This window comes from Scyliorhinus canicula, chromosome 1 (assembly GCF_902713615.1).
Source record: "Scyliorhinus canicula chromosome 1, sScyCan1.1, whole genome shotgun sequence".
Lineage (NCBI taxonomy): Eukaryota > Metazoa > Chordata > Chondrichthyes > Carcharhiniformes > Scyliorhinidae > Scyliorhinus > Scyliorhinus canicula.
This window is the reverse complement of record NC_052146.1, coordinates 136,252,405-136,324,493: the sequence shown is the minus strand read 5'-3', so window position 1 is coordinate 136,324,493 and position 72,089 is coordinate 136,252,405. Positions and strand designations below refer to the sequence as shown.

Genomic DNA, 72,089 nt, shown 5'->3' with positions numbered 1-72,089 from the left:
AGCTTCTGCGGTGGGGTGCAGCTTCTGCGGTGGGTCGGTTCTTCTCACTCTGACGAGGTCGGAAATTCATTGTCTTATGTATCTGCCGGCTCAGTCATTTGCTTCTCCTGGCTTTTTCCATTTGTTGCTACACGGCCTCTGGTGTGGCTGTTGCTCAGTATCTCGTTTTGCGTTGATGCTGGCTGAAGTGCGGGAATATTGTTTCCTCTTTTATTAGCAGGCTGTTTTGGGTGGAAGAGCCTATTTTCAGGTTGGTAGGAGAGCCACCTGGTGTGCTACTACTCAGCACATCCCCATCACCAGAAGTTGTGTATTTATGTTTTTGTTGAAAAGCCTTGAATAAAAATATTCAATAAAAATAAATTACCCCATTCTGAGCCAGGTGACAGCCCTAGCCCTGAAAAGGGAGGGCCAATAGGAACCACGCGGAATTGAACCCACCACGCGGAATTGAACCCGTCGCTGGAGTTATGGTTCAGATTGGCTTATTTTATGGGGAATGTAGGGTGATCATTCGTCCGAAATTAAAATACAAGGCGCTGGAGCAATTGTAAGGGGTAGTGAGATTGACTTGCACCAAAATCAGGAAGGACCGCCATGGTCACCATTATATCCCTGGAATGGCCCAACATGTTGTGGCAATGTGTTCACATTGATTTTGCTGGCTTCCTGGAGGATAAAATGCTGTTTGCAGTGGTTGATACCCATTCCAAGTGGCTGGAGGTGGCAGTAATGAAGTTCACTTCAGCTGATCGGACTATCGAGAAACTAGATTAAATGTTTGCAGTTTGGTGGAAACCCTGAACAGATTGCAATGGAACAACAATGGTCCGCAATTCCTCGCACAGGAATTCACAGTCTGCGTGGAATGGAATGGCATTCGGCACATTGGTCAAGGGATGATGAGGTGTAGACAATGGTCTTGCGGAAAAATTTATGCAATCATTGAAAGCTTCACAGGGGGAAAGAGTCACTCATTCAAGGCATCAATAGCCTCCTGGTCATATACCAAAACACACAATGCCACTACCCAGAACTCACCGGCATACATGCTGTTAAAAGGAAACTACGAACCATGTTTGACCTCTTGCTACCTGAAGAAACAAATGAGATTGTCGAGAAGAACCAATTCACCTAAATGTCCAGAAGGAAAGCAAACTGCAAGAGGCATTCTTTCCATCAAGGTGAGCAAATTATGGTCCCGATCAACAACACGACTGACAAGTGGACTGTGGGAGGAAGCAGAAGCACCTGGAAGAAACACATACAGATGAGGAGAAAGTGCAAACTCCTCACAGACAGTCATCCGAGGTCTGAATTGAACCCGGGTCTCTGGTGCTGTGAGGAGACAGTGCTAACCACATGCAGGACCAGAATTTTACATGTCGGGGCCCAGCGTGCGCCCCAACCAGAAACGCATAAAATCTTGTGAGAAGCAGTCAGAAGCAATGGCTGTGCCACCCTCTTGCATCAAAATGATCCATTTGCAGTTCTCTGGCTTTGCTTGTTAGCAGCTAGAAAATGGAAGAAGCTGTCCTCTGTGATTTGGCATCGAAAGCACGTACATATAGGGCACTTGACATCAAGTGTACGTACCGGGCACATAACCTATAAAATGCTGCCAATTAAAGACTGCACACATTTTGTTCTCATTTAAAAGCCAGTAGCAGCCGCCATTCTCAATTTAAATGCCAGAGCGCCCATTGGGTGCTTCTCCTGTGATTGGGAACACCGTGACTGATCGCTCCGCGATCCTCCCATCCACAGGTCGCAACTCGCACTTGAAAAACCCCGATCAAGACTGACACTTTTTTCCAATTAAGGAGCAATTTAGTGTGGCCAATCCTCCTACCCTGCCCATCTTTTTGGGTTGTGGGGGTAAGACCTACACAGTCATGGGGAAGTATGTGAAAACTCCACATATACAGTGACCTCGGGGCAGGGATCGAATCCGGATACTTGGTGCCATGAGGCAGCAGTGCTAACCCTGCGCCACCGTACCGCCCTGGCTGATTAACTATGGCAAGTACTACAAATGCACCAGATTAACATGTTTGCATTTTGGAGAACAAACGGAAAAATTTCCAAAAATAAATTTAAATGCTACAAAGCACCTTTATAAAGTAATACAATGGCTTTAATATTATAAAGAGAAACAAAACAAGACATAAGCAGGATTTGCTCCCCTTTGTGCCCGTGCACCATTGATCAAGCTCAAGACTGCCTCAACATGGTGCAATGCTGGAAAGCACTTTATTTCTACATACAACAATTTATACACCAGTACATATACTTTCCTTAGTCATATAAAGTTATAAATATTCAGACTCATTTAGTGCTCATGAACACAAGCAAAAAATATTTTAGAATACAACTTTTTGTACGGACTAACATTAACTATTTTTTACATCGAAGAGTTTCTACTGTTCAAGCTATCTTAATCAATTGTTCAGATTTAGCCCTGAATCAATTATTTCCCTCTCGGTAACTTTGTGTTACAGACATCCCCTCCCCCTGATTAGTGTGTTTTTGGAAAAGTATGGTTTGTCTTTCTCCACCCGAGAGTGTGGTCAATTTTTGAACACTCAGCAGCAAGCTTTTACGGGTTTAAATATAGAGGATTATTTAATCTCACATTCACGCTGAAAATCTTTTTAAAAAAATAAATTTTAAGAGTACCCAATTCACTTTGTTCCAATTTAGGGGCAATTTTAGCGTGGCCAATCCACCTACCCTGTACATCTTTGGGTTGTGGGGGCAAAACTGTCTGGACTGCTCCAGCTTCCAGACATGGATCTCTTTTCTGGGTGGGTGTCTGTGGAGGCGGTTCAGTTAGGCAGGGGGTCGCCCTATTACAGGGGTCCTGGGGGGGTGGTTGGATGCCCAGGCCCAGGCAATCCGGTGCTGATTTACAGTGCGGGTAAGGGGGTGGGCTAGCCGTTCTCTACCATCATAGCCCAGGTGGTGGACCTCACGGTGGGAGAAGGGAGTTGCTCCCATGGCCCACTGCAAGGTCCACCACACCAGGGCCACAATTGCTGAGACAAGTGTACTTCGCCATGTCACACCCGGCTACAGGGATCGGAGAATCACAGGAGAGCGGAGCATAGGGCACCGGGCCTGCTAAATAGATACACATGGGTCATTAAGACTCCTTTGCATTTATTTCCATGCTCCCACTGGCGTGCAGAATGGAACCCATTCACGTCACCAGCAAGGGGTCGGAGCATAACATTCTGCTCAGCACAGATTTTGATTCTTTTGCACAGATAGATTTTGAGCAGTTTGCGACCTTGGTTGCTTTGATATTCTTACCAAGTTTCTCAACAGGTGGACTTCGAATAGGGAGACTTTTAAATGTAGCAGTCTCCAGGTTTCAAAAAGGCATACATCTACTGTTGATGTCCTTCAACTCTTCTTCTGTACAGACAGAGTTTCTTTCTGGTATTTGGGATAAAAGAGTTTGTGATCTGAAATCACTTTCAATCACATGATTAGCTGCTATCATTCATCCAGAATGATTTGGAAGTTCGAAGTTATTGCTACATAATGGAAGACACATGATGGCCATTCACATCTACTCGCGAATAATTGATTTCTGTAGCTTTTGTTACACATTGAGCTTGAAGAGGGTGAGACTAGGAGTCTATTGATTATGAGTAAACCACAAGCAATAGGTGTTGATCCCACAGATGGGTTATCATTTGGTGAGTAGGGGACACACCCATATTATTCAATCAGGAACATTCTAAGAGGCCTAAGGTAGTGTGTGGAAATTGAAAGTTATGTAACCGTCAGCAGCTATCTTAGTCCAGTTAGTGCTCATTTTTAAATAAAAGACAGTTCCTGAAAATTATATGTGAATGAAGTCCATGTTTACACTAATGAATAGGTTATGCTTTCACTAGGCATGTCAATTCCTTCACATGGGCAATTTCAAGTGGAGTAATTTTCACACCCAATGAAAAAAAAAATTACATTTAGGAGGTGCACTAGAAATGCAATTTATTGTTTTGTTTTATTAGAAATAGCACAATATCTTAAATTAACCCTGCTAACTTCTTCCCTCCCCCAAAGAGAACATTTCAACAGTTTGTGCATTAGAATTAAAAATTGTTCTTCTACACAATTCCACAACAGGGGATTGAAGCAATAGTAGCGGGTATTTAAGTGATGATAGGAGCAGCACATTTTCCCCAGAATCAAACAGCCCATTTTAAATTTCAACAATGTTTGGTGGTTAATTGTCAGTCACCATCTACTGGGGCAGGCATTCTCTATGGTGTGCCTCTACCAATTTAGAGACCACTTGTCAATCAATCAATCTCTTCTCACACAGCACAAATTTGTTAATTTCCCTTGCATTGTATTCTTGCCAAGTCCTGATGAATGCAAAATGAAGATCTTAGACAAAAAAAGTCTATTTTCAGCAATACTTTTGTTTTACTGAACCACTCTCAATCTTTTAGAGATGATTCTGAATCACTAATCCTGAAGAGGCATTATAGTCAAAATGTCAAACGAAAAGAATTTCATTATGGCAAGCCATCTCAAATTAAATTTACCTGTAAAAACACCTTAAATATATAAACACAAAGTAAACATGTGTTATGACACCCTGGGCAAGTGCGGTCAGTTCCAGCCCCACGTGCCCTGAAGTGACAACACAAGCGAATTAACCAATAATTCTTATATAAATACCCAGTCTTTGGCCCTTTGCTGCCCAATAATCATAATCACCAGGCCTGAAAGTTGAAACATGATTACTATTTATTTGTAACAAGAACTATGAAGAAATATGCAGTAAATACAACTGGTTAATGATAAGCTAATACCTAATATCCACTAACATTCCCCACCCTCTACACATACATGAGAGAGACAAACACAAATTGGCCCAGCTTTACCTGGCGAGGCCCCCTACTTCTGTTCAAACTTTGCTTTCAGTTCAGGGTTTGTATTCAGGCTTCTGTAGTTACAGGAAAACAGCTTTCTGGAAGAGACAACCATCACTGCAGCCTTCTGGAGAGTTAGTTGGACCCTTTCACCATGCTGCCAGAATCAAAACTGAAACCTCAGGTCTCTGAAAAGCATCCCCGAGGAATTAGATCCAATCACAACCTGTTACCTGACAGAGCACAGCCATTTGGGCCAATTTGTTGGCCCCCAGCCAAAATCAATAAAACAGAATCCCAACCGAGCTCTCTCACTGGTGCCAGCCAGTCTGCAACTCCAGTTTAAACTAGTACAGATTTTTGAATTCTTCGGTTTGCTTTAAAGACAGATGTCTATTAAACATCCATGGATCAAAAATGTAACGGAAAAAATAAAAAGGGGAAATAAGGGAATAAACAGGGAGGGTCTTTACACAAGATACAAGGAGAATTTTTTGTGTGATCTCTATTCAATCTACTGCATTGTGTACTTTAAGCTATCATATTAATGTTCGAGACTATCTCAATACCGCCAAAATGCCATAACCCTAAAACCCCCAATACAAAATTAAAAAATTAACCTTTAACATAGTGCAGTATCTTATAAATCGTAGGAAAATACATGGAAAATCTTGTTAAAATGAACCCATCAGGGAATTGGATATTCAGAGGTTAATAAATCACTGATTCGGAGAACATAGAAATAAAGGTAGAGAGTTGTGTCTGAAACTCAGTAATTCTTATTTGGTGCTAATTACTCTGTACCTCAATATGAGGGAAGTAGTAAAGAAAATGATTCATGAATGAGCAAGCATTTGCCAAGACAATGTCAAAGGCAGGTTGCTCCCAACAATATTATACAATTGTTTTCAGACATGTTAGCAATTTGAAACATGATAATATGGTTTCCATGCCAACTGTCCGACGATGTGTTCTTAGTCTTGATGGATATTTTTGAGATTAAGTTGTAAATTTGATGTTTAAGCAACTAATCTACATTGTCATATCTATCAACTGTTCCAGATTCCCTCACGAGGTGGAAAGGAAAGACATTCAAAACTAGAGCTTTCTAGGTCTAAAAACAGTTGAGATTAGTCATCTGCAAGATTATGTCTAATTGTGGGCACCACATTTTAGGGAGGACATCCAGGCCTTGAAGAGGTGAGTGACCACAATGAAGCTGGCGTGAGGGGCCATATACGGCCATATTCGGTCATATACCGAAACTGGAGTATAATCAGTGATTTGTTATCCTTACACCAGAAAACAAAATTTCACAAATGTTTTAGTCTCATGCGAGTATCTCTTTAACAAAGGTTTAGTCTCTTATCATGTGACTTGTAGCACATTGGATTGTGGCTGTGAGGTGAAAGGGGGTTTCAGTTTGACTGTTTTGGACAACAAAAGGGAGAAATAAATATTTTTTCCATCTGTCTATGTTTTCATTTTAAAAGCTGTTCCAATAAAACACATTGGTGGTGGCCAACTGCCTTGGTAACTTTAAAGATATAGTTTGCTTTCCAGAAGGAATTTGAATCTGCTGGTTGAGACTGGATCAGAATCTCATGGAAAGGACCAGTCCCATTCAAGTGAGAATACAGGGTGCTGGGCCATGCCCTTGAAAAGGGGCTTTGGTTTATTAGATTTTTTTTATTGAATTGGAAATTAAGGGGAAATTCATTAAGTGTTATATACATAGATTACTGTGGCTATGTGGTGTCTTTATGTTTTTAATTGATAAATATATATATGTGTTAACTGCATTCTTAGAATAAACCTTGTTTTGATTAAATTGCCTGGGAAGTCTGATGAATCATACCTGCAGAGAAGGCTTTTCTGCTCATCCTAGCCAAATTCAACATAAAAGTTTATAGATCAGGTGAACTGATTCTAAACCTTGGCCCAAAACAATATAATAAATATACAAAGAGATGTAACAAGTTTCCACTGACAGGTAGGTGGTTGAGCTTTTTGCAAGCCTCATCACTTGCATTTTGGACAGCACGGTAGCATTGTGGATAGCACAATTGCTTCACAGCTCCAGGGTCTCTGGTTCGATACCGGCTTGGGTCACTGTCTGTGCAGAGTCTACACATCCTCCCTGTGTGCGTGGCTTTCCTCCGGATGCTCCGGTTTCCTCCCACGGTCCAAAGATGTGCAGGTTAGGTGGATTGGCCATGATAAATTGCCCTTAGTATCCAAAATTGTCCTTAGTGTTGGGTGGGGTTACGGGGATAGGGTGGAGGTGTTGACCTTGGGTAGGGTGCTCTTTCCAAGAGTCGGTGCAGACTCGATGGGCTGTACTGTAAATTCTATGAAAATTTACTTAGCATTTTAATGGTTAAAAATGATCCAATTTACTTTGTAGATGTGCCAAAAAACAAACAAACACTAAACCAAAAGCTTACCAAAAGAAACCAAGGGAGGATGATTAAAATTTGTCAGAGGTGGGATCACAGCAGGGTCTTTAAACAATGGAGCCAAAGATAGAGGGAATTCCAGAGTGGGACCAAAATGGCTGGGCAACTATTATTGGGAGAAGTGGGGGCGGGGGGACTAAATATGAAATGAAAAATTAAAATCACTTATTGTCACAAGTAGGCTTCAATGAAGTTACTGTGAAAAGCCCCTAGTTGACACATTCCGGCGCCTGTCCGGGGAGGCTGGTACGGGAATAAAAGAATCAATCAGAAAGGAGAAAGTCAGTTGCAGAACATTTTAAGGGGGGGGGGGGGGGGGGGAAGAGAAATGGGTGTGGGATTTAATTACAATGATTACATATGTTTGAAATGTTGATTCCTGATCCCTCAATGTAAGTAATTAACAGCTAAATGTAAAGCAGGATTTAGAAAGGGATACAAAGAGCAGGATTTTGAATTTAAAGATTTATGGACCGAGGAGGATGGGAGTTGACGCAGGGGAACATTGATGTGATCAAGTTGGAGGTGACAAAGCCACATTTGAATTGCAAGAATAATTCCTACTCGTTCTGATTGCAGATGTGTACAGATAGTAAAGGCAGCGAGAATTCCTGCACTATAAAAGCAATTGTTGTGAAATTCTGTAGGGAGGGCAGGATTTGTATAGTTTTAAATACAAAAAGTCACAGTGCATCATTTGCATGTTGATTGAAAAATTCCCAATCATCTTTGCAATCTTCAACGTGATCAACCTCCAATTCCTCTGTACCACAGTAGCTTGGTTGGAGTGACCCCGCTTTGTGCCGCTCTAACCTGATCGGTTTATGGTGGTCCCATCCTTGTATTATCAGCCTGGAGTCTCCTAAGAATTAATCCTTGGATTACCTCTCTTTTTACATCGGCATGGGCAGAGGAAGGAACAGATACAAGGAGGATACAGAGTTGAATTCTGCTCAAACAAAACAGCTACTTTACAAGTAACAAATCAACAAATCAAAGGAATTGGCAAGGGTGTGGCATTTGTAGTGGGAGAGGAAAGAATGCCTTAGTCTTTCCAGCACTTAGCTGGAGAAAGTTACAGTCCTTCCAGGACAAACAGCATGATAGCAGAGGCAGTGAAGGATTAAAGAGAAAGTGGAAAGGCGCAGCTGGGTGTCATCAGGGTACATGTGGAAGCTGACCCCATGCCCATAAATAATAGTTAAGGGGCAATGGTTTGATAGAGAGGGTGGGTCAAGGCTGGATCTTTGAAGCACCCCCCCCCCCCCCCCGGGCTGTTTCTTGTTCTTAAGTTTTCTACATCTTTGTTGCAATCTCTCCCAGCCTCTTTTTGTTCTAAAGAGTCAAACAGACTCAACCGTCTTCTCTCCCTATAGATGCTGCCATACCTGCTGAGTTTTTCAAACATGGTCTATTTTTCTAGGAAACATTACATTTTGTTCCCTCATCAAATCATTGATATATATTGTGGGGCCCAAGCACTGATCCCTGCAGTACTCCACTAGTCACCTCCTGCCATTCTGAAAAAGAACATTGCCGACTTAATCTTAGACTGAAAATCACCTGCAATAGCTTCTCTTCCCAATCTCATCTTCATCACCCCATTTCTTTCTTTACATGCCATCTCTTGGTGACATCTGGAATATCAGATTCCATGTGTACAATAACTATACCCAGCTCCAGCTAATCACCACTCTCCAAATGATCAAAGAGCTGGTCTTGTAATGGATAAGCAGAAATTTCTTCCAATAAAATACTGGAAGGACCAAAGCCATCATCTTATAGCAGTAGGTAATTTAGCCTCTCAAGCCCACTCTGTCATTCAGTATGATCATGGCTGATCTCTCAGCCTCAACTCCACTTTCCTGCCCATTCTTCATAACTTCCATTTAGAAAGTACTCTGCTATCCTTTTTTGGTCCAAAATGAATACTTCACACTTGGTTACATTAAATTCCATCTGCCACAATTTTGCCTATTCACCTCATCTGTCAATATCCCCTTGTAATTTAATACTATCGTCTAGGCGGTCTACAATACCATCTAACTTTGCTGTATCATCCGCAAATTTGGATACACGTCTTTCTATGGCATCATCCAAGTCATTAATGAATTGTGAATTGAGGCCCCAACACAGATCCCTGTGGTACACCACTAATCACCCCCTGCCAATTTGAGTAATTACTCATCATCTCCACTCTGTCGCCTGCCACTCAACCAGTTTCCTAACCATGTCAGTAATTTGCCCCAACTCCGTGGGCCTCCACCTTAGTTAAAAGTCTTGAGTGGGACTTTTGTCAAATGCCTTTTGATGTCCACATGACATCCATGGACATTCCCCTAGTCAGCACCTCGAAAAATTCAATAAAATTAGTCAGGCATGACATTCCCTATTGGCACCATGCCATGCTGATTCTCCCTGATTGGCCAAAATTTTTCAAGGTGTTCAGTTACCACATCCCTGGTTATAGACTCCAGCAGTTTTCCCCACCACAGACGTGAGGCTAACTGGTCTGTAATTCCCTGGTTTTCCCCCTTCTTAAAAAGTGAAGTGACATGTGCAATTTTCCAATCATCTTATGTACCTCAATTAGATCTCTCATTCTTCTAAACCTAAATTGCTCAATCTCTCTTCACAAGACAAACCCCATAGTTCTGGAATCAAATTGGTGAACCACCTCAGTACTGCTTCTAATGCAACATCCCTCAAGGGGATCAAAACTGCAGACACGATTCCAGGTGCAGTCTCATAATGCCATGGACATTTGCCTGCTTTTATACTCTTCTTTTAGCTTTAAAAAGGTCAAAATTGAAAAGGGAGAGAGGAGAGTCTGGTCCCGGTGAGAACAGCAGGGCATCTGCACGTGGGGAAGGAGCAGGGATTGCAACTTTGTTCCCCAAGAAACAGCCGGAAAGTCGGAGGACTCAAAGACCACGGAGAGGATAAAACTTTTTTTGGGGGTGTTTTTAAAATAAAAAGCCAGAAGGGAACCAAAGTAGAGGCAGAACGGACACCAAGAGCAGGAGGGACCGGGGCGAACCCACTCAGACGAGCCGACAGGCGCACGAGGTGGCGGAGCGGAAGTTTCGGCGCAACAAAAAGAACAGGACAAACAGGAGCAAATTCCCTGTGCTGGGGGGGGGGGGGGGGGGGGGGGGGAGACGACTGGAAGACGTCCTTCCTAGAGGCGCTGAGGGAACACCAGCAGGAAATCAAGGCAGAGGTTAGAGCAGACATGCAGGCCGCGGTGAAGGCAGCAGTGGCCAAGGCCCTGGCGGAGATACAGCTCGCCCTGGGCAGAGCAGAGAAGAAACTGGAAGCCCAAGAGGCAACCATTAAGGAACTGGAAAAGGCCACGACCGACAAGAGCGACCGGATCACGGCACTGGAGAAGGAGGTGGCGAACGCAGGGGAGCCTGAAGGGCAGAGTAGACGATCAGGAGAACCGCTCGAAAAGGCAAAATATAAGGATTGTGGGCCTACCGGAGGGGATTGAGGGCAGAGACCCCACGGATAACATGGCCGAGATGCTGGGCAACTTAGTGGGGAGAAAAGCTTTCTTCAACCCACCAGAAATGGACAGTGCACACCGGCCGCTGAGCCCGAAACCCAGGGCCGGGGATCAACAGAGGACAGTTATAGCTAAACTGCACCAAGACAGGAAAACAATCCTGTGCTAGGCCAGACAAAAAATCTGCCAATGGGAAGGACAAAACATTAGGGTTTACCAAGACATTGGGGCAGACTCAGCCAGGAAACGGGCCGAATTTAATAGAACGAATGCAGCCCTTTACAAGAACGGCGTACGTTTTGGTATGCTGTACCCAGCGAAACTCTGGGTCACAGACCAGAACAAAGAGTACTTCTTCACAGCCCCCGCCAAAGCAAACAAGTTTGTCGAGGAACGCGAGCTGGAAAACTGACAGCAAGGGGAGAAATAAGGGGCCCTTGGCAAGGAGCAAAAGCACGCTGACCAGGGGTGGGGGGGGGGGGGGGGAGAAACGTGGTGGGGGGAGAAAGGGGCAACACCTAGCCCCCCCACCTCCCCTCCCCCAGAGAGTGCACCCTGAACAAAAAAACAAACCACTACCCGAGGGACCGCTTCAGGTGACCATGACCCAGCATGAGGGAACGAGAGTGGCGAAGAAGGGAGAGCAAGCGAGAGGAGCGCAGGGTAAGATGGGGGAAGAACGGGTAGAAAACCGTAGAGATCCGGCGAGGGAGAAGAGAGACAGTAACCCCCGGGAGGAGGGGTCACTAGCAGGAAAGCTAGCGCAGAGGCATGCAACAAAGCAGGGCCGCGGCACACCCCCAACAGGGAGGGACGGTGCCAGGTGGGGGGACAGGGGAGGAGAGACAAGGCTAGAAAAAGAACAGGAATAAGGCTACAAAGTACCACAACCAAGGGCTTGGAACAAGGAATCACTGAAAGCAACCACTCAGTACAGTCACTGGGCGAAGGGAGACCCCGGAGTGGCAGACGCACAGTGGGCGGCCATGTTGGGTGCCTCCTGGACAAAGGGAGACCCCGGAGTGCAGGGGCAGATCCACATGGCGGACGCGACGTTGGCGGCCATGTTGGGTGCCCCCTGAAAAAGTGAAACCCCGGAGCGCAGGGACCCGACCGCATGGGGAGAGCAGTGATAGCAGCCATCTTGGACGGCCCCCTAACAAAAGGAAGCCCCATGTTGGGTGCCTCCTGGACAAAGGGAGACCCCGGAGTGCAGGGGCAGATCTATGTGGCGGACGCAACATTGGCGGCCATGTTGGGTGCCCCAAGAAAAAGGGAAACCCCGGAGCGCAGGGACCCGACTGCATGGGGAGAGCAGTGACAGCAGCCACCTTGGACGGCCTCCTAACAAAGGGAAGCGCCGGAGTGCAGGGGCCTGTACAAAAGGCAAGTAAGGTTAATCCCACAGGAATGGGGGACAGAAGCCCCCCACCAGGATAGTCACCTGGAACGCAAGGCGAATCAATGGCTCAGTGAAAACATCCAAAGTCTTCACCCACCTAAGAAACATGAAAGCCGACATAAACTTCCTCCAAGAGACACACGAGAGAACAGGACCGACTGCGGGTAAGAAAGGGCTGGGTGGGACAGACCTACCATTCCTGCTATGGGACGAGGGCGAGGGGGGTGGCAATACTGATCAGCAAATGGACGATGTTTAGGGTGACAAAGACGGTTACGGACACAGGGGGACGGTACATCATAGTTAGTGGGACCCTGGATGGGGCACCGGTAATACTAGTTAACGTTTACGCGGCCAACTGGGATGACCCGAGCTTTATTAAGACGACCATGGCAGAAATCCCTGACATAGCGACACACAGGCTAATCATGGGGTGGGAGGGACTTCAACTGTGTACAGGATCCAATGACTGACAGATCAAACTCCAAAACAGGGAAAACCTCAAACATGGCAAAGAAACTCGGTCGTTTTATGGAACAGTTGGGGGCAGTGGACCCCTTGAGATTCATCCACCTAGGGGAGGAGTTCTCCTTCTTCTCCCCAGTACACAATGTATACACCAGAATTGACTTATTTGTGGTGGGGAAAACAGTGCTTCCGGGGATGGTCAAAAGCAATAGTGATATCCGACCATGCTCCATATTACATGGACGCGAGGTGAGAGACGGGCAGGGCCCAACACCCCACATGGAGGTTGGACACTGCCCTACGAGCAGACAAGGTCTTCAACGAAAATACATCGCAGGCCATAGCAGAGTACACAGAGAACAACCAAAACGGGGAGGTCTCACCCTCCGCATTCTGGAAGCGCTGAAGGCCGTAATAAGAGGGGAAATTATTGCTTTCAAAGCGCGAAGAGATGGGGAGGAAAGGGCAGCTAGGCAGCAGCTGGTCGACTCCAGACTGGAGGTAGATCGTAAATACTCTGAGGCACCGATCGTAGAGCTCCTGGCGGAGAGGAAACAGCTACAAAGGAACTTCGAGCTGCTCTCCACTAGGAAAGCAGTGCACCAACTCCCTATACGAACACAGAGACAAACCCAGCCGCCTGTTGTCACACATAGCTGAGAAAGCAGACAGCCACCAGAGAAATTGCACAAAATCAGGGACACCTGAAGCACATTAGAAACAGAACCAGAAAAGATCAACAAAACCTTAGAGGTCTTCTACCAAGAGATGTACATCTCAGAGCCCCTAACTGGGGAGTCCAGGATGAAACTGTTCCTCGATGGGCTGGACATGCCAGTCGTGGGGGAGGGCAGAAAACAGGACCTGGAAGCACCACTAGCACTGGGAGAGATTATGGACAGCATTAGCTCCATGCAGGTGGGGAAGGCACCGGGACCGGACAGGTTCCCGGTAGACTTCTACAAAACATTTGCGACAGCACTGGCCCCGCACCTGGGGAGATGTTCACAGACTCACTGGCCGAGGGCACACTGCCACCTACACCAGCACAGGCCTCAATCTCACTGATACCCAAGAAAGATAAAAGACCCAATGGAATGTTGGTCATACAGACCCATCTCATTGCTAAACACAGATGCCAAGATACTGGCCAAAATCCTAGAAGACTGCATACTAGAGGTGGTCGCAGAAGACCAGACAGGCTTTGTCAAAGGTAGACAGCTAACCTCGAACATCAGGCACCTGCTGAATGTGATAATGACCCCATCTGGGGAGAGAACAATCAGAGGTGATCGTCTCCCTGGATGCAGAAAAGGCCTTCGACTGGAAGTACCTCAGAGGTACTGGAGCGGTATGGGCTTGGAACAGGGTTCACCTCCTGGGTAAAGCTCCTATACAACGCTCCCATGGCAAGCGTATGACAAACAACACCAACTCACGATACTCCCAGCTGCACAGGGGCACCAGACAAGGATGCCCACTGTTCACTCTAGCGATCAAACCATTAGCAATCGCTCTCAAGAGCAGCAAAAAGCTGGAGGGGGATCCGAAGGGGAGGCAGAGAGCACAGTGTCTCAGTCTATGCAGATGACCTTCTCCTCCACATTTCAGGCCCACAAAGCAGCATGGATGGAATCATCGTGCTCCTGAGTTTGGTGCCTTCTCGGGCTGCAAACTCAACATGAGCAAAAAGCGAGATCTTCCCGGTACACCCACAAAGGAGGGGGGCAGCACTAATGGGACTGCCGTTTAAACACGCCCGACACAAATTCCGCTACCTGGGGATCCAAATAGCCCATGACTGGAAAGGGATCCATAAACAGAACCTCACCAGTCTCAGAGGAAATAAAAAAGGACCTGCAAAAATAGAACACTCTCCCTCGCAGGGAGAGTCCAGACGATAAAAATGAACATGCTGCCTAGGTACCTCTTCCTACTTAGATCTGCAAACCCCAAGGCCTTTTTCAAAGCACTGGACAAACTAATCATGGCGTTCGTATGGGGTTCGTATGGGGGGGGGGGGGGGGGAAAGAAAGATAGCTAGGATCACAAAGATCCTACAAAAAATAAAATCCAGAGGTTTTGGGGGGGGGGGGGGGGGGGAAAGAGAGGGGGTGCTAGCCCTTCCAAACCTACAATTCTACCACCGGTCGGCGAGGGCCGAGCGAATTGAGATGAAATTGGAGGAAGTCACGATCAAACTGTATGTGCAAGCTGCAATCTGACCAGAGCAGTTTCCAATTCTGCTTGCCATGACATTAAAGGAGACAGTGCACAACTTTGACCAATGTCAAAGATCTGGGGTTCTCTTTCCAGCCTAGATGTTATCAGGTGATCTTGGACATGTGCAAGGTAGTTAAGGGAATAGAAAAGTAAATCAATTACTGTAAATTGACTTGCAAGAGTGGGGCGCAGTAGTTTTGTACCAGTTTAAAAATCAGCAATAAAGGTAAATTTACTAATATCAGGAAAGAATTCCATACAAAGTGATCAACATATAAAGATAAACATATACAAAATAGTCTTCCAGCAAAATAGAAATGGAATGTAATTACATGTAGCTAATGGTAGTCACCGTCAGCCAATGAGTTGAAAGCAGGTGGCGATAATAGTGTATTTTACAGTAACGTCCATAGAAACAGTACCAACTTTTCAGAATACTGTAAACCAAACTGAACTAAAACTGCAACATTTCCCAATAACACTGATATCCCCAGCAAAATGAGCAAGAATCACACATCTCCTTTCTACTTGTGTCACCATATGTAGGCTTCAAGTGGTAATGCATGATGCGTAAATAAAAGGTGTACTTAGTAGTACAATTTAAAATCAACTCACCATATGGAAGGATCTTGTTACATCCTACATTCCTAATGATGCAGTGTTGGGCTATTGTGGCCTTGGGCCAAAGCGAAAGAGAGATTGAGAACCACACGGTCTGCTTCAAACGGTAAGCTAAGGTAGCACTTTACCACAAGGGTTCTGTTTCCCCCTCCCCCAAACCAACACATGATAAAAAGTCCTGTCCCCCTGTATTTCCTGTGTAAGCATTTTTATTTTACTTAACATGAAACTTATTGCTGGTGCCAAGCAACAATTGTCAAGATATAGTGAGGTACCTTTGACAAGCATTCGCACGTCATGGTCAGTGTTATACTGGCTGGATTATGCAGAAATTAATAAACTCACTAGGGAAAGTAGAATTGATAATCAAAGTTGATAGGAGCATCATTGGAGCTGATCACGTTGATAATGTTGATGGGTGTACCAGCTGAGACATTTTCTCGTGTCCATTAGTAACAAGCCAAGCAGTGCAGTCAAGACCAGACACCATCTCTTCCATTGGTCATGAACTTCTGGGAACAAGTGGCAATTTTCAGATTCTGTAGTGGGGGCTCGGGCCAGTGTCAACAGTTGACATGGGGAGGCAAAACAGTGCCTTGGATACGGTCACCTTTGGGGATTGGAAGTAAAAACGCATGGTGGAAGTATGGAGCCAATGACAGAGTTCTTGAAAGGTTCTCACCGACTCCCAGTTGAGAACCCTGCTCTAGCACATATTAATGCGCAATTGTGTACTAAAGAAATGAGGAAAAAGTTATAAACCATCTGTAAAACAAGCGTATGCTTGTGTATTGTGTCTAGGCCTTTCCTCAGACTCTAGTTTCAACAAGTCCATTTCCATTTACAGCATTATGCTTTAATAATTTACTTGCAATTTCTAACCATTGGAGCAGTTTTATTTTGAATTCTAAAACTAACCACATGAAGAAACAATTTAATATTTCAGTTAAGCAGAATGAAAGACAGACCAACTTACTGAATCTTCCCAAAATACAAAATTAGGAATCATCAAGTTGATGTTTGTATTTGTTTAATGAGTTTCAATGAAACAAATGGCATTTAATGGTAAATTAAAATAATTTTCTAAACAAAGGAGACGTGGTATCCACAAACAATACATCTAATACACAGAACACTTCAGTAATTAGCAAATGCTACCGCAATGAGCAAAGAACATTATTTGCTTTGCAAAGAGCCAATTAGCCTCGTCACTAGCTGTCCTGTATTTGTTAGGCAAGCACATGAATATCAAATATGATTTTAGAATTTCTCATGAAAGTATTTTTGCGAGCGATTAGAAAAGATGCGTCCTCTGCTAATTTAAAATCTAGACTTCTGGGATTCCAATTCATGTTGCAGCAAATACCATGGCAAAACTAAACTGTTCAAAGCACCGACTACTTTCAAACCTTAAAAAAAAATTGAGCTCCACACAAGTCTTAATTTTGAACTTTATTCTGTCATTTATATCCAGCAATTTATTTTGTTCCCCGGGATATTCGACTGCACCAGGAATCAGCTAGTATGATACACTTCCAGGAAACAAGCTATTCATTTTATAACTCAACTTTAATTTGTAATACTCAGGGAATTATAAAGGCAAAACTGTAAAAGAATCAGATGGGAAAGGGTTCAAAAACATGACTGACTAGATTGCAGGAAAGCTTTCCTCCGAAAATACAGGCACACAGAAACAAACATGCTTTACTGTCATCCAAGACTTGTTTAAATTTAGCCCACTGATTTCCTATTCCTCTTTACCATCTCCTCCCATTACAGGATTAATTGACATACCACTTTTGGAAAACAAAGTTCACATTTTGTTCTGGTGGTCTTTCCTCACAGTAATGTCATTTAGTACATCTCATTCCATTCTATAAATTAACATCCTTCATTTTAGCCTTTTCTCTCGTAAACTTTGAGATTGCAGTGTTCTTTAATGCAGTGCAATGGAACGGGATATTCCATTTCTCTCATCCCTGACCAAAGTAGTTCAGAGAACGTTTTCTTTTACCTTCCATGAAAGAATTGACAAAGTACATACAATGTAAAATTGTTGGGTGGAAGGCACTGTTCTTAACTACAGTACTGGTTGTTTGAAAGATTTTCTAGTAGTGAAGAGTTTACTTAAAACTAGGGCTTGAAACCAACAATTGAAAATCAAAATCAAATCCACAGGCTGAAGAAACACTGAACTGATTAAAAGGATCATTTCAAAATTAGTCCCAATACGTAATGGATATCAACAAGGGAACTAGAATTAGAGGAGAGCCAAGAAAATTGATTACTGGAAGGTTTTGAAAGGACAAGCATCTCTTAAATAATTATTATGGTACAATGACAGCTGCCCCATAGTGATCACGGTGAATTATTTAATTTTGTCAAATTCAGGACTTCTAGCCATCTCTGTTCTCAATGACCAGAGCCAAAGTTCTGTTATGTTGTCTTTTGCTACACTAAGACCAAAGTCACATCTGAACATGGCAAGATGAATTTGCAGCTATAGTTTCTAATTTTGTCTAAATTGATCTTAAAGCACAAGGGCATTTTAATTGATTTAAGATTGTAAAATATAACCAAATAATGCAACTGCATGCAATTAAAAATGCCTACAACTGGAGAAAACAAATTGACAAGAAAGCATAATCTCCAGAGTGTGAATTCACTTCCAAGATTCTAGTACTGCTTCCCCGTCTAATGAATACTATAAAAATTTGAAGGTGTGGGATCATAACTAGGGGGTACATAATTGCATTTTGCAACACCCATATTCTACAGTAGCCAAGTGTTTATAAAACACTGTCAGCTTCATCCATGTGTCCTTAATTCTGACAAATGTAATCCTAAGACATTTTTACCATCTAGTTGTTTTTAAATAAGGCCACTAGATTTATTAACACAAGTCAACTAAATCACAAGTAGGTAATAAAACTCAGGTAAACAAGCAAATGCAAGACTAACACAGGTTACAAATCAATGTTCACGGTATAAATTGGGGATGCAGAATCCTAAGTATTTAAACTAAATAGGATATAAAAGGAGATGTCTAGTTTAGGTCATTTTTTTTATTTTTTTTAAACTAAGCTTGTTAACACTACACAGGGCAATAAACATACAAAGAGCAAGGTAAAAGTTGCACTTTTTGGTTAGGTATGCTTAAAAAAACCAAACATTCATTGCAATTCATTCTAACTGCTAAACAAACCCTGTTATTCCTGCACATTGTGAAAACCTGTCATAACACAATGATGGGTCAAATAATGCCAGTTTGTCCATGTACATTTGTAACCTGTCTAACCTGATAGTGACAATCTATACATTTGATACTGTTGTCTGGATACAGAATATCAAAAACAGCTGGATTTAGAGTTCAATCTGATTGGGTATGCAATTAAGAGTATGCAATTAAGAGTCCGACACAAGCCAATTCTATTCCAAATAGGCCAGTTTCCTGAAACTCAGCCCATGATCAAATCCATTTTGTGATCATATACATATTGTACTAGAAAATTGAATATGTAACATATGATAAAGGTCAATATTTATCAGAGATTTAGAAACATTTTACATTAGAAAATGTAATTTGGGCAACAGCCTTTGAAGAGCCAGCTCAAATAATCTTGAAGACATATCCAATTGCCAAAAGTTGACAAATAAGATTGAAAGTCTATCTAAAATTCCTGGTACAACAAGTAAAATGTATCACTATTGTTTAAACAGACAAACTCTACAAAAACTGAGCTTAAACCAAGAACACAGGAAAATTTAAGGCAATTTTAGCCCATTTAGCCCCCCTTTGTACCATTTCACAAATGATTAGTGGCTTTTCCATCTTCAGGAGATAAATTTAGTACAAACAAATCCCTGACAATTTAGTACAAACAATCCCTGACAACCATCAATTCCCCCTTCCAAGATATCTAATTTGAGACCAAAATTAGCATTGGTATAGTGACTTCCACATGTATATAATTCATATATGGTTTGGCCTGTGAACCATGAATGTTCATATTCTTGGCTCAGTCAATTTCTGCTTCAGACCATCATGTATGGGTTTTATGTGCCATTTGCAGGACTCCAATTCAAAGTTTGGACCCAATGACTAGATTGGATATGCACACTCCACTTACTGCAAAGTAGCAGTGTTACAGATGTTTTCAGCTGACAGTAACAATGCTCCATTGAATTAAAAAAAAAATCTAATCTACAAGAAATGGAGATTTCTGCAATATTACTGTAGTGCACTGTATTTTCCAATCAGTACAGAGAAACTGAAATTTCTACTTTAATGTTCAAAATTCAGATTTAGCACTTGTGACAGAACTTTAATCCTTCCGAAAGGTTTGCACAGTATCAATCCCATTTTCAGTGCCATTTCTTAAAGCAGATTAACTGTTGCTTGGTATTCAGCATCTTGAACTGGAAATAAATGGCAGGTTATTCTCATAGTAGCAGAGTTAGCAGTGGAAAGTAGACAGATTTCTGTACTGATAGCACATTGACTGGTAAAGTCAGATTTTTTTTTGTGTTTTTGTTTCATTTTAAACAAGAGGTAGGGTGGGCCAGCAGTGAAGAGTTAAAATCCCTCAAGTAGAAGGTGGGTAAAACATGGCACCAAAATTAGTTCTCATAAGTACAGCAGCTGACTTGAGGTGAAAGCCAACACCCGTCCAATCACAAAATGCTTCAAGACACATCTGTAAGAAAAAAGAAAACACTTAAGTATAAATAAACCTTAAAACACTCTGGTCCAGTCATCCAGATAGCAAAAGTTTCTACAATTCACTATTCAAACTAATACAGACTAATATTAATCATTCAAGGCAGACTATTATGTTTACAGAAGTTTATTATCCAATGTTATGCAAAGGCAAAAGGCATTAAGGCAACATTTAGAACTTCGTTACAATAGTTAATACAGTTGCCCAATAGCATCAATTTGCATACATTGCAGAAACCATAATTAACCAGGGTTTTTTTTTAAAAAAAAAGCAGTGTTTGCAGTTTTTATCCTTTGCATCTTAATTACAATTCTGGAATTCAACAAAACCAAATTGTGCCAAACCCATAATTTTCCAGCGAAATCCATTCATTAAAAGTATGTTTTTGCTGGGGAGTGAAGATATTTATTGCGTCCCTTCCCCACTCTTTCTTGACAGCAATAATTTACACTGGGCTGCACCATTGGATGCCAGCTGCCCTCTAGCGCCTCAAAGCAGTCATTCTTCACACTTAACTGTAGACAGTGAGTGTTGCCAGGTTTTTCCAAAACAAGATAGATTCACTCAAACCCACTACACAGGATCCCATAATATTGGATTCAAATCAGTGTCACTGCGTATCAAGAGTAAAACATCCCGCCCTACGCTTTCCTAATCCATGCAAGAAAAGGTCGACTTGCAGTAACCAGATTGTTACATTCAATTGAGATCCAATTACTCAGCATCGTCAGTCTTCCCAATGCACAACTGCTGGTGGAAGCTATTGTTTAGGTTCAGACATCTATTTATTTCAAAGATTTAGCCCGAGCATGTTGGACATCAGTCCTTCACTTGACTGTTCTGTTCTTAAAGATCACCCAATCTCACCTCAACAATGATCATCTGCTCTGCTCCTGCGTGCACATCAGTCCCAGATTTTCTACTCAAATGTTTTCCTGGCTGCCCTTCCTTCCACTACCTGATGCGAACTTCAACACATAGAAAATTCAGTGCAGAATAGACTACATGCAGCCAAGCCCGACTTAGCCACAGTCAACAATGATAGTGATGGATATCAATTTACCTTGCCCTTTCCAATTTCTAACCTCTTTCAGCCTTACAAAACCTCATCAGAATTGTTTCTCAGAATCTCAACCCCTGTGGTCCACCACCTCACCCTCATTTCACCATTTAATCGGCACGACCATCAACCATTTAGGCCCATGCTCTAGAATTTCTCCCCTTTAAAAAGGAGTGGTGTCGTGGTATTGTCACTAAACTAATTTGGAGGATTTATTATCACCAGTCATATTTAGTATTCAAAATGACTGTATGAAAGAGGAATTCAAAACTCGGTTGGGGTATGACCTGCAAAACAATTTAGTTAAGAATATGTGGATAATTTTTAAACTGCAGTTGTGTGGCATGTATTAATTTGTGATCTATTCATGTTACAAGTAAACAGTGATTATTTCAGCTGTTTCAGCTAACTGGAATCTTGCTACTGTTCAATTCAAAAGTTGAATAATTCAGATTCCATTCCTAGGCTCTCAATGCAAACAGACATAGTTGCTGATTTACATACATTTATACAAAAAAAAAAATCAGAATCCAGAAATTTTTGCTGAACATTTAGGGTTATACAAACAAGATAGAGAAAAAAGCAAAATACGGCAGATGCTGAAAATATGAGACAACGAAAATAGGAGTGTTCTGCTATTTCCAATTGCATCTCCTCTCAGCCCATCTTTTGTTTCCACCATATTTGTTTTTGGCTGGCACCATCTTTTTTGCTATTTAACCTTTGCTGCCTTCCATTCCCATCATATAACTTTCCTTTTGTTCACCGTTGCTGCCGCCACCCCCCCCCCCCCCCCCCCCCCGCCCCCCCCCCCCCCCCGCCCCCCACCTCAACCCCAATAAGACTTCACTGCCTCTGTACTTGCTTAAAGCAGATTACATCTAACTTGTTCCAGCTCTGATGAAAGGTCATGCACATGACAAATTCATACCTCTTCCACGCCAATGCTGCTTGGCTTGCAGAGTACTTTCTATTTAAAGAAAAAAACATCACGGCGGCACAGTGGTGAGCACTGCTGCCTCACAGCGCCAGGGATCCGGGTTCAATTCTTGCTTTGGGCGACTGCAAGTTTCCACGTTCTCCAGTGTCTGAGTGGGTTTCCACCGGGTGCTCTGGTTTCCTTCCACAGTCCAAAGATATACAGGATAGGTGGGTTACAGGGATAGGGCAGGTAGGTTGGCCTGTTGGCCTAGGTATGGTGCTCCTTCAGAGGATCGGTTCAGACTCGATGGGCCAATTGGACTCCTTCTGCAACTAGGGATTCTATGCTTCGAACTGAGAGTTGCACACCAAAAATATATGCTGACAAGTGTGGCTTGGACCTAAAACCCTATGCACCAAGGAGGTCAAGATTCCTAATGTAACTCAATCGCCTTTTGAATCATTACAAGCCAGAAACCATTTTACAGCCTTTTGAAAAAAAAATTATGTAATGTGGAAACTGGTAGTTAAAATTGTATAATATGTCAAATAAGTTAAGTGATTGCAGATGTTTATGGCAAACAAGTTAAGTGATTGCAGATGCTTAATAATCCTTGGCAGATATAACCATTCGGCTCTGGCACCAACTGTGAAAACTGTTTGCACCTTCAGTATCTCTGCATCCTTTTTATGATACGGAGGCCAGATTGGTATCCAATACAGCAAGTACTCAATAAAATTCCATGAAGCCTTATGGATTCCATATTGAACAACACTTGGAAGGAAGCCCTGCAATGAAGTCCCCTGTCTGAAGCACATCTGCAAGATGGAGTTGATAGTATTACCTCTGGCTGAGCTCTCAAAATTGGGCTTGCATAAGTGGGTGAGTAAAATCAACAAGTAAATAACCTGTGTGACCTTAACCTCAATCTACATATCACAGATGCAACTCTGCATGACTGCATTGGTACAAGTTAGCATTACACAGTTCAAATCCAGTCTTCATACCAAGGATACCCTCTATTTGTGTCATGTGGCACTATCACCATCCACCATGCTAAGCAGAAAGGATCAACAGATCTAGCAGCACAAATTGGCATTTACAAGGTGCCTTGAACCATCAGCAGCATAATTATATAACACTTGAATCTGCAACTTGTAGCCAAGCATTTTCTTGTTTCTCATCAAACAAGGTTCAAAAGGTTTGAGAACCATTTTGCATTCAGATCGATTCAGATTCCCGTTCAGATCGATTCAGATTCTCAAAGGTAGGGCTCCATACCTACTGGCCAACCTGGTAAGGTTACAACACAGCTCATTAGCTGCATGCGAGAGCCAAGCAATAGTACAAGGAATAGAATAACTCTGCGCTTTTTGCCATACCTAGTCATGAACTCGGTGAACAGTTAAGGAATAAGAGGCAGTTTAATGAAGTTTACCCATCTTCGACAATGGCAGAACACAACAGAGTGCAAAGACGAGGTGGAAGTGTTTGCAATAATGTTCAGCCCAAATGCTAAAAGGATAATCCTTCTTGCCTTCTGCCCAAGGTCCCCATCACTGAACAATTTGCATTTATAAAAGTCAGCCAGCCTTCAGAAAATAAGATCCACTTCATCACACGATATCGAGGAATTAAAGACTCTAGGCAGCAATGACATCTTTGCTGTGCTGAAAAATTGTGCCCCGAACCAGCTACACCTCTAGCTAAGCTAGTCAAGTACTGGCATCTATTCCGTAATGTAGAAAACTGACAAGGTAATCCAGTGTACAAAAAAAAGGTACAAATCAAACCTAGCCAATTACTGGCCTATCAACCTGTTTCCAAGTACTGGGACTTATCATAGAATCTAGTGCAGAAGGAGGCCACTCGGACCATCAAGTCTGCAGCGGCCTTTGGAAAGAGCACTCTAACCAAGCCCACACCTCCACCCTATCTCCGTAACCCAGTAACCTAACCCCACCCAACCTTTTTTCGGACACAGAGCAATTTAGCATGGCCAATCCACCTAACCTGTACATCTATGGACTGTGGGAGGAAACCGGAGCACCCGGAGGAAATTTGGACTGTGGGAGGAAACCAGAGCACCCGGGGGAAACCCAGGCAGACACGGGGAGAGCGTGCAGACTCTGCACAGACAGTGACCCAAGCCGGGAAATGAACCTGGGACCCTGGAGCTGAGGCAACTGTGCTAACCACTGTGCTACCCTTGGCATCAACACTGCTATCAAGCAGCACTGCTCAGCAAGGCACAGTAGCTAGCTAGCACTGCTGCCTCACACACCAGGGACCCAGGTTTGATTCAGACCTTGGGTGACTGTGTGGAGTTGTCATTCGCCCAGTGTCTGCGGGGGTTTCCTCCTGGTGCTCCAATTTCCTCCCAAAGTTCAAAGATGTGCGGGTTAGGTGGATTGACCATGCTAATTTTACCCTTCGGTTAGGTGGGGTTACAGGGATAGGGTAGGGGAGTGGGCCTAGGTGGGGTGCTCTTTCGGAGAATCGGTGCAGACACAATGGGCCGATTGACCTCCTTCTGCACAGAAGGGATTTGCAAATAAATAATCTAACTGATTCTCAGTTCTGCCAGGATCACTGGCTCTAGCTTGGAAATAAACTAACTGAATTAAAGAGGCAAAGTGAAAAATGACAGTCCATGACATCAAGGCAACATCGTTCAGTGTGGTGCAAAGGAACGCTGGTAAAAACATCACAATTTGAAAGAGATATTCTCCAATTGCTGGAGGCATAACTGGAACAAAGCAAGATGGCTGGGGTTGTTGGAGGCCAATCTTAGGCAGAGGGGATCAATGCAAGAGTTCTTCAAGGAAGTGTTCTCGGCCCAACCATCTCCACCTGCTTTAAATGATTTACCCTTCAAAAAGCTCAGAAATGAGATTGATGGTGTTTACAATGTTAAGCTCCATACAATCATCCTCTATGAAGCAGGGTGCGCCTACATGCCAAAAGACCTGAACAACATCCAGGTCTGGGCTGTTAAAATGGCACGGTAGCACAGTGGTTAGTACTGTTGCTTCACAGCACCAGGGTCCCAGATTCGAATCCCGGCTTGGGTCACTGTCTGTGTGAAGTCTGCACGCTCTCCCTGTGTTTATGTGGGTTTCCTCTGGGTGCTCCGGTTTCCTGCCACAAGTCCCAAAAGACGTGCTCGTTAGCCACAAGTCCCAAAAGACATGCTTGTTAGGTGAATTGGACATTCGGAATTCTCCCTCAATGTACCCAAACTGGCGCTGGAATGTGGCGACTTGGGCTTTTCACAGTAAGTTAAATTGCAGTGTTAATGTAAGCCTACTTGTGACAATAAAGATTATTATTATAATAAAACGACAACCAACATTCGCATCACACAAACAACCAGCTCCAACAAGAAAATAATGAACTGCTTTTCCACAATGTTCCAATAACCGTATCAAAATTCTGGGGGGTGGGGGTCAGTATTCATTAAAAATCTAACTACAGTAGCCTTTTAAATGCTACGACTACCTACTGGAGTTCAGAGGTTGGATATTTTGTACAGAGTTGCTCACCTGATTTAAATCCTCTCCATAGGATTTACAGTGTAGGAGGCCATTCGGCCGATCAAGTCTGCATTGGCTCTTGGAAAGAGCATCCTACTTAAGCCCACACCTCCACCCTATCCCCACAACCCAGCAACCCCATCTAACCGAAGGGCAATTTAGCATGGCCAATCTACCTAACCTGCACATCTTTGAACTGTGGGAGGAAACCGGAGAACCCAGAGGAAACCCACGTAGATACGGAGAGAACGTGCAGACTCTGCACAGACAGTGACCCAAGCGGGAATTAAACCTGGGACCCTGGCGCTGTGAAGCCATAATGCTAACCAATGTGTTACCGTGCTGCTTCAAGGCACAAGTTAAAAGCTTGCTGAAATATTCTCCACTTGCCAGTGCAAATACAAAAACACAGGGAACCCAAGACCATCAAGGACAAAGAAGTCTGGTTGACTAGTACTTCAATCTCTAGTCTAAACATCTACCACTCAGCAAGCTGTAGTAATGTATACCATCTAAAGTATGCACTGCAGCAGCATCCCAAAGCTTCTTTGGCTGCTCCCATCAAGCCTCACTCATCCACAAGAGCAAGGACAGACTGCATAAAAAAGTGCTCTTAATCAACAAGATTCCAATTTGCATACCATCAGGGGCTGGTTTAGCACAGTGGGCTAAACAGCTGGCATGTAATGCAGAACAATGCCAGCAGCGCAGGTTCAATTCCCATACCAGTCTCCCCGAACAGGGGCCAGAATGCGGCAACTAGGGGCTTTTCACAGTAACTTCATTGAAGTCTACTTGTGACAATAAGCGATTATTATTATTATTATTATCCTGATGGTGTTGTATTTCCCTCACCATGTGTTAAAATCATGAACTTCCTACCTGACAGCATTGGAGGAGTACCTTTTCCATATAGATGGCAGTGGCTTTAAAAAATGTATACACATACTTGATTGAATCAAAACTTGCTGCTGTACAAACCATTGGGAATTTCAGCAATCTAAAGGCTATGCAGATGTTTACAAGAGCCAGATCAAACCTGGGACCTCGGCGCCGTGAGACTGTAGTGCTATCTCTGAAGGTTGTATTCAAGTGGATAGAGCTGTGAAGAAGACCTATAGTGTGTTTATTAACAGGAGGCTTGAGTTTAAGAGCCGTGGGGTTATGCTGCAACTGTACAGGACCCTGGTGAGACCACATTTGAAAAATGAAAATAAAAAAAGTAGTGCGCACAGTTCTGGTCACCTCATTATAGGAAGGGTGTGGAAGCATTGGAAAGGGTGCAAAGGAGATTTACCAGGATGCTGCCTGGATTGGAGGGTAGGTCTTATGAGGAAAAGCTGAGGGAGCTAGGGCTTTTCTCACTGGAGTGAAGGAGGATGAGAGGCGACTTAATAGAGGTTTATAACATGATGAAGGGGATAGATAGAGTGGACGTTCAAAGACTATTTCCTTATGTGGAAGTAGCTGTTACAAGGGGGCATAACCTACAAGGTTCGGGGTGGGAGATATAGGAGGGATGTCCGATATAGGTTCTTTACTCAGAGTGGTTAGAGTGTGGAACGGACTGCCTGCTGTGATAGTGGAGTGGGACACTTTAGGAACTTTCAAGCGGTTATTGGATAGGCACATGGAGCACATCAGAATGACAGGGAGCGGGATAGTTTGATCTTTGTTTTGGACAAAGCTCGGCACAACAACGAGGGCCGAAGGGCCTGTTCTGTGCTGTACTGTTCTATGTTCTATGCAGTTTATATCGCTAATAAAGATTACATTTCTTAACCCTTCAAACAATTAGGAAAAAGTGTAACTCAAAAGCAAACCTGGAATCACAATGATCAAAGTTACATTATGCAAATCTGACATGCAGATCTTCATATTTAGGGTCTAACTGACAGGCTAAAATGGTTAGATCCAAGTTCAATGGCTCTCATCTTCAAAACAAAAAGGGCTCCAATTCAATTAAAAATTCTTTAGCCTATAAGTCGTTTACACTTACAACTTGCAGGTCGTTCGCCATATCGTCTCATAATCTGGTCGTGTGTGAATTTCACAAAAGCATCATATTGTTCTGAAAAAGAAGATTGCTTAATTTAATAAATTAAGAATTTGGTGCTAAAGGAAAAATGCTTGGATCCAATTTAACTGCGATGGTTACAAAGTATGCTTTGCACACAAGTCCATGTTATTAAAATCAAATTATTAGAAATTCATACTTTGAAGGCAAGGCTTATGAAATTTTCTACTGGACCAATTTTTAAAAATCTACTTAAAGATTAACTTTTCACTGTTCCTTAGACATGCATATCCATTCATATCAGGCCAAAATTATTCATAGGGCTCAACATAAAATAAGTGTTTGCCACACCAGATGGACAAGGTCGGTTCAAGTGTGGTTAGGAGGACCAGAGTTTCCTTTTGTTTGGAGTGTAAATTATGCTGTGTTGGTTCAACTCAATTGTTTTGTAACAAAGTCAATCACATTAAGCCCCGCTCCTCAGTAGAGGCATGCATACTATAACTTTTCCAGAAGGACCAAGTAACAAACAGCTTGGGCAGCTTAAAGTAGCTCCTACTTGCTGCATAATGTGTCATGGGCCAAGACAATTTCTTCTTTTAGCTCTTAACCAATTTCTACCCCTTTGGACCACAAAAAGGTGCTCACAGCAAGTCTCTAAATTACCCACAAAGTCATTGACAAAGAGGAAGCATAAAAAAGGTGAGGAAAGAAAAATAAAGACAGAAGCAAAGGAAAAAGGCGTAATTGAAGTACTTTGTTGATCTACAGCCGGGAAAATTTGCAAGCTGAAATTTTAGCTGGTGTTAAACTAAAATAATTTCCCGTTAACTTGAAAATTAATTCAATTTTAATACTGCATATTCATTTTGTTAACAGGAAAATGAACTTCTGCATACAGGTTGAGGTTGGAGGGAGAGAAAATACTTTGGACTAAAATTTATTTCAACTGAAAACAAAATTTTTCAAATTAACTTCAAATTAAATTGCAGGTTTGAGAAAAGAGTGCTACTTTCATTATTACAATTCGAAGCATTTTCAAAATTGGAAGTTATTGTTACAGCTTTTGAAGAGACTTGTCTCTATCTAGTTGTACTATCATTCACATATTTCAGCCTTTTTTTAGATACGCCCTAAACAAAATGCATTTACAGGATTTCCACAAGCCTGTGTATGCAGACTACATGAAATATGGTTGCTGCCGTTCATGAGCTGAAACTTCATCCATTCATATTTTGCCCATTACTCTCATTCTCCATGTCACAATGCTTCTTTCCAGCTCTCGACTTAAGTGAACAATTTTTGTGATGCTCCTACCTGCAAGCTTTGTATTTAGAACTTGTTCATATTCCTCCCGGATCTTGCTTTCATGGTCTTTAAGCAGACGCTCACAGATTATTCCAACCTGTCGTAATGTGAACAAGGGCTGATCTTTTTTAGATAACGTCCCTATATTATAAAAAGAAATGATCTCAGTTCCAGATATATAAAATTCAGTCCAATAAATAGATTTTTCAGCCTCTGGCCAATAAAACTGATATATATTAATGTGGTCCTCTACAGACCTTTAATGTTGCATGCTTTTGTTAAAACTAACCTGTACAGATTCTCCAGCCAAACTGCACAACACAACAAAATATTATAGCTGCACATATATAACCATGGGCAAATCTTACAGATTCATCTAAAAATGAGCAAGTTTCCAGATAACTAAATAGAATAAATTAGTATTTTTACATAAATGTTCAACTCACTTTCAAAGTCATGATGTCAAAACAGGCCGAAAAGAACAAAAAAGGAAGAGATCGGAGAAAAGGGACGCATGAAGTGGAATTATTTCTCCTCTTTTTTGAAAAGCCTGGAGATTCCAGACTTTTTAGTATGCATTTCCTCTCTTTCCTGCTTGCCCAGTCAGACAAAGATTTCCAACTTGTTCAGTGTTTTTTCCCATTAATCAAGTTAGTTTTGTGCTAGAAAAAAAAATTGAAACTTCTAGGGCGGGATTCTCTCAGCCCTGGGCCAGAGAATCCCCACGACTGGCGCGAATCGCGCCACACCGCCCTGATGCCGGCACGCGATTCTCCAGAGGGGAGAATTGGTGCCATTGGCGCCGGCGTGGTTGGCGCCGTGCTGGTCGGGGGCCGCTCTACGCAGCCGGGCTGCGGATTCTCAGCCCGGGATGGGCCGCGCGGTCGTCGAAAAAACACCCGCCGGCGCCGTCCACACCTGCTCTCAGCTGACGGGAACACGCCATGGAAAGGTCGGGGGGGGGGGGGGGGGTGGCCTCCGATGTGGCCTGGCCCATGATCGGAGCCCACCGATAGGCAGGCTGGCTTCTGGCTGGGGACCTCCTTTCTTCCACGCTAGCACCTGTAGTCCTGCGTCATGTTTCTTCGGGCCGACACGTTGAAGGAAGCCACTGTGCATGCGCGCATTGGCGCCGGTGCCACGGCGCATGCGCAGATCCCGTGGCGCCCAGTTGATGCAGGGATCAGCAGCTGGAGCAGCGTGAACCGCTCCAGTGCCATGCTGGCGCCCTGTAGGGGCCAGAAACGCCAATTTGGAGGCCGTGTTGACGCCATCGAGAAACACAACGGTGTCAACACAACCTCAGGATCACAGAATCCCGCCCTTAATATTTCAATGGAAGCAAATTTAATAACAAATTAAACACAGGAGCATTAGCAAGTCATTGAAACCCATGACCTATCCCTTAACTGCAGTGGTAACAGCCAGTTCTCATGCCTCCGTCTGTGCAGTGGACCCACTATTTCCACTGGCCCTTTCCATTTATTATTAGAGCCTGTACAACCCAACTATTTCCACATTATTGATAAAAGTCTCGATTGTTGACTAGAGTTAAACAACGTCTGCCAGCACATACAGAGAATGTGTTCTCAACAAGGGTTTGCTGCATCAAAGTCAGTGGTTCCAACTGTTAGATGGACATGTTTCCCTATTGGTCAGGTGAATTTGCAGCATTTAAAGCAGATGGAAATACCGAAGCAGACAAGATTCCAATTCACAACGGTCGACTATGAAGGCAGAGTTTCAACCTTGCAAACCCATGCTTCAAATTGGCACAACTACACCTCAAAGAGGATTAGTCACTCCTGTTTATTTCCAAAGATTGTTGGCACAGAAACAAAGGGATTTGGTAATTTCCCATTGCACAACTAAGTCTTCGTTTTAATGAATGGCAAAGGCAATATCTGTAATTTGCTGTTTTCAGTGTCACTGTCTGCATTTTCAGTGTTTGTTGAACCATTAAATCATTTAAGATAGACCATATTAAAAGTTCTCCCTCCTTGAGCCAAAAAGAGATTTCTTGGTGATCCTCAGCCCTCAGCTCTTTTTCCCCCATTTTGTTGCACCATAAAATTCACATATTGCTATCTACTGCCAATATGATATTCTGGGCTGACTCAAGTATGAAGGAGATGAAAGCTTCCTTAAACAGCCATGCTCTTTTACTTGCAGTATTTGTTCTTCTTGCATTCGGTCACTCCGTCAACACTTACCTTCTTGCTCCAGTATCATCTTGCTCCAGTATCATCTTCCCTTTCTTTAATTATGGAAGGCAGTGGCGTTGTGATAGTGTCGTTGGACTAGTAATCCAGAGACCCAGGGTAATGCCCTGGGGACCTGGGTTCAAATCCCATCAGGGCAGATAGATGGTGGAATTGGAATTCAATAAAAAATAAATAAATTTGGAATTAAAAGTCTAATGATGATCATGAAACCATTGCCAATTGCCTTAAAAACCCATTTGGTTCACCAACGTCCTTTAGGGAAGGAAATCTGCCATCCTTTTCTGGTCTGGCCTACATGTGGCTCCAAACCCACAGTAATGTCGTTGACTCTTAAATACCCTCAGGCATCAGCGATAAATGGTGGTCCAGCCTGCGAAGCCTACATCCCATAAAACGAATAAAGTTTTAAAAATGGCTGTCTGTCGTTTTGTTAGCTTTTTTGCTCCACCCTCATCTTCCCTGGCTGCATGTCACCTGATGCTTTCCCTTACCAAATAATATGTAGGTGTTTGAGAATATAACTTACGTGAAAACGGATGAGATATGGAAGTTTATTTAAAAATTGGTCACATTCTTTCTTGGAATGTATGATTGAGGCTGGTTAAAACAGGTCTGAGTTACCGTGTCAACAGGGTCAGAGAATCCCCAGCTAAATGCCCAAAGCTGCTTCAGTGGGAACAGTTAGAGGTCAACTAAAGATATAATTTCACAGAGTTTGGTTGAGATTATACCAAGGACCTTAATGAAGTTTGTCAAGACACAAATAAGCAAGACAGACAAACATATAGATAAGAACACAAGAGCAGGAGTAGGCCATCGATCGTTCAAGCCTACTCGTTTTTCAAGATAATTTCAATTCCACTTTTCTGCTTGCTCCCTGCAACTTTCGACTCCACTGAAAATCAAAGATCTATAACTCAGCCTTGAACATATTCAATTACACAGCCGCCATTGCTCCCTGGAGTAAAGAATTCCCGAAATTAAGGAGCCTCAAGAGAAAATGCTCCTCATATTAGCCTTAAATAGGACACCCCTATTCTAAACCATGTTCCCACCCTCAGTTCTAGATTCCCCCATAAAAGAGCAAACATCTTCTCAGCATTTACCCAGTTAAGCTCCCTCAGAATTATGTGCGCTTCAATAAGATTGCTTCTTGGAGTTTAGGAGAATGAGACACATGGTCAAGCCTTTCCTCTAAGACAACACTTTAAAATCGGAGGATTGGCTCAAGCTCACTAGCAAGAACGATACACTTCCAGGAGGCCGATCGGAGATCTGCACAATATGACACATGGGGCATTTGTCGTCATGTAGGATGTCTGGTTGTGTATCAGTTCGGATCATGGCATGTTCTTTTCATCACGCTTGCATTACCTCTTCATTTTGTTGTTGTTGGGCCTCAAAATGCGGAGATCCATCTCACAGACACTGCCACCATCTGGTTCAGTCCAAGATAATGGTCATCAGGCATTGATGTCAATTTTACATTGCTTCGGCTTTCAAGCACATCCTTGAAGTGCTTCTTCTGTCCTCCTTGTCTGTTTGCCCTGACTGAACTGGGAGAAGACAGCCTGCATCTGATATATGAACCCAATGAAGCTGTAGATCCCTCAGGGGATCAAACACGAAACGATACTCGGGTGTGGTCTCAGCAAAGCTCTGCACAGTTGCAGAAAAAAAACAAACTTTCTTTTATATTTTACCACTCTTACAATAAAGGCCAACATTCTATTTGCCATCTTGTACCGTAGCATTCGCCATTCAAATATTTTATTTCTCTATTCTTGCTACCAAAGTGTTTAAATAATGCCACACCTGCTCACTTTCTTACCAGTGTAACTTTACAGACTCTGTCCTTCTCACAACTTGCTTTTCCCACCTATTATTTTTGATCAGCAAACTTAGAAATTATCCATTTATCCCAACTGTTGTGTTTCCCGTTAATTAGCCAATCCTCCATTCAGGCTAATATCATCACCTCTAATATCTTGTGTAATAGTAACCTTTTATGTGACACCTCGATCAAATTGCTTTTGGAAAGCCAAGCACATGAAATCTTCCCTTCCCCTTTATTCACCTGTGGGTTACAACCTCAACTCTAATAAATTAATCAAACACAATTTCCACTTCGCAAAACCATATTGACTTGTGTTCTGCTACTACATCCTTCATAATCGATTCCTGCGTAGGATTATTTAATGCCGATTTTCCTCCGGAGTTTCCTCCCACAGTCCAAAGATGTGCAGGTTAGGTGGATTGGCCATGCTAAATTGCCCTTAGTGCCCAAAATTGCCCTTCGTGTTGGGTGAGTTACTGGATTATGGGATGGGGTGGAGGTGTGGACTTGGGTGGCGTACTCTTTCCAAGAGCCGGTGCAGACTCGATGGGCCGAATGGCGTCCTTCTGCACTGTAAATTCTGTGATTCTATGATTTTGAACTCAGGATGCCATCGTCAGGAAAGATGGACGCAAGAAAGATTAAAGTGCGAATGAAGTAAGGTTAATGAGTTAATAAAGTGCAGCTAGTATCAAGCCACCCTGAATTTGAATTGATTGAAAAGATTTTGCAGAAATATTTACTCAACTTAGACTGCAAGAAAACAATTTAAAAAATTGAAAGACGACCATTACAATTCCAGATGGAAGGAACAAAGCATCAATAAATGGCAGTTCCAATTTTCTGAACAAAACAAATCTACTCTAAGCACTAGCCTGGTTATGTGGGTGGTGGAAGCAAAAACAATTGATCTCACATGGCACCAAGTATACTGGATGCAAAGTTACAGTATTTACCTAGAAGAAAAATATTTAATAAAATGCTCTTTCCTCTCACTTTAAAATTAGATTTACAAGAGAAGGGGATTAAGACTCTAAAAGGTTTGTTTCCTCGGGGTCGATTTGCAGGATTGTGGGAGCTGGAAGCGAAGTATGGGCTGGAGCAGGGAGAAGTGTTTAGGTATATGCAGGTTTGGGACTTTGCCAGGAAGGAGATACAGAGCTTCCCGGAGGAACCGGCCTCCACGTTGTTGGAGGAGGTGCTGGCGGCAAGTGGACTGGAGAAGGGGACAGTGTCAGCGGTATAAGAAGCTATGTTGGAAAAGGATAAGGCAGTACTGGAGGGGATCAAAGCGAAGTGGAAGGAAGAATTGGGAGAGGTTATAGAGGAGGGGGTCTGGTGTGAGGTGCTCCGGAGAGTGAATGCCTCCACCTCGTGTGAGAGGTTGGGGCTGATACAGCTGAAGGTGGTGTACAGGGCACACCTCACGAGGGCAAGGATGAGCCGATTCTTTGAAGGGGTAGAAAATGTGTGTGAACGTTGCGGGAGGGGGGGGGGGGGGGGGGTGCTAATCACGTTCATATGTTTTGGTCCTGTTCAAAGCTTGGGGAGTACTGGAAGGTGGTGTTTAGGGTAATTTCCAAGGTGGTGCATGTGAAGCTGGACCCGGGAGGCCATATTCGGGGTGTCGGATCAGCCAGGGTTGGAAACGGGTGCGGAGGCAGATATCATAGCCTTCGCCTCATTGATCGCCCAAAGGCGGATCCTGCTGGGATGGAGAGCGGCCTCTCCACCCTGTGCCCTGGCGTGGCGAGGGGACCTGTTGGAATACTTGACCCTTGAGAAGGTTAAGTTCGAACTGAGGGGAAGCTCGGAGGGGTTCTACAAGTCATGGGCACTATTTATTATGCACTTTCATGAACTGGATAACATCGAACATTAGTTTGGGGCGGGGGGGGGGGGGGGGGGGGGGTGGCTGTGTATGTTGATGATGGCTATGGGTAATCCCGGATTCCTTTTTTTTTTCTTTGTCATTTGTTTATGTTAACATGCAGGCTGATGTCTGGGCATGGTGGGAGGATGGGATCGTTGTTACTGTTATGGGATTTGAGATATTTGTTGCTGGTTATTGAGTGTTGTTGGGTGTAAATTCGGGAGAAAAATTGTGAAATAGGAGTGTAAAAATATATTTTTTTAAAATTAGATTTACAACTATTCTTTCCTTTAAAAAGGATCTTTAACAAATGATTGCAGACCTATTTAGCAACATGCTGTTCGGCTTTTAACTTTTTTCTATTTGGCCCTTCCTGTTAAGAAAATGTTATTCCTTTTAGTGAAATGGCAAAGGAGGAAGGAGGTCAAGTTTTTTTAATGTGGACATGGCTGGCTCGGCCCGCATTTATTGTCGAGCCTTATTGTCCCTGAAGATGATGAGCTCCCTTCTTGAACCACTGCAGTCCACGTGATGTAGATACATCCATAGTGCTGATAGTGAGAGAGCTCCCTTGACCCAGTCCCAGAGACATATTTCTAAGTCAGGATGGTGAATAGCTTGGAGGGGGACTTGCAGGTTGTGGTGTTCCCATGCATCTACTGCCCTTGTCTTTCTCGATGGTAGCAGTTGAGTTTTGAAGGTACTATTTACGGAGCCTTGGTGAGTTCCTGCAGTGCATCCTCCAGGTGGTACACATCTACCTCTAGATATGTACCATATGGAGGGGGGAACGTTTGTGGAAGGGGTAGCTGCTTTGTCTTGGATGATGTCGAGCTTTTTGGAGGTGTTGTTGGAGCTGCACTCACCCAGGCAGGTGGAGAATATTCCATCACACTCTTGCCTGGTGCCTCAGACAGTAGACAGGTTTTTGAGAGTCAGGAGACAAGTTACTTGCACCAGGATTCCTAGCCTCTGACCTGCTCTTGTAGCCTCGCTATTTTCCCTGACCCAATGCCTTTTGATTATCAGATTTTAAATTGGTCAATTTTCTCTGGCTCAACACAAATCCAAGACCATAAAGGCAATGGTAAAAGGTGCACAGTATCATCTTCCTATTCGAACATAGCTGCAATTTGGAAGCCCTGTCTAATTATACAATTTAAAGTTTACAAACATTTCAGAAACAGATATTGGGTAGCTTGCTTACCTGGTGAGCTTGGTGCATTTAGTAACAAAGTATTAGGTGATGCCTCAGCTGAACTGTTTGTCTCACTTTGATTAAAACTTCCTTCTAACTGTCTCCTCCATTGGAAGCGGTTATATTCTTGTTTGATGTTCTGAAATATCTGTTCTGCAACGTAAAAAGGGCAAAAGGTTGACCCGAGAAAAATGTAAATGCAAAATACATTAGGAACTAGTAAAACCAAAATTCACAAATTTCATACAACAGTATGCTGTAAATAATTTATAAAACATTGTTTAATATTGTTCTGTATTAATGATGGCAACCCTAGCATGTATTGTGCACTAATTTTCAAATTAGAATAAAAATGTAGTTAAAATGCACCAAAACCTGTAAATTAGAGATACACACTTCAGGTGTTCGTACTTGCAAAATTGTCACTATAGTCAGCAAACAAGATGAGCAAAATATTCAGTGATTAGCTGGAGCTCCTGCAACATTCCATCTTCTCGCACCTTCACTTGGGATCCCTCTTAGCCCCTTCCTCAGGTTCCATTCTTCCGAGGAAGGAGTTGCGCTCCAAAAGCTAGTGATTCAAAACAAACCTTTTGTTTTAAAATTTAGAGTATCCAATTTTTTTTTCCAATTAAGGGACAATTTAGCATGGCCAATCCACCTACCTTGCACATCTTTGGGTTGTGGGGGTGAAACCCACAGACACAGGGAGAATGTGCAAACTCCACATGGAAAGTGACCCAAGGCCGGGAACGAAACAAACCTGTTGGGACTTTAACCTGGTGTTTTAAGACTTCTTACTGTGGCCATCCCAGTCCAACACTAGCATCTCAACATAATTTATTTGATAGGTACACGACTTTGAAACAAACCTACCACAAGCAATTTGGACAATTAGTCCAGTTTTAAGTGTAAACACATACCAGCATTTTTCATCTGGGATCAAATCCATCTTCCAGAAGGTACAAAGAGAACTTGGAAGCAGAGCTTAGTAACTACATTATGAAGTTAATTATAGTATTGGTCTAGTGGATCCTGCTGGTTGAAGTACATAAATGAAAATTGCTTATTGTCACAAGTAGGCTTCAAATGAAGTTACTGTGAAAAGTAAAAGCAGAATAAGGCCAGCAGCGCAGGTTCAATTCCCGTACTGGCCTCCCCGGACAGGCGGCGCCGGAATGCGGTGACTCGGGGCTTTTCACAGTAACTTCATTGAAGCTTACTTGTGACAATAAGCGATTATTATATTATTTCAGTGCAAGAGACCATCTGAACTGGCACTTCTACATGAGAAATTATATTTAAAATGTTGAAATAAAGTATATTCCACAATGTTCATTTCCCAAAAGTAAGGCAGTGAAGGATAGCACTTCAGCCAACTTTATACACAATTATAAAAGCTTTTATTCATGGAGATATATGTCACAAACATGCACTTCCTATTCCAACTACAGTTGGAGTCCGTTCGTATTTAAAGGACAAGTGAAGCCCCAAAAATACCCATCATCTGCATACAGTTAAATTGATATACTACGAACTCCCCTTAATTTTGTTGAGTTCATATGTACAACCAAAATCAAATCCTAGACCTGTTGTAAAACCATTGTATGGAAATATTCCTTCACCCAGGACACCTACCAATTACTTTTTTTTTGCATTTTTTTGTAAAGCAGTTGATGACTTTCATAAATCCATTTAGTTTTAGAGATTTTCTTTCAAGCCAACAAAATTGATTAATCCATAGAATTCCAACAGTAAGGAGGCCATCCGGCCCATCAAATATGCACCTATCTGCCATAAGAGTAAATCACCTAGACCCACTCCTCATCCCTGTAACCCCACGCATTGATCATGGCTAAACCACCTAACCTGCACATCTTTGGACTGTGGGAGGAAACACATGCAGACACGGGGAGAATGTCCACACACAGTCACCAAAGGCCACAATCGAACCCGGGTTCCTGGTGCTGTGAGGCAGCAGTGCTAGCCAGTGCCACCCATCCAGAACATTTTCTCACTTTTTGCAGAGTGCACATTATCCCACAAATATTATTTATATTATTTAGTACAAATCGGACAAATGGAATCTCATATCCAAGCTAAGATCTCCACAAGAGTTAGCGTTTCACCAACCAATCCCTTTATTTTCTTAACTTCCCAAGCTAAAAGGGAACCATTTCCCATTCTCACGCCATCGAAAATAAGACAAAAAGACATTGGAGCAGAATTCGGCCATTCGGCTCATCGAGTCTGCTCCGTCATTCAATCATGGCGGATACGTTTCTCAGCCCATTCTCTCAAATTATTCTCCCCATAATCCCTGATCCAATATTATGGAAACAGAAGCAACAGAATACCCCTTGGGAACAAAGCACATGAAGCATCTCATATGGGGACGGTGTGGATTTATCCAGTTTCAATTAAGAAATGCAGAAACTCTGCAATAGTTTTCAAATTATTCAGTTCAGTGAATGCCTACAAAGCAGACACATCTGGGGAAACACTATTCTAAGATCCAAAAGACAAATGTCATGTTACCAGAAAGCATCAGCACATAACAAAACCAACTCAGAAAAGTTGACCTAACCACAAAACCTCGTTGTGGAAGGAAGGACACAACTTGACATTTTTTACAGTAAAAACAATAGTTTAGTTTCTCATTGACACAAAGTTAATTTGTGTTTGGTTAAAATTGTTAACTTTTGTGCAATATAAATTAAATTTAAAAATTAAAAGAACCCTTGCACCTATCAAAATATCTAGAAAGGCTTTTGGTGGTTTGCAGTAATGCAGTCTTATTCAGTTATACTAGACTTCCACATCATTAAATTGCTGATCGCTGCTACATGGTCACTTGGAAGTGAAAAGAAACCAGGTGCTACCATGTAACATGGCTGTGTTTCAAAAAAACGTACAGATGTGCCCACACCTTAATTGCCCTCGAGAGATTGGCGGTGAGCCATCTTCTTGAACCACTTTAATTCCTGTGGTGTAGGTATACCCACAGTGTGCTGTGAGGGAGGGAGTTCCAGGATTTTGAGCCACTGACAGTGAAGGAACAGTGACATATTTCCAAGTCAGGATGGGGAGTAGCATTTCTAAGCGTTGGTGTTTCCATGTGTCTGCTGCCCTAGTCCTTTTAGATAGTAGCGGTCATGGGTTTGAAAGGTACTGTCTAAGGAGCAATATTAGGAGGGTACAATACTGGTTATTCTGTTGCAGCACTAACACGCCCTCAAATCTGATGCCAATGGCTAGAATGACAAGGAGTGTAAGATTTCTCAAAATCAATGTAGGTACCTGCAATTGACAAGAAACTTGCTAGTTATTGTATTTATCATACTACAAATACTGGAAAACAGAAAACGATGGATACTTCGGTCTAGCAGCACCTGTAGAGAGAAACAAGAGTTAACGTTCCAAGCCCATATGACTTCTTCAGAGAAACGCCATCTCTGTTTCTCTCTCCACAGATGCTGCTAGACCAGCTGTTTTTAAATCGGATTTAGACCCATTTTCCCCTCCATACTTGTGTGATAATTGTGGCTCAATTCAAATTTAATTATGGGAAAATATGCAAGTGTGGAATCTAGAAATTCTGCTTTAACAAGACCTTTTAAACCCAAAATTTTCACATCTCATGCTGATTGGATTCATCAGGTATACAATCAAGTATATGTACAACAAAACTAGTTTGACCTAGTATCTATTTATCAGTACTACAGCAAAATACAATGGCACTGCAAGCCTGATGTCAGTGTGGCCCTCCAGTTGGGTTCATAGGCTAGGAACTAGCTCATTGCCCGTAACAAGACAGTAAGTATTTGGCAGCCAATTCCCCCCCCCCATATGGGCCCGACATCAGGATCTCGAGGACTGCTGGACAATCCAGCCCAACATTCAGAATCGTGATCTTGCTTTTTCTCCCACAGACACTGGCAGATCTACTGAATATTTCTAATCTGATTTCCAGCATCCACAATTTTTACTTGAGTAGTTGAGCAACCATGGTGAATAAATTAGAAGCTTCAATCTAAAATAAAGAAATTAAACATGGCAATCTAGCAAAAAAGTAGCACGGATATAAAAAGTTATGAGGTGCAAAAAGGGATTAAGCAAGAAGCTTGTGAGGGATATTGAAGTTCACAACTACATGTTTTAAAAAAGGAGTCCATAATAGATATGAAATGGGAGATTTTTAAGTGAGCACATGGTATATGTTTACATAGAGCAAGAGGACAAAATGCCAAAGGCACAAAGGAACCTAAAAGCAAGTTAGGGGGAGGAAATCAGAAAAAGAATGCCTGAGCATTTGGACAAGAGCTGATTACATTTGTTTTTACTTCAATGGGTTACTAAAAGTTGTTACAAGGATGCTTATGGATGTTGTCAATATAGAAGAGATGGTAATATTCCACAAATGAGACAGGAAAGAACAATCAATCAGTGCACATGAAATTGGAGGCAGTGTGAATTCGGTCAGTAATTGATTAATTAGGGAGGTAGTGGCGATTCCCAGGATCTATAGTGGGGTATCCATTTTACACCATGTATGAGCAATGACTTGATTAAAAGGAAGAGTTGTATCGCCAAGTTTGCAGTTCAACAATAAGCTAAGAACAGAAGGTTACTCGGACATAAAGCAAGAGGACAAATCTATAACACGGAGCCCAAAATGGGGAACTGTATTCAGTGAATCTGAGAAATTCTAATAGCAAAAGACTAGGAGTAGCAGAGGAGCAAAAGCATTTGAGTGCACAAGTAAACAAATCACTTAAAGCTAGTGCATGGAACAAAACCAGAAAAGACAAAAGGAACGTTTGCCTGTATCAAAGAAGTTAGAATTCAAAATTAAGCTCAGCACGCCTCGCTTTCACAGAGTCTCTGTTTGGGGTATGGTGCCAGAATTATTCCAGGGCTGAAAGGGTAGAGTGCAGACTGGGTAAATATCCAGGGACCCGGGTTTAATTCCGATGACTGTGTGGGAATGTAGAGTTTTCACTTTCTACCCATGTCTGTGAGGGTTTCCTCCCCCAGTCCAAAGATGCAGTTTAGGCAGATTGGCCATGCTAAATTGTCCCTTAGTGTGCAGGTTAGGTGGGGTTATGGGGATTGAGCCTAGGTAGGATGCTCCTTTGGAGGAATGGTGCAGACCCGATGGTCTGAACAGCCTCCTGTACTGTAGGGATTCTATGAAATATAAATTGCTTTCGCGATTAGTCAAGGATTGTTTGATCCAAATCAAAGTGTTTAAAATGGTCTGATACTGCAAATGGAGAAATAATAAAAATATTTAGGGCAGCATGGTAGCACAAGTGGCTTCTGGGTTTGATTCCCCGCTGGGTCACTGTCCGTGCGGAGTCTGCACGTTCTCCCCGTGTCTGCGTGGGTTTCCTCTCACATTCCAAAGACGTGCAGGTGAGGTGGATTGCCCATGTTAAATTGACCTTGGGTGTCCCGGAAAAAAAGTTAGGAGGGGTTATTGGGTTACGGGGATAGAGTGGAAGTGAGGGCTTAAGTGGGTCAGTGCAGACTCAATGAGCCAAATGGTCTCCTTCTGCATTGTCTGTTCTATGTTCTAAAATGTGGGATTTTTTTTTTTTTTAAACTGGAACATTAAAATTTGAACTGGACCATTTAGGATTGCTAGATCAGTAAACTATTTCCCCCCCCCCCCCCCCATACAAGAATAATGGAAATCTGGAACTTGCTCCCCAAAAGTCAGTGGGTGCTGGGTTAATTGAACTTTGCAGAAAGGATCTGGAACAAAAGACAAGTAGACTGGAGGCTCAGGTCAGCAGAGATCTAATTGAATGGTTCAACCATTTCAAGAGGTTGATTGGCCTATGTTCCGAAGTCATTTGTATCCAAAGTGCTAAAAACGAAGAGGAAGAAAAACACGACAGAGCATGTACATTTGGTGAATTTCATTTTCTTCCATATTTCAAAAATTGAAATACGAACAGCTGCAACTCGTGTTAAAAGATCCCACCCAGATACATAGTTGAGCACTAAGCATACCAACACATTCATCCCTTTTTTCATGAGGATACAGGTTGAAAATCCTCTCTCACAAACCCTTGGGGCCAACTGCATTTTGGTATTGACATTTGTGTTTTCAGATCCACCACATATACATCTACAAATACTTGGTTGCTTCGCCTTTTGCCAACACACATCCAACTTTTTTAGCTTGTGTAGTATATATTATATTGCTTTATCATACAAATTAGCTGCATTGCCAAAATTAACTGCAGTCTTTCAAGGAGAACGTTCAGTTTTTGGATGTACAGATAAAGGATACTCGCCCTGTCGTAAAGTTCCAGATTTATCCTTATATATTATCTCTACTCCAGGAGACAGTATTTCCCCATTTAAAAACCTAGTTCATGTATTGTGCCATTCCAACTCTTGCATCACATTAATTGAATCTATGGTAAAAAGAAAATTTGTTTGAATGTTGCTTAGCAACATGCCTTTACTGATCACATCATTCAAAGTGTATAGGGCAATTTCTGATGTAATTACAACTGAAAGGATCCCCAAACGTTAGATAAGATTTTCACATTAATTGAAGTAATCTAAAAGAAAAATAACTGGTAAACAGGAAGCTCACTAGCATGATCCACAACCACTTATTTTATATTCGTACAATTCGTTGACTAATCCAATACTGTAAAATATATGCACTAAATTTTCTCTGCACAAGAAACTGATATTTTGCACCTATTTTACACTAGATTCATTTATTCAAGCCATTATTCTGCTGAAGGCAAGTCCAACTAAAGTTTGAGAGATCTCAGTGCTCCCCTCTCAAGGGCAACATAAGGAAATGGAATGGCTGTCTTCATTATTCATGACTCCTATCCATTTGGCTGGCCAGATGGCTTATGCTTGTGCTAGAATAATTGTTCCACATTTTATTGACATACTTGAACAAACCAAATACTTCTTTTTAAACCCTGTAATGATTCTCTTCTTCAGAAAGTGAAATTGCAATTATTCGAAAGAGCAAAATATATCGAGACAGAAACCAGCATCCCTCTTTAAAACTGCTTGGATACGCACCTGAAGTGCCATACCCTACAGGACTATGCACCAGGAGCCTAAAGAAAAAATGGCATTAGGCTAGATGGCGGTTTGCTTTTTTCCAAACAATTTAAATTTTAAAATGTTGTCTTCTGAATTAAATATTATAAATCAGAAATGAGCCTCATTCACACACTAATCAATCGCCAACAAAATTGAATACAACACAACCCCTATGAAAGCATGGAAGACTCAGCCTGCTAGTTAGCAAAAAAAACATGCATTAATAGAGATGCATAAGCTCTTCTCCCCACCCACCCCATCCCCAAACAGAACCATATTCTTCCATTCTGGGATTACAAAGAATAGCAGTTACTTTTGGATTTATTTTTATGTATGTTAAGCACTTGGTTTATTTGCAAGCTTATGGAAAACTCATTTATGGAATTCAGTAGGAAAAATCCAAGTATAACATAACTTGCATTTAATACAAGGTCCCAAGACACTTCACAGGGGCACAATAAACAGCAAATAGAACAGAAAAGGTTGGGTAAAATTGCAATCACTGAGACACCAATGTCAGAATCTCTCAAGTTAAAATAAATTTGATGTCGAATGAATCCTGCATTAAGAACACTGGAGCACAATAGTTTTTGCAAAAATAGACATCATAAAAAGAATGACCTGTCTATAATTCAAAATGTTAAATGACAAATCATGTCAGATGCATTCGTACAGGTCAGATGCATTCATACAATTAACATGCAATGTGCTGATATGGATTCATTGGGAATTTCTCCGTGAAATGGCATCCCAAAGCATCAAAAACTATTAGCGGTTTCCAGAAAGATAAAAAGATACAAAATGCTTGCTAATGAAAGTTTATCGGTTCGGAGAAGCTTAGTGTCAGCATCAAGCACACATTTTTAAGTCACAGCAGACAGGAAAACCTCTCTGCTCCATTAATGCTAACAGTCTGACATTCTCCTCCTTCCGCCCCCACACCCACACCCCACTAGAGATCAGTCTGAACTGATATATTAGAGATGGGGACCATACCCACTAAGAAACAAGCAATTTGGCTCAAAGCTCCATCAGTGTTTCACACCGACTTCGCCCAGATAATTTTGTAACACAAATACAAGTCACAGATCATAGTACAAATTAGATCAGGAAAGCTTGTCACAGATTTTTTTTTTTAAAGTACTGCAGAACTGCATTTTGCATATCAACCAAGCACAACTAACCAAACTAAGTGGCATTGCCACTTTAAACAAATGATTTATGCCTTTAGTTTACTTTGCAAACATTTGAAATCCACTTATCCTCACAAAAGCCCAAACATTAGTTAGTAAATATATTAGAAAATTCCACTGCAGTTTAACCTACCCCATTAATTTGAAAAACACCCACTTCCCAAAATATACAAGTAACCAATATACCAGGGGTTCGAAAATTCTCTAACTGCAGTTTTATTCCATTAATGTGCCACAAGCTTCTTCATATCATGAATGTCCAAGATCTTTGTTCGAAAACCAAAGCAAATATGCCTAAAGATAGTTGATCAACTAATGCAATTGTCTGCTATCAACCTACTACCAACCCCCCACAAACCATATAAACTGCAAATTAAATAGATTATATTTGAATAGGTTTTAAATATTTTAACTGTGTGGCTGGTTCAAAAGCAGAACAATTTAGCAAAACTGATTCTGAGCGTCTTCTTTGCTTTGAGACAACCGGTGGTCATGAAGAATGCTGTACCAATGCAAATTTTCCATCAGGTAATTGCTCCTACATTCTAAATATCTAAATTGCTATGAGTGATTTAAAGGCAAGATTAGAATTGTTTTTTCACATCACGAAGACAGTTACAGCACCATGAAGTAGGGCCAAAATACAAGAAATAGTGCTTTCGTCGATTAACCTCTCATGGTTTTTTGAGTATCCCTCATTGAGATTTGTCACCCCAAAAAATAACTGTCAGCTTGTCGATCATACTAACATTTCATAAGTCAGAAACCACTGAGGTATATTTAGCAGCAGTCAAATATCCCTCCCTCCTCTTGCTTGAAAATGGCAGCCGTGAGGGGGTGGATGGCTGAAAAAAAGATCAAAATTTTTCGTCGTTTTCCAGTTTTATATTGTACACAATTCGGGGCTGTCTTGATGGTGGTAGTATATCGGGCTTCTATTTGTAAAGCTGCAGTAGGTCCAATAGCAATGAAGCAGATTGCGAAACAAAGACTGAATGAATTCCCCAGGAAGCTGCACCTTTAACACCCAATAATAATCGTCACTTTTATTGCCATTGTCTAGCTTTGCCACTGCCACGCCACCCCCTCCCCCGTTCCAATACCTGGGGTGAGCCGATGTGCTGACGAGCTCTCTCCGCCAAAGGCCGCCGGCTCGCTCTTCAGGTACTTCTGGGGCGACGGTGCCCCAGCGCCGGGCCCTGTTAAAGGCATACACCTCCTCCGCTTGGGGGACTGGGACTGAGGGCTGAGCAGCGCGTCAAACTCGACACTTCGTTTCAGTGTGGCCCCGCACGCCATGATCCGCCGACACAACGCACACTGCGACCGAACTCCCCAAATAAAAAACCCCAAAAAAGGGCGAGGGCAGGAAGGCAACGCAACGTCCGACCGCTCGGTGGGGTGGGGAGAGAACTCGCCGACCTCCGCGCTTCGGCTTCCCGGGGGGGGAGGGGGAGGAAGAGGGGAGGGAGGAATAAAACGCAGCCCAATCAATCGAACCGTTTGATATTTTTGGTAATAAAAGGTAAAAAGCTCCAGAATGGCGGAGTGAAGCCGCCCTGTTTGTGTGACGCTTCTCCCTCAGCCCCCTCGCAGCTTTCGCTTTTCAAACAGCAATGGCGTCTCCGGCCAGGCAACCAGCAAACAGCCTGACTATCATTAGCGTCACAATGTGGACACCTCCACTCACTGCCACTGCTGGGGGAGGACCACTCAACTCAAGCTGCAACATGCTCCACTAAATCTACCCAGTGACCAATCTCTCATCAAAACTACTCTACATCTTGCACAAAAATGGAACACATTTAATATTGCTTTGAATGCGTCGAAGGAGACACATTGCACAAATATAGTTCGCACGGGGTTCACCTTAGTTCATTTATCGAAACGTTTATTTCTTCATTTAAAGAGACAGTATCCCCCTTTTTTCTGCAGGCCTGCTCTGGCCGAGGTTCAAAATGAAAAGTCGTCAACTCCACCAGCTTTTAAAGTATGATTTCCACCCATCCTTTGGAAGTGACATTCAATTTTATTTCCAAACTAATAATTGGGGGAAGTTGCAAAAAATATTTTTGGTGACGAAATAAAACGTACATGTTTCTAAATGTGGACAAGTTAACTTACCTGTAAAAAGTGTTTGTTTTGCATGTGTTTTGTAAGAAATACTGTTATACATCATTTTGAGATTTTCTTTCTCACTTTTCTCCATTTATTTTCTGAAGTGATCAAGCAAGAATGTATACAATCCCCTCAGCAGTCAGCATCTCTCCAATAATATCCAAATGGTGACTATTCAAGTGTATATCACAGCAGGCTGTCCAATAATGGAGTCCATCACAACCAAGCCTATCTTGTCCTAAACCAACATTTTCACCCTCCCATCCTGAATCTCCTGAGTACAGTCAGAACCAATAACTTGTGGTTGTTGCTTTAAAATATCAATGGCATCTCCAGCCAGTTAATCATCAACTTTAAACATGACATCAATTTAGAAGAGCAACCATTGCTCCTCACTATTTTCCACCCTCCAGCTGAACTGTAGTGGAATGTGATACTAATTACATTTATTGCTCTCTATATTAGCAATTCCATGTTTATGTAATTAGGTCAGACTATTGGTGAACAGAAATCTACTACTGCAGTAGTCTACTGAGCACCCTGCCAGAGTATCAGGATGCTACACATTGGATTTTTAATAAAATTATTGTATTACTGATTCTACTTTCTATTAGAACAATACATTTCCTTATTTCCTTACAAGTTAGGTTTTGGTGAAATATCCTTTTAGACACAGAAAAGGTAAACACAAGAAAGGTCACAGTTTTCACCTCTGAATTGAATTAAGAGGACAAAATTGACTTTGAATAATATACTGAAAGAATATATGTCTCATTTACTTGAATCTCAGAAAAAGGTAAAGATGCCCTTGATGAATTTCTAGGTTTCGCTCAGTTGACAGGGCAGCTGGTTGTGATGCAGAGTGAGGCCAACAGCGTGGGTTCAATTCCCGTACTGGATGAGGTTATTCATTAAGGCCCATCATCTCAACCTTGCCCCTCAACTGAGATGTGATCCTCAGGTTAAATCACCACCAGCTATCTCTCCCCTTCAAAGAGAAAAGCAGCCTATGGTCATCTGGGAATATGGCAACTTTATTTACAGTATTATTCTGTTAAATGTATTGTTTACAGTTCATGTATCAGCATCATGCTTGAAATTATAATATTCCTATTACCCCTTTCCATTTGAAGTTTCAGATAGGCAATTTATTCAGAATTTATTTCAGATTTATTGGATGGATTCTTAAAAAAAGTGTCCGATCTATAAGGAAGATGAGATGAATCTGTCCAGTTATAACAAGAAGGTAGCACACCGGTTTTCTAGAAGGAAGTCATTAGACATGACATAAAAACATAAGAATTAGGAGCAGGAGTAGGCAATTCAGCACCTCGAGCCCGCTCCCCCATTCAATACGATCATGGCTGATCTCATCCTGGCCTCAACTCCACTTTCCTGCCTGTTCTTCATACCGTTCAGCCCATTATTAATTAAAAATCTGTCTATCTCGTCCTTGAATTTACTCAATGTCCCTGCATCCACAGCACTCTGGGGCAGTGAATTCCACAGATTGGCCCACAAAAGGAAACATCTGTTCTACAGCAACTTTGTCAATACCTTTACAAATTAAATGTATCAGAATTCCACATATGCCTTTGAAATGTTAAATGTATGCAAAACTTATGGAACCCTGTTAGATATCTAGCGTTGTTTTAGTGTAAAGCTATTTGATGCACAGATCAATTATGAAAAGGAAATTAAATCAGTAGATTGTCAAATGGCTTATGTTCATAATCTATCCACTGGCAAAATTGAGTAATATCATGTTTATATGCCTAAAAGACATGCATTGATATCCTTTCAGTAAGCCAGCATCTTTTTGAAATAGGCTGCTTTCCCCTTTGAGGGGGAGTGGTGATGATTTAACCTAAGGATCACCATACCTCAGGTGAGGGGTAAGATTGAGAAGATGGGGCCTTCATGGCTGGATAACTGGTTCATGAGCAGAGGAGGCCAACAGTGCACAATTTCTGTACTGGCTCAGGTTATTTATGAATGGCTCGCCTTCTCACATTGTCCCTGACCTGAGGTGTGGTGATTGTCAGGTTAAATCACCACCAGTCAGGCCCCCCCCCCCCCCCCCTCCCCTTAAAGGGAAAGCAGTCTTTGGTCATCTGGGACTATGGTGACTTTATTTATATTTGAAATAAGGCTGTGCATATATTTGGATGGAAGACTTAACATGGACCTATCCATGTCACATACCATGTTAAAAGATTCTCTTAATATTTCTGATAAAAATTTGCTTTTTCTTTTTATTATTTTAGAAAAAATGTAACACTACTCCTTATTTGTTGCATTTCATTGGTCATGTGTTGCCTCATTCCTTATTTTAAAAAATCATTTAGTAGTTTTAATAAACATGATATAGTCCCGTGTGTTTTCCCCCTTTTGGATGGACAAGAGAATGTGATGGGTAGACTCTGCAATCTCCAATGCAAAATTCTGCAGTAAAAAATGACTAATGAATGAATTGTTGATGTATGTCAACAGTATAGTTATGATTAATATAGTAGTATTCCAAGATTTTTAATTGATCTGTAAAATCATCGCACAATGTTTCTTTTTTATTTAAGAAGGGTTGCAAGGATAATCCGGGTAATTATAGGCCAATGAGCTTGACTTCAGTGATAGTGAAATTGTTGGAAAAGATTCTCAGAGATGGGGGCTGGATTCTCTGTTTTTGGGACTATGTCCCCACGCCATCATAAAAACTGTGGCCATGCATTTTTTTTTTCATGTTTCATCCCATTCTTTATTTTTTTTTTAATAAATTTAGATTACCCAATTATTTTTTCCAATTAAGGGGCAATTTAGCGTGGCCAATCCACCTACTCTGCACATTTTTGGGTTGTGGGGGCGAAACCCACGCAGACACGGGGAGAATGTGCAAACTCCACACAGACAGTGACCCAGAGCCGGGATCGAACCTGGGACCTCAGCGCCATGAGGCGGTTGTGCTAACCACTAGGCCACCGTGCTGCCCTACATCCCATTATTGAATTAAGTTCACAGGTAGGCACAATACATTAGACAGAACAAGACTCCAAATGTTCAATAAAGTAATATTTTAGGTTGCATCTTTCATCGTGCACAATCATAATGGACGAAGGTCAGAAGACTGCCAGTTATAATGTTATAATATGTCTAGACCGATCTCCTCTGGGGTTGAAATGCCCAGTTCAGCCAATGTAGGCCTGAGTTCTTGAATAACGTAGCGGTAGATGTCTTTGTGATGGCCAGATTTTTCCTTCACTGCTTCTAGGATGCGGATTGCACTAGTTAGATTGTTTAACCTACGGCATGCTCTCAGAGCAGCGTCACGAATTTTGAGTTCAGGTATGAGGTCGTATTCGATAAGGGTGGTCATTCCTTTTCTGAGCTCCCAGGCATCAATGTCAGGCTTGTTGAAGTACGTTACCCAGCAAGCATCAAACTCCTCATCAGTTGCCTGCTTGTCATGTGAATGCCAGTGTGAAGGAAGGGGTGCCGGTGCTGGGTGCCCTCGCCGGGCTGCCGTTGTCCGCCTCCACGTGGCCAGGCCGGTGCCGCTGTACCGGAGCACCGCTCGGATCATGCCGCTGGGGTGCGTCTGTGTGTGGGTGGGTGGCTGAGAGTCTGAGGGAGAAGCGCCGCTGGCACCACAGAGCACCTGTGGCCTTTCATGACAGAAATCTGGCATGAAAGGGCCACATATTCATAGTTTTAGCTGCAGATACGGGCTCCCGCAATTCCGGGTCAGAGGCCGCACATGCGCACGGCGGCGACCTCCGGCGGCCACGCCATGCTACATGGCGGGCTCAGACTCAAACTCAGAACTGGACCTCCCAAATAGTACCCCTGATTGGCCGCTCACCCATCCTTGACTGCCTGCCCAAAAAGACCGTGGACCCCTATGAGACCTCCCCTGCCCTCCGACCACCCCGCCCCCAACTGTGGCGGCCGCGGGTGGGTCCGCAGCCACCACGCTAGTATCCTGACCGGCAGGACCATAACTGGTCCATGCCGTTGGGACTTCTGCCGGTCAGGGGCAGAGAATGGCGGAGCGGGCCTCCAGCAATGGCCACATGTAGGTGATACGCAGTGCGGCGTACTCTGCGAGTACGCTGCTTTTCGGGACCCGGAGAATTGGTGAACCGCCGCTGGTTCTCCGCCCCGGTGCTGGGCACGATTTTGGCATCGGTGGGGAGAATCCAGACCAGGATCTATGCACATTTGGAAGTGATTGGTCTTATTAGTGACAGACAGCATGATTTTGTACGAGGGAGATCACGTCTCACTAATTTGATTGAATTTTTTGAGGTGAGGACAAAAATGATTGACGAGGGAAGGGCTGTGGATGTTGTCTAAATGGACTTTAATAAAGCATTTGATAAGGTCCCACATGGCAAGCGGTGCAAAAAATTAGATCATATGGGTCTGGGGTGAACTAGCTGGATGGATTCAGAACTGGTTTGGCCGTAGAAGACAGAGGGTAGCAGTGGAAGTGTGTTTTTCCAAATGGAGATCTGAAACTAGTGGTGTTCCGCAGGGATCAGTACTGGGACCTCTGCTCTTTGCAATATATATAAATGACTTGGAAGAAAACGTAGCGGGTCTGATTATCAAATTTGCAGATGATACTAAGATTGCAGGAATTGCGGATAGTGACAAAGATTGTCAGAGAATAAACCAGATAGAGATAGGCTGCAAAATTGGGCAGAGAAATGGCAGATGAAATTTAACCCGGACAATTGCGAGGTGATGCATTTTGGTAGATCCAATTCAGGTGGGAGCTATAAAATAAATTGCAGAACCATCAGGAGCATATAGACACTGAGAGATCTGGCATGCAGGTCCATAGATCCTTAAAAGTGACAGCACAGGTGGAAATGGTGGTAAAGAAAGCATATGGCATGCTTGCCTTCAAAGGATGGAATATTGCGTATAAAAGCTCAAAAATTATGTTACAATTATATAGAACGTTGGTTCGGCCACATTTGGAATACACTGTCCAATTCTGGTCACCGCACTACCAGAATGACGTGGATGCTTTGGAGAGAGTTCAGAAAATGTTTACCAAGATGTTTCCTGGTATGGAGGGTATTAGCTATGAGAAGAGATTGAATTGTTGATCTTTTATCTGAACCACAAGAAGCGAGTACGCTCCTTGTATTGGACAAATCACCACACAACCAGTATGTTAGTTCAATTATTGTTTATTATTAAACACAGGCTTGGTTCTATGCGTAATAATCTACACGCAGCTACTTATAAAACTACACCTAACAACTATAATGACCTTTACTTAACTTCCAAATGACCGACTCTGTGCAGGTTAGATAAGGCCTTTATCTGGATCCTCACGTGTGTCGGCTGGTTCGTCTCGGCTGCAGCTCATCCTTCAGGTAGCGATCGCGGGTCCTTGAACTTAGCTGATCGATATGCTGCAGTTGGTCGGAGCAGATACCGCTCCCAAAAGAGGCCGAATGCTGGTTACGCAGTTCTTCTTATCCCACGATCTTTCGTGCTCTTTGGGTGGTCCCAACTCGGGATCCAATGGAGCAATAGGGTTTCGATCAGCCTAATCGATTTTGGCCAATTAGGAGCGGGCACCTCGGTGGCTGATCGAGTCCTAGCTGCTATTGTCCACGACACGTATGCACTCCCATATAAGGCCCCCCCCCCCCCACCCCACCCCCCCACCCCCCCCCCCCCCCCCCCCCCCCCCCGAGTCTGCTACTGTCGCTACATTTCGATCTGTGTCACATTGTCCTGGGGAAATTGGTGATTAACCTTTAGCAGGTGTGAGTTTCAGTTAGGTCTGGTTTCCCTCTGCGCAATACACAGGGGCTGTGTACCGCCTATGTCCCAACCTGACCAAAATTCCCATTATCCTTTGCGAGTGGCCATTTTAGATTGCCATATATCCATCCTCTTGATCCTGAACGCGAAGCGTGGTGGATCACAGACTCAAGCCCATATCTGCCCTGCTTTTCCAAGTCACCTGTTGGTCAATTCGGGTCCTACTCTACTCCATCCTAAATGCATTGCACAGTTTTACCTAACTAATTCATTATTACATACATTCATCTAAGTTAAATCATTATTACCTAAAATTTCATCTTTAAATTAAATTCATTTACAGACAGTTCCTTTCTAAGCTAATCTACTCTCATGCTGCTTGCTCATACATTTAAAGAACTTATTTACAACACAAAAACTTTAAACCAACTGCATCCTATTTCATTCTACCTATCTTACCAGTAATATAAAGGCACAGATTGTTTATTTCTTTAGAGGTTGTTTATTTTCGTTCATGCATTCGTTCATGAGGCATACATTCTCAGGGTACCTTCTTATTGAATTCCAAAAAGGGGAGCTCAGACCGTGTATATCTGTGGGTGGGACACTTTTGCCTTTCATTTGCGGAGCTGGTATGTGAGGACGACAATATATATTACCGCACTCAGGAGGAGGGCCTCGACTCTGTAGGAGAGGGGGTTCCAATTTGCAATGTCTTCCCACCAGGTGGGTCTTGGTGTCACTTCCTAACAGTTGTTGGGTGGTATCCTGACTGGTGGTGGTTTCGGTTCGTCGGGTGGTAGTGTTTGGGGCTGGCTTATGTTGTATCCTAATTCTGTGCAAGACCAAGTTATCTTTAGTGAGCGTCCCGGCGCAATTTTGTCCGATTCCCAATGTTTTCCCTGGGCTTCTCTTTAAATATCCAATTTCGGGACAACCTTAATTAATAAGTTCCCACCAATTCCCTTTTCTGGTTGTGCTGATGTAGCATGCAGATGTGGTCCCGTTGGGCCTTTTGTACAGTGCCCTTTGATTATTATACCCAAATAGGATGCTTGTGTCGGGGCTTATCCATAAAGGTGCCGTCCTCACATTCCCCTCCACCAGGTGGTGCAAACCATAGGTACCCTGAGTGTAATGGTAAGGGTTTTATATTGTCTTTACATTTAGGTTATCTTGTAAGTTGAGTCCGGTGGCTCCGATCATCAGGTGCACAATAATCACTGTTCCTGGATTCATTCTGTAGTTTTGTCTGTCATCCGTGTATTCCTAGGGGATCAAGCATAGTATTGTGCTATTGCCCTTGTTTAACATCTGTATTTTTTTTTCCTCCCTTGTTCCAATTACCCGTGATAATTGAGTGTCACCATGTGTGGCTCCCACATTTTTGTTTTAAATAAGTTTAGGACAGAGACCAGAAATTTAAAGGAAAGTGTTGAAAATCAAGTATGTGTTTCTCTCAGCTGGTCTGGCCGATGCGTGGAGTGGGCGGACAATTTCTCTGACCAGTTTCCATCTTATTCACAACCATGGGTGGTTGAGGCTTTAGCTTAACCACCCGGATTTTAGGGCGGCCAGTTTTATAAAATTTTGTCCCAGGAGCACAGAGGAATTCAGTGTATAGCAGCAGTGATCAACAACTGTTGTGTGTTTAAGTGTAAATAGCATGTGGGGACGACCCAAAGGGGTCTAGAAAGAAAAAGAGTTGAAGAGATAGGGGTTCAGAGTGTGAGGCGTTGTAGAAATACATTCCACATCCCACAACCAACCTGAAGGTAGAGAGTCCGAGTTGAAGTGAAGATTAAGACCTGCCCAGGTCAAGGTAGTGTGCTGAAAATCATTCTAGAGAGTTTGGAGGTGCCGTGAGGTGCGTATGGGCCATGTCGGGTGGGTGGGATCCCCAGGTAGGGTGGGGGAATTGCCGTTTCTCCACTACCCGAGCTTTACTTGACCAGTTTTGGAGTCCTCAGGCAGGGCAGGGATCAATGACGTGTCTCCCTACCTGAGTGACCGTGAAGAACGGGAAGAGTGTGTGTTAATGTGGGTGGGATTCTGTGCAGAATGTCAATTTGGCGGTGTACTACATCGCGGGTCGTAATTCTGCAGTGCACTGCTATGAATTTAATTCGGGCTTCCTTGTATTGAACCATGCATTCTGCGGTATACTTGTATGAATTCAATTCGGCATGGCACCGACGTGTGAGTCGTATTGAACCGGTAATTCGCCAATCTTCATGTATGAGTTCAATTTGGCGTCTTGCCGACGTAGGAGTCCTACTGAGCGTGAATTCTGCAGTGTTCATATATGAGTTTGATGTGTGTGTCTAGCTGACGAATTAAAACCAGGGGTTGAAAAAGAAAGAAAGGTTGCAGAAGAAAAAGAAGGCGGGCAGGCTCCATCAGAAATTGGGCACCTTAATTCTTAGTAGGTGTCCACTTGTCATCATCTGGACACCTCAGATATCTGCTCAGAGCAGTGCATGCCTCAGCTGGTCTGTTAAATTCCCCAAAAGAGGCTCATCCCTTGAATCATCCACCTCTCCTGGCCGCCAGACTCGCGTCCGTAGGTTCATGACAGTAGACGTTCTGGGTGCCGCGTGGGCCTGTGAATTGTCTGATCCGTCATTGCGCACTAGACTGCGAGTAGGTTCACGGTGCCATAGTGGAGGGTTTGAGTTGTGGCGTGGCAGAGGGTAGTTATGGTCTGTGGTCATGGAGGTGGAAGCGATGCTGCTAGGAGAATGCGGATAAATCGGTGGTGGGCGCCAGACAGTCATGGGGCCTAAATGAAGCAAGTCATTGGTGTGGAGAAAGTCAAGCCAATCATTTGTCTCAAGCGGGTTGGGTGAATTGGTGTCCGTAGGGGGTCTAGAACGTTGCGGGGGTCGTTGTCCTCAGAGAGATTGAGCAAGTCGCTAGGGTTACTGTCAAGGTCAAGGAGGTCATCATCTGAGTCAAGTTCAAATATGAAGGCAACCTGTGACAGCGGGGCTAAAGGAAGGGTGTTGTCATGAGGTTGGAGTGGTTGGTCAGTGGGCAGGGCGTCGTCCTCTGCTATGGCCCAATTGACGCGGTGGGCTTGATAACAGTGGGCTCCGTACGTTTTGAGTTGATTGATGAGGAATCAACTAGTCTTGCTGTTAGGGTACGCTATTTTGTAAACAGAGCGGCTAACATTGTCTGAAAGACGAAGTGGCCTGCAAATTTAGGGGATAGGAAGGAACTTGGGTTGTACAACGAGATCAGAACTTGCTGGCCGACTGTGTATTCTATGGGGTGGACCTTTTTGTCAAAGTAGGCTTTACTCTACCTTTTTCTAGCGCCAAGTCGGAAGCAGCAGCCAGTTGTGCCGCTTTAATATTCTCTGTAACCTGTTGCACTGCTTTTTCATGGGTGAGGGCGGTTACTGTGGGATTGGCCAAATCAAGTCCTAGTCAATAGTCAATTCCTTTCATGGATCTGCCATCATAGGTGTGTGGGGGGTAAAGCCTGTGGAGCTGGAAATCGTGTTCCTGATGAACATGAGGGTGTTGTTTTGCTGCACCGTTTTCCTAATAATTGATTTTAGAGTGCAATTCATGCGCTCGACGATGCCACTGGATTGGGGATGGTTCGATATATGAAAATTCTGTTTAATTCCAAATATTGCCATTACATTTTGCATTCCCCTGCCGGTGAAATGAATGCCTTGGTCTCACTCAATGCTGCATGGAAGACCCCAGCGCGTGAATATTTGGTGGGTCAGAATTTTAGCTGTAGCTTTTGCTGTGTTGGAAAGGGTGGGAAAGGCTTCGACCCATTTGGTAAAAGTATCGATAACGACCAGAACATATTTGAAACCATTTCTGCAGGGGGGGGGGGGGGGGGAGGGGACCAATGTAAGCGAGATGTAAAGATACTGTGGTATGAATGAGTAAGACTTTAGAATGTTATAGGATGTTTAAACGTGAGACGAGAGTAGTTTATTACGATAGTTAAAGGTTCCCGATTTGAATTGGTAATGCGTGTCCCCTTTGACATAGCGCCAATCAGAAAATGTTAGCTAAAAGTTTTTGCCATAGTTGAGGACAGAATAGACGCCATGGAACTCGCTGAGGGCAGGGAACACGAACCATACTTAGGTGATCCTTCACAATTTCTCGTGAGGATCACAAGGAGGGAGTGTAGCCACCTGAGATGGCCACTAACGAACACAAAATGGAAGACTGCAAAGAGTGCAGGGAAAACAGACATGTTAAAGAGCAAACAGCTTGCAGAGCAATTATGTATTGGGACAACTGCAGAAACCGGTTTCTGACTGCTGCAGAGACCAGGCAGCGCTGTGAAAGAGAAGTCGTTAGCATACTAATGAGGTGATACCGGGCAAGTCCCAGATACAATGGACACAAATTAAGTATTAATCGATACATTCAATAGGAGACCAGACCCAGTGGCGCCAGAGAAGCCCAGGACAATAAGTCCTAAGAACCGCCCCAGCAACCAAAGAACGGCCCTATGATTGGGGGGTTCAAAACATATCGATTGGGAAGAGGCCCAATCGATCCCAAGCAGGTAAGGGAGTCCGCCCAAAGGGGCGCGGACCCCCTGGGACCTATAAAAGAAAGGACCCACACATGGTTCAGTCTCCTGTCTCCGGCTTCCGGCTCCAGCCTCCAGACCTCTGTCTTCTACACCAGCCGTTGAGCAGCAGCCACCAAAACGTAAGTGCCTAAACGACGACCTCTACCTGAAACCGGCATTACTGACACCCTTGCCAACTGATAGCGATCCAAAGCCTGCAGTCCAGAACAGAACAACGGCCTTGTTCCCTGACCTCGCAGTTCCTTCTTAGCTAAGTATTAGTTGTTTAGTGGTAGCAGTAAGTTTAATCTTTAGCGTGTGCATGAGTGTTATTATAATTGTGTTATAATAAACTCTAATTGTTTTGGACTTACTAATTGGTGTACAGCTTTATTGCTTTGAACTTCACCTTGAAACCTGTGGCGGTGTCTTTACGGCACCTGGCGACTCCAGAGCTTAGAACGAGAAACAGAGCCAAGTGAGTGTTGAGCACACTCACCCAGAATGACCAACATATCCATTCCCTGGCATCTGTGGCCATTGTGATACTGGTATATTAGCTGATTTCTGTCCTGGGTGGGGACAACATAGACTCCTGCCTTTAGTACTGTGCCATCCTGTATAGTGAGTGTGTCCTTCTATTTATCATAAGGGGCTGAGTAGGTGCAGTTTAAAATCTGTTCAAGGGATTCATCTGCAGCCTGGGTTTGGGATAGATCTGCGATATTGGTTTGGGATACCTGGATTGCATGCATTTGCTCACCTTCGGGTGGCTACCAGAAGTGACCATTGCAGGCTCCAGCTTTAGCTAAGGCGTCTGCCTTGCAGTTACTGAGTGAGGAGTGCGGTGATGACTTTTCACTTTAATTATGCCGTATGTGCGGCCGGTGGCTTCTTTAAGGATGTGTTTCAGTAATGGGGCTGAGGATAGGGGTTTTCCGTCGGCGGACACAAAACCACGAGCTTCCCATAGGGGGAGGAATTTGGTCAAACTATTGCAGACATACATGCTGTCTGAGTGTATGTTCGGAGGCATTGGGAAAGACTCTGGGTGGGCGACTACATAAGCTATGGCAGCAAGTTCTGCTGCTTGGGCTCCTAGATGTTCTGGCAATTTTAAAGTTACTTCTTCCAGTGAACGTCCCTGTGAATCCTCCATATATATACTGCTTCCAGTTATCCTAACACCATCTTCAATAGTGGAGGAGCCATCCACATAGATTTTAAATATGTCCCCTGAGTGTTTGGAGTCTGGTTTATTGCTGCCTGCTCGTGGCTGTAGTGACTTGGGAATAAAGGGTCCTGTATGGTGTTTGGCTGTAATGATCTGGCACTCATGTGGGGTTCCTGCATATTGTACGTTGTCCGCTAAAAATGTGGGGACCTTGGTGCACTTTACAGTGATGTCTCTGCCTTGCAGTAGTGGTGTCCAGCGCGCTGCTCTGACCTGGTTAACTGAACCGTCCTTAAGTCTATCGTCTAACAGAAGCTGAGTCGGGGTGTGCTCGGTGAGAATCGTGACTGGGTTGAGGCCCGTAATGTATGCAAAATATTGAACTGCCCAAAAGACTGCAAGCAGGTGCCGTTCACAGCCAGAAAATCCTTGTTCTACGGGGTCTAGAAGCATAGGCTACTGGTCCTATTCTGTCATGTCGTTCTTGAGAGGGTTTGCTCCGTGGTTGCCACCTCGATGGCAGATGGCAAGTCAGGGCCCGGGACTTGTAAAGTGGGGGCTGTTGCTAAGGTGCGCTTTAAATCGTTTACTGTGTCTGTGTGTCTGTAGCCAATTCCAGGGGGTGTTCTTTTTTAAGAGTTCTGGCAGTGGGGCGGCTTTAGTGGCGAAACCATCAATGTGATTCCTGCAGTATCCTAGGAACCTAGGAATGGAGTGCACTTACATTAAGAGGCAGGGGCAATTTTACAATCGTGTCTGTGCGCTTTTGCTCAATCTCCCTTTTACCGTGGGTGATAATTGTCCCTAAATAGAGTACCTTCTCCCTCATTATTTGGGCTTTCTTGGGGTTTACCTTACATCTGATGGACTGGAGCAGGGCTAGCAGTTTGGCTCGCAGAGCCATGTGCTTGGCCTTGGTGTCTGTTTGCAGGAGCAGGTCATCTACATATTGTACGAGGCATTCGTGGCAGGAGAATTTGGAGAGACCAACAGCCAATTGTCTATGGAAAATGGATGGGAAATTGTGGAAACCTTGTGGGAGACACGTCCACGTGTACTGCTGACCTTGGAATGTAAAAGCAAATTTATATTGGCAAGCTCGGTCGAGAGGAATGGACCAGAAACCATTGCTAATGTCTAGCACGATTAAATATTTCACTTGCACGCCCTGTTTAAGCATGGTCGCGGGACTCGTGGCAACGGTGGGGGCTGTTAAAGGGGTTACTTTATTCAACTCGCGGTAATCAATTGTGAGGCGCCATGAGCCATCTGCCGTTTTGACTGGCCAAATCGGAGCATTGTTGGTGGATGCAACGAGTCGAATTACACCTTGTTTTAGTAAACTGCTTATTACTTTGGAGATTTCATTCACAGCCTGCTGGGGAAAGCCATACTGTTTCTGCGGTTTAGGGTCTGGGCCTGAAATCATAATGTCTCCTGATTTTGCCCACAATCGTGTTTGTGCGCAGCGAAGACGTTTTTGTGTTTGTTGAGCACCACCCTGATTGTCGTGTCAGTGCAGATTGCTGAAGGATTGAACCAATACTCCCCCACTGAGCAGATCCTATTTACATAATCGCCTACTGATAGCATTACAGGAGCCCTTGTTATTGTACACATCTGCCATACACACCCATTTACGGGGTCAAATGAGAGGTTATTAGCTTTCATGAGATCCATTCCTAAAATGTGCTCTGCAGTTGGGGGTAGTTCGACTAGAACGACAGGGTGATTAGTGGTTATGGTTCCCAGGTGAACAGGTATGGGGGCTGTAATGTATCCTTCCTGCATGTGCCCAGTAAATCTGCATAGTGTGATGGTGTCCGTAATTGGCCAGGGGGTTTCGATGAATAGGGTGGACGACTTTAGCATGGTCCCAGGGAAAATCGACCGACTGACCCCGGATTTTGCCTGTGACTACCGGCCTTCCGACATTATCCCAGCGCGTATCGCAGATCCATGTTGGGGATGCCGGATACCATCAGTCGAGGGAGTTATAGGCCAGATCATCTGCACGGGAGTTTACGGCATGCATGGGACGAGCATTGCCTCCTAGCTGGCGTGGGTGGCAATCGTAGTCGGCCCTTGGTTCTTGGCGGGGGGTTAGGGTGTCCCTGTGGTCTCTGGTATTGGTTATAAGGTGCCGGATTCTGTCTACATTCGCAGGCAAAGTGTCTCGATTGCCTACAATTATACCATAGGTTTCACTACTCGCTGGGGTTGGGGTGACCTGTGCAACCGGGCCTGCTGGTGTGGCTCGTGTGGTTCTTGGTGGAATGGGTGGCGGTTGCTTTCAACTTTTGGTTCTGTCTACATACATTTGCGCGCTTTCCTGTAGCTCTCTCCAATCAGCCATTTCTTCATCCTCTGTCCCTGCTGTCCCGAAGATACACATAAATCCATTTTGAACCGAAAGTAGCGCCTGTAATCTTTCTATCTCTCGCTGGCAATTGGTGTGGTCAGCGGTACTTTGTCTTTGCTCCTTAGTTAACTGGTGAAGCATTCTTAAAGCTGCCTGTAAATTGGCACATTTTTCTGTTAGCTGAGTGACCTTTTGTTCGGTCTCCTCTCTTACCAAGACAGCACGTTGTGTGTCCTGGTAGGCCTTGTCGTACTGGGTCTGGAAGCTGCTAAGATGGATTATACTGGACTGGTGGGCGTGTTTAATATCCGCGATTTCCCCATCCTTGGCGGCTAACGTCTCCCGGATTTTTCCTATTATCTTCCTCGGCTAAATCGCTGGCTTTTAAAGCAGACCAAGCAGACCAGCAGCACGGTTCGATTCCCGTACCAGCCTCCCCGGACAGGCGGCGGAATGTGGCGACTAGGGGCTTTTCACAGTAACTTCATTGAAGCCTACTCTGACAATAAGCCATTTTCACTTTCACTTTCACTTCTCTACTAACTGACCGCGAGTGCCTCCACGGCCTCCTCAGTTCCTCTTAACTGAGCCAAGCAGCACACTATGGCCATTGGCTTCTTAAACTTTGTCGCATTTTTCTTGTAAATGTTGTATAAATCTTCCCACCAAGTTTGTCCTATCTTCCCTGGGCCTGACTCGGTGTTCGCACAAAAATTCGCCCATAGGGGCCATCCTTCCCCCTTTAAGTGTTTTCTCTTTAAAAAAAAAAAATTTTTTTATTGGAATTTTTTGAAAAATATAAATCAACAAAACAATAATAACAATAATAATAATCACCCCCCGGCACCCGTAACAACGCATATAACACCCCACCCCCCCAACCCCAATAAACAACAAAATAAATTAACAATAAGCAAATTAACTTAAACATTTCCCTTTCCCCCCTGGGTTGCTGCTGCTGCTGACCTAGTACCTTATCGTTGAGCCAGAAAGTCGAGGAAAGGCTGCCACCTCCTAAAGAACCCTGGTACCGACCCCCTCAGGGCGAACTTGACCCTCTCCAGCTGAATGAATCCCGCCATGTCATTAATCCAGGTCTCCAGGCTCGGAGGTCTCGCATCTTTCCACTGCAGCAAGATCCTCCGCCGGGCTACGAGGGACGCAAAGGCCAAGACCGCGGCCTCTTTCGCCTCCTGCACTCCCGGCTCCACCCCAACCCCAAATATCGCGAGTCCCCAGCCTGGCTTGACCCTGGATCCCACCACCCTCGACACCGTCCTCGCCACCCACTTCCAGAACTCCTCCAGTGCCGGGCATGCCCAGAACATATGGGCATGGTTCGCTGGACTCCCCGAACACCTGACGCACCTGTCTTCGCCCCCAAAGAACCTACTCATCCTAGATCCGGACATGTGGGCCCGGTGCAGCACCTTGAACTGGATGAGATTAAGCCTCGCACATGAGGAGGAGGAGTTCACCCTCTCCAGGGCGTCCGCCCATGTCCCCTCCTCAATCTGCTCCCTCAGCTCCACCTCCCACTTAGCCTTCAGCTCCTCTACCGACGCCTCCCCCACCTCCTGCATTACCTGGTAGATGTCAGACACCTTCCCATCCCCGACCCACACCCCCGAAAGCACCCTATCCCTTACCCCCCGTGGGGGCAGCAAAGGGAACCCCTCCACCTGTCGCCTAGCAAACGCCTTGACCTGAAGGTACCTGAACATATTCCCCGGGGTGAGCTCAATCTTCTCCTCCAGTTCACCAAGGCTCGCGAACATCCCGTCAATAAACAGGTCTCCCAACTTCCTAATGCCCGCCCTGTGCCACCCCAGGAACCCGCCATCCATGTTCCCTGGGACAAACCGGTGGTTCCACCGCAGCGGGGCCTCCACCGAGCCCCCCACTTCCCCCCCTGTGTCACCTCCACTGCCCCCAAATTTTGAGGGTAGCCGCCACCACCGGGCTCGTAGTGTACCTCGTTGGAGGGAGCGGCAGCGGCGCCATTACCAGTGCCTTCAGGCTCGTTCCCACACAGGACGCCATCTCCATCCGTTTCCATGCTGCCCCCTCCCCATCCATTACCCACTTACCTACCATCGAGACGTTAGCCGCCCAATAGTACCCAGAGAGGTTGGGCAGCGCCAGCCCCCCTCTATCCCTGCACCGCTCCAAAGAGACCCTCCTTACCCTCGGAGTCCCATGCGCCCAAACAAATCCCAGAATGCTGCTGTTCACCCTCCTAAAAAAGGCCCTCGGAACGAAAATGGGGAGGCACTGAAACAAAAACAAAAACCTCGGGAGCACCGTCATTTTAACGGACTGTACTCTACCCGCCAACGACAACGGCAGCATGTCCCACCTTTTAAATTCCTCCTCCATCTGCTCCACCAACCTAGTAAAATTGAGCTTGTGCAGAGTTCCCCAGCTCCTAGCCACCTGAACCCCCAGGTACCTAAAACTCCTCACTGCCCTCTTTAGCGGGAGCCTACCAATCCCCTCCTCCTGATCTCCCGGGTGTACGACAAACAGCTCACTCTTGCCCAGGTTCAATTTATAGCCCGAGAAACTCCCGAACTCAGCATGAATCTCCATCACCTCCGGCATTCCCCCCACCGGGTCTATGCTGTTGCTACATACAACAGCAAGTCGTCCGCATACAGCGACACTTGGTGCTCCTCCCCACCTCGCACCAAACCCCTCCACATCCTCGACTCACTAAGAGCCATGGCAAGAGGCTCAATTGCCAGCGCAAAAAGCAAGGGGGACAGGGGGCACCCCTGCCTTGTCCCACGGTGGAGCCTGAAGTACTCGGACCTCCTCCCAGTTGTCGCTACACTCGCCATCGGGGCCTCGTACAGCAACCTCACCCATTTAATAAACCCCACCCCAAACCCGAACCTCTCCATCACCTCCCACAAGTACTTCCACTCAACCCTGTCAAAGGCCTTCTCCGCATCCAATGCCACCACAATCTCCGCCTCTCCTTCTGCTGCCGGCATCATTATCACATTTAGCAGCCTTTGCACGTTAGTGTTCAGCTGCCTCCCCTTCACAAAACCCGTCTGATCATCATGTACCACCCCCGGCACCCAGTCCTCTATTCTAGTGGCCAAGATTTTCGCCAGCAACTTGGCGTCTACATTCAGCAGTGAAATCGGCCTGTATGATCCGCACTGCAAGGGGTCCTTATCACGCTTCAGGATCAGGGAAATTAGCGCCCGAGACATCGTCGGGGGCAAAACACCCCCCTCCCATGCCTCGTTAAAGGTCCTGACCAACAGGGGGCCCAGCAGGTCCGCGTATTTCTTATAAAATTCAACCGGGAACCCATCCGGTCCCGGCGCCTTCCCCGACTGCATGTGGCCAATCCCACTGACCAGCTCCTCCAACTCGATCGGCGCCCCCCGTCCCTCCACCTGCTCCTCCTCCACCCTTGGAAATCGGTGCCTGTCCCAAAAACTCTCCATTCCCCCTCCCACCGCCGGCGGCTCCGACCGGTACAGTTCCCTATAGAAGTCCCTAAAGACCTCATTGACCTCTGCCCCCTGCCGAACCACATTCCCATCTCTATCCTTCACTCCACCAATCTCCCTAGCTGCGTCCCGCTTACGAAGCTGATGCGTCAGCATCCTGCTCGCCTTCTCTCCATACTCATAGACCGCTCCCTGCACCTTCCTCCACTGTGTCTCCGCCTTTCTGGAGGTCAATAAATCAAACTTGGCCTGCAAGCTACGCCGCTCCCCCAGCAATCCCTCCTCCGGGGCCTCCGAGTACCTCCTATCCACACTCAACAGCTCCTCCACTATTCTCTCCCTCTCCCTCCTCTCCCCGCTCTCCCTATGGGCTCGGATGGAGATCAGCTCTCCCCTAATCACTGCCTTCAGAGCCTCCCACACCATCCCCACCTGGACCACTCCAGTATCATTGACCTTGAGGTACCTCTCGATACATCCCCGAACCCTCCTACACACCTCCTCATCAGCCAACAACCCCACGTCCAGACGCCAAAGCGGGCGCTGGTCCCGCACCTCCCCCATCTCCAGATCCACCCAATGCGGAGCATGGTCCGAAATCGCAATAGCCGAATACACGGCCTCCTCCACCCTCAGGACCAGTCCCCTGCTCAAAACAAAGAAATCAATGCGGGAATAAAGCCCGTGCACATGGGAGAAAAACAAGTACTCCCGAGCCCTCTGCCTCCCGAACCTCCAGGGATCCACTCCTCCCATCTGGTCCATAAACCCCCTCAACACCTTGGCCGCCGCCGGCCTCCTGCCTGTCCTTGAACTAGAACGATCCATTAGGGGATCCAGCACCGTATTGAAGTCCCCCCCCATGATCAAGCCCCCCACCTCCAGGCCAGGAATGCGGCCCAACATACGCCTCATGAAACCAGCATCATCCCAATTTGGGGCGTACACATTAACCAACACCACCCTCTCCCCCTGCAGCTTACCGCTCACCATCACATATCTGCCGCCACTATCAGCTACAACCTCAGACGCCTCAAACGCCACCCTCTTCCCCACCAGGATCGCCACCCCCCAGTTCTTCGAGTCGAGCCCTGAGTGGAAAACCTGCCCCACCCACCCCTTCCTCAGACGGACCCCCCCCCCCCCCCCCCCCCCCCCCCCGACCGCACCAACTCCTCCCTGGCCAATCCAGCAGCAACCCGGTATCCCCCCCCCCCCCTCCCCCCAGGCTAGGACCCCTCCTAGCCGCGACTCTCCCTCCACTGTACTCCCGTGAGCCAGCTGACTTCTGCTGACCCCGGCAGCTCCCGCTCTAACTCCGACCCCTCCCGATATGAGGTCCCCCCATCTCCCCTGCATCAGCTCCTGGGCCCCGCTTCAGCACGGGAAACCCGGTCTAATAATGACGCCCCTCGCCACCAGCTCCACCCCCTCGTCCCACAGCGTGGGAAACCAGAGCAAAGCCCGCGCTTTCACACTGCCCCACTCCACCAACGCAGCTCCCAAACCGCAGTCCCAACCCAACCACCAACTCCGTACAAACAAAGACACACATCAACCACAAACCCCAGTACCCCCCTTAGAACACAAAACCATAACCCACATCGTCCGAAAGCAAGAAAAAAACAAACAGAATAACCCACTACAGCATAAACAATGATACATAAATAGAAAAACTCCCACAGCCCCCAATCTCTAGTTCAAGTCCAGCTTTTCAGCCTGCACAAAGGCCAACGCTTCCTCCGGGGACTCAAAGTAGTGATGCCGGGCCTTGTAGGTGACCCACAGGCGCGCAGGCGGCAAAATGCCGAACTTCACCTGCTTTCCATGGAGCACCGCCTTCATCCGGTTAAACCCGGCTCTCTGCTTGGCCACCTCTGCACTCCAGTCCTGGTAGATACGCACTACCGAATTCTCCCACTTACTACTCCTCACCTTCTTGGCCCATCGGAGAACACACTCCCGGTCACTGAACCAATGGAACCGCACCAGCACCGCCCGCGGGGGTTCATTCGCCTTAGGCCGCCTGGCCAGTACTCTGTGGGCCCCCTCCAGCTCCAGGGGCAGATGGAAGGATCCTGCCCCCACCAGCAAGTTCAACATCACGGCCACATAGGCCGGCAGGTCCGACCCCTCCAGCCCCTCCTTGAGGCCCAGGATCCGCAGGTTCTTCCTCCGTGACCGAAGCTCCATCTCCTCGAACCGATCTTGCCACTTTTTATGAAGCGCCTCGTGTATCTCCACCTTCCCCACGAGGGCCGAAACCTCAGAGGCCTGCTGCTGCAACTCGAGTATCGCTGCAGCCTGGGTTGTCTGGGTCTCCAGCAGCTTACTCGTCGTCACCTTCAGGGATTCGAACAACTCCCCTTTCAGCTCCGTGAAATAGGGCAGAAGGGCCGCCTGCTGCTCCTCAGCCCACTGCCTCCACTCCTCAGGGGCTCCACCGGCCGCCATTTTGTCCACCTTCCGCCGCTTTTCCAGGGGAGCTGCTGCCGTTTTTCTCCTCGCCCCACTTCGAGTCCGCACCTTAAATCCTAGGGAGTTTTGCTCCAGACTCCTTTATCCACCGGGAATCGTCGAACCAGCGCTGTTTGGGGCCCTTAAAAGAGCCCACAAGTCCTTTTAAAGCGGGAGCTGCCGAATGTGCGGCTTAGCTCCGCATAGCCGCAACCGGAAGTCTTTAAGTGTTTTCTCAACACATCCTCCCATATGGGACACTGCTCTGACATGTCGACTGCCTTAACCTCGGTTTGCTGCTGTGGATTCATCTTTTCTAACAATTGCGCTGCCATCTCTTCACTAATTTAATTTGGAACGGGGGATAGGGAGTCAATCAAACAATGGGTACGGCTTATGGCTATGTTCTGGTTCACAATCCCTCTGGATTGGTGTGCAAGTCTGCAGAGCTTACCCTATCCTTCCCGATTAGTTAGGCTTGCGGTTAGTGCACTCTTCCGAATTTGGTTATTTGGACAATAAAAAACTTGCGCTTGTGGTTTGTTGTTCCTTTTTCCAATTTTAATTCAAAATTGTGGGATCTCTTGGAGTAACAAAGTCACTTCTAGTCAAGTCCCACCAGAGTCGCCAGTAAATGTTACTCTTTTATCTGAACCACAAGAAGCGAGTACGTTCCTTGTCTTGGACAAATGACCACACAACCAGTATGTTAGTTCAATTATTGTTTATTATTAAACACAGGCTTGGCTCTTTGCGTAATAATCTACACGCGCTACTTATTAAACTACACCTAACAACTAAAAAGACCTTTACTTAACTGTCAAGTGACCGGCTCTGTGCAGTTTAGATTGGGCCTTTATCTGGATCCTCATGTGTGTCGGCTGGAAGTCTTCAGGTTCGTCTCGGCTGTGGCTCGTCCTTCAGGTAGCGATCATGGGCCCTTGAACTTGGCTGGTCGATATGCTGCAGTTGGTCGGAGTAGCGGCCGGTCCCAAAAGAGACCGAATGCTGGTTGCACAGTTCTTCTTAACCCCTTATTTTTCGCGCTCTTTTGGGCGGTCCCAACTTGGGGTCCAATGATCGATAGGGTTTTGATCACCCAAATCAATCTGGCCAATTAGGGGTGGATACCTTGGTGGCTGGGTGGGTCCTAGCTGCTATTGTGCAAGGCACGTATGCACTCCCATATAAGGAAAATAGGCACTCTCGAGTCTGCTACTGTTGCTACATTTCGATCTGTGTCCCATTGTCCTTGGGAAATCGCTGACTGACCTTTAGCAGGTGTGAATTTCAGTTAGGTCTGGTTTCCCTCTGCAGAATACAGAGGAGCTGTGTACCGTCTGTGTCCCAACCTGACCATAATTCCCATTATCCTTTGCGGCCGGCCATTTTAGATGGCCACATAATAAACTGCGACTGTTCTCCCTAGAGAGACGGAGGCTGAGGGGCGACCTGATAGGAGTTTTCTAAATTATTAGGGGTATAGATAGGGTGAACAGTTGGAGGCTTTTTCCCAGAGCGGAAATGACAATTACAAGGGGGCACAAGTTCAAGGTGAGGGGGGCAAGGTTCAGTGGAGATGTGCGGGGGAAGTCTTTTACATAGGGCTGGTGGTAGCATGGAATGCACTGCCAAGTGAAATGAAAATCGCTTATTGTCACGAGTAGGCTTCAAATGAAGTTACTGTGAAAAGCCCCTAGTCGCCACATTCCGGCACCTGTTCGGGGAGGCTGTTACGGGAATCGAACCGTGCTGCTGGCTTGCTTTGGTCTGCTTTCAAAGCCAGCGATTAGCCCTGTGAGCTAAACAGCCCCTGAGGTGGTTGAGGCAGAAACGTTAGTGACCTTTAAGACTTATCTGGATAGGGACATTAACAGACGGGGTATAGAAGGATACTGGCGGTTGGTCTAGATAGGACATGTGATCGGCGCAGGCTTGGAGGGCCGAAGGGCCTGTTCCTGTGCTGTATTGTTCTTTGTTCTTATTGCACATGCTAGAATCATATTATAAACAGTTAATAAATTATGCAGTAAATTTTTAAGTAACATTGTATTGATAATCCTGAAAAAGGTGCTTTTTATTTTCTTCAAACATGTTATGACACACAAACACAAAGAAAAGGTTGTCAAGCTGAAATGTTAACTCTTTTATCTCAGCAACATGCCAGAACTGTTGAGTATTTCCAACATTTTCTGTAATTATTTAGACATATTTATGTTATATTTCTTTGTTGTCTCGAAGAGAAAAGGTATGGAGGTGCCGTGCCACACACTGGATTCTGGTAAAACACAATGAGAAATGTATTAAGAGGGTTTGCTCATACAATAAAAGATGGTGATCTGCCCAAAGCCAACACTCTGCTGACATCACTACACACCAGCAGGAAGGTATTCTCTGATACATAACATCCCTCTTCATTAGTGCAACAACAACAAATAGCATTTATACAACAGATCCACTTATGCATTATTTCTGAACATATATGCAATTCAATAAGATAATCTATCTATTCCTTTTGGGTAGAATTCGGTATTCTGGAACTTGGCTACTTGAGACCTTGGCAGTGTCCTTATTCCTTTTTGTAGATGGTACTTCTTGGGTAGTTTCTCCAGCATCTGTCACTAAAGGCATTGGAAAATCCTCACAGACAGAACCTGAACTCCTCACTTCATATGGTCTCTGTTCTGAAGTCTTGCTCTCTCGATTTTCCGAAGCTCTTGAAAAGTTTCTGTGAACTCACTTTGTGAAGCAAATAGCTGATTAGCATGACTTAGAGGTCGGGGCATAACCCACTGCACCATAAGACTTCCTGAGGTTGTCCTGTACCTCAAAACACTAACAAAACAAGTTTACTGTTCATTTATCTGGGAGTGTTATCATTAGTAATAAGCTTTTAGAAGAATACATTTTTCAAGATTAAATGCAGTCTCCAGTTCTTCCATATTCTGAGCAATACTGTACTCAGTAGAGGTTGCAATGGCCCAAATGAGTGCCCGTATGGTACAATGCAAATCTTTCCAATGCATATTTCTCTAGCTTTGTTTGCAATTCTGCACATAATAATTCTGTGATAGCAGAAAGCCCATATTGATGAAACCGTATTCAATATTGACCAATCATACTTTCCCATGGGATCTAGAATGTGCAAGTCCATATGTTCTTGCACTATTAGACATTCAGGTAATTATAAGGTTTTGTCTTTGCATTCATACCTCATGTATTGAGACAGTGAATCACAAATTTTAGGTCTATACACCAGTTTTGCAGCATAAGGGGAGGTAAATGGACATCACCCAAAACTGAGTGTATGATTGATTACTCCTTACCTGTTTAGTGAAATTCTTGCAGTGCACAAACTTTGTGCTGCCTGCTCATTTGAACTATTGTTGCATGCAGTCAATGCTAGCTATGTAGCTCATGGCTGTATACATTAGTAGAGGGGCCAGTATCATGACTTGTTAGCATGACTTACAGTTGGCCTGCACTTCTTGAGGTTAGCCTGCACCTGTCAAAGGGAAGATGCCTTGAGTCTTTTGGAGCTGCTGAGATAATTCAGAATGGTGTAGCATAACAATCAACAATGGCTGATCGTAGGACTGTGCATCAGATTTTCCAACACTACACTTGAGTTTTCATGGAGGAGGTAGAAAAGAAAATATATGTCCTGTATCCTGAGAATGCAGTGAAAAAAGAGTCAGGTTGGTAAATACTGAAGGTGGGATTCTCTGTTTATGAGACTCGTGTTGAAGCCGACGCAGAATTTGTGGACTTTCACAACAGCAAAACTGACACCGAGCGTGGATCGATTGAGCAACTTTGAAGGGTTAGCACTGGTGCCACGTTGAACACAATCGATTCCAATGAAATATGGTGTGGGATTCGCCAGGTCCATGATTGACACTCGAGAGCCTGACAAGCTGAAGCCGCACATACATATTGCAATTTCCAGACACACTCATCCCAGCCAACAAGATGGCACTCGTTGTGCTGGAGCGCGCCAATCTAGTTGATAGGTTGGATGGAACCAGAGGGCACCTAGGGTGGTGGCCTGGGGGGTACACTTATACGACCCATGTTCACAGGGGCTGTTAGCGGCATGTGCAGCTGCATCGCTGCCTTGCTGGCTGTGGCAATGGTGTTCTGTGCCCGTCCACCCCAACCCCACAGCCCATCTGCTGGCCACCCCCCTGCTACTCCACCTGGCCCTGGGAGAAGCCCCTTGGCACAACTGTCAGCAAACTATGGTGATGTTGGACACTTTCTACATCCCCTCTCACCCCTCTGCAGCCATGATGCCAGTTTCACGAGTTTTAAAAGCACAAGTGAACCGTGCCGTCAGGAACTTGACCCATCAGAGGCGGAGCATATCGGAGGCCCCGGAGAATACCAGGTCGGGCCCGCTAATGACATGCAAACGGTGTTTACTGTACGTTCGTTCTGGACAGCATTAACGCCGCTTTCGAAGGGACGGAGAATAGCGACTTGGCATCGAATCTGCACTCACCGTGATTATTTAGCATCGGAATCTATTCTCCGTCAATCGCTTTTCACGATTTTGCCGTCAGCCAACAGAGAATCCCTCCCTAGGAGTTTACTTATGAAGTTCTGGATGCAATTCTGCAAGCAGTTCAATGCCCTCACATGAGTGGCTAGGATCAATGAATGCATGTTCATAAACTGTATCCGAGTAACTACATCGATAATCTAAGCAACTGCTCCATTCAACACAGCCCTGTCACTCACTTAACCACATACTCCAAGAATTGGAACATATATGTAACAATCATATATTTTACTTCACACTTAGCACACTTGCGACGCCAACAACTGTACATCACAGCTGCACATACTGCCAGTTATTCAACCATGACAGCCACACTACCCAAGTATATTGCATGAAACTCACTGTATTCCTTTTCCTTGTAGGGGGAAGGTGCCACAAGGGTAGCACAGGCTAACTGTCTGCATGTTAAACTCCCATGGAGGAGACAGTGCTGGAAATTATGAGAAGGGCCATTTGTGAAGCTGTGATCAATGGTGTGGCTGAATCCATTGAAGATGATAGTATTGTCAAATGTGATCCTCCTTCTCCCATCCGCGATCCCTTCATTTCACAGTCTTTTCTAACTTACAAGTTGCACATTTTGTGAGCATGTAATTATTGAGCTCTTCTCTCCCTTCGCCACCACCTCATTCTTGTCCCTTTTTTCTTTCAGATACCCAAGAACCGCAACCTGCCTACAAAATGGAGGAATAGAAAAAAAACCATGATGTTGAAGACACTGGCAATTGATTTCATTCTTGCAGCATCAGCTCACAAAACTACATTGCAGATATCTTAGACTATAGCACAGAGGATCTGTGTGAGACACCAGGCACAGGACATACTGCCAGTTATTCAACCATGACAGCCACACTACCCAAGTATATTGCATGAAACTCTGCAGCCAAAGCAGGAGACAAGGTTTGAAGACCCAGGATGCCCTTATAGGAGAATAAATGAGAGTTTATTGCTGTCATAGAAAATGGCTGCTATAGTGGCATACACACAATAAGTCCCTGTCAGCACTATCAGAACACCAGTCCGTACATGGGCCAGC

At 44.5% G+C, this 72,089-nt stretch overlaps 2 protein-coding genes across 2 annotated transcripts; both read right to left on the bottom strand.

The window, feature by feature from the left end:
• Positions 1-16,592: 16,592 nt before the first annotated feature.
• Positions 16,593-46,216, bottom strand: akirin1 (akirin 1). Its single transcript, XM_038800784.1, has 5 exons — positions 45,665-46,216; positions 36,286-36,429; positions 29,153-29,284; positions 27,818-27,889; positions 16,593-20,276 (listed from the first exon to the last, which is right to left on the bottom strand). Exons 1-5 carry the CDS (start codon positions 45,858-45,860, stop codon positions 20,266-20,268), a joined length of 555 nt encoding a protein of 184 aa, XP_038656712.1. The 5' UTR covers positions 45,861-46,216; the 3' UTR covers positions 16,593-20,265.
• A 3,599-nt stretch (positions 46,217-49,815) lies between these two features.
• Positions 49,816-50,256, bottom strand: LOC119967793 (cytochrome c oxidase subunit 5A, mitochondrial-like). The gene has a single exon (XM_038800796.1). The coding sequence runs from the start codon at positions 50,254-50,256 to the stop codon at positions 49,816-49,818; it is 441 nt and encodes a 146-aa protein (XP_038656724.1).
• Between the last annotated feature and the right edge of the window lie 21,833 nt (positions 50,257-72,089).

Bases quoted from the DNA above. Each gene is read 5' to 3' on its own strand.
- akirin1 (XM_038800784.1), bottom strand. From the start codon at position 45,860: ATGGCGTGCGGGGCCACACTGAAACGAAGTGTCGAGTTTGACGCGCTG. The intron at 36,430-45,664 runs GTATTGGAACGG...TTTACGTTGCAG, and splicing joins AGCACATCGGCTCACCCCAG to AACAGATATTTCAGAACATC. The intron at 27,890-29,152 runs GTAGGAGCATCA...CTTCTTTTTCAG, and splicing joins TCTAAATACAAAGCTTGCAG to AACAATATGATGCTTTTGTG.
- LOC119967793 (XM_038800796.1), bottom strand. From the start codon at position 50,256: ATGATCCGAGCGGTGCTCCGGTACAGCGGCACCGGCCTGGCCACGTGG.